Here is a 71643-nt window from a genome sequence, read left to right on the forward strand (position 1 = left end):
ATTGAATTGGAAGATTACCATCCCAAAGGTCAGGGACGATCCAGAATCTGTATATAGGACATTTGAAACTATTTTTGCCACTCATAACCCTACGTGGCAAGATATTCATGTTCTTTTAAAAACCCTACTTTCTGAGGAAGAAAGGAAACAAGTGCTCAGTCGAGCTCAGGAGTCTATAGGTGATTTACCCCTACCGCCACCAGGACGGAATGCCCTGACAGCAGGAGATGTAACTGGGGGCAATCCTAACTGGGATTACAACAATGCTGAAGATCAATATAAATTAACCTCTTTAAAGACTGTAATTTTAAATGGAATCAAGAAGGCTGGGCAGAGAACTACTAATTGGAGTAAAGTAACTTCTGTCCATCAAGGCCCAGATGAAGACCCCTCAGACTATTATGAAAGACTGATGAAAGCTGCTAGGTTGTTTGGGGGTCTAGATCCTGAAGCAGAAGCAAATGTGTCAGTGATAAGAGGATTGTTTAAAGACCAGGCTGCGGACGATATAAGGTGGAGATTAAATGATGTGGAAGGATTTGCAGGGATGCCTCTCTCTCAGATAGTGGCTATTGCCACCAGAGTGTTTAATGGGTGAGAAGCCCGATGAAAGGCTGACGGGGTGAAGGAAGAAAAAGGGAATATAAGAATGTTGGCGGCTGTATTGAAGGGAGCAGAGCCTAGCATCGGCAGAGGCCGAGGAAGAGGACAAGGGTTTGTTGGTAGAGAGGGACCCAGTAAAGGGGGGTCCAGAGGACCTTTAATTTGTTATTTCTGTCATCAAGAAGGGCACATGAAGAGAGATTGTAGACTGAGAGCCCAGGGACAATTTAAACCTCCTCAAGATGTCAATAAGGGCCAAAGTCCAGTTTGGACACCGCCTAATCAACCCTTCCAGGGAATGATGCAGGATGTGGGACTTTATGACTGACGGGATGAAGGAGGTTCCACGTTGTTATGTTGCCCAGTGTTTTCCTTATCCCGCAATGATCCCCTAGTTCCTTTGATGATTGGAGGAAAACAGTATAATTGCTTGTTAGATACAGGAGCCACCCTTTCCACCCTTACTGATTTGGATCTTCCTAAGAGTGGCAAAATTGAACGTGTTATGGGAATTGAAGGAAATCCTTTCCGTTGTCAGATTTCCAAACCTTTAAACATACACATAGGGACCCTGTCTGAGGAACACGCCTTCCTACTTACCCAAGGACCAACCAGTTTATTGGGACGCGATTTGCTGTGCAAACTTCAGGCTACTATTCACTGCTCTGACCAAGGCATTCTTTTGAGCCTGCCGAATGACTCTGTCATTCCTTTGATGGCTCTAATGAATCCCGAAACGTCTTCAAATTTAGCAATGCTTCCCAGGGATTTGGAAAATGCTGTCCCACCTTAGGTATGGGGAACAAAAAACACTGACGTAGGATTACTAAAGTCAGTTGAGCCAGTTCAGATACGTGTTAGGACAGACATGGACCCCGCTCGCATTCCCCAATACCCTCTCCCATGAAAGGCAATAGAGGGACTGACTCCCTTAATTGAGTCATTTTTAAACCAGGGCATTTTACTTCCCTGCCACTCGCCTTGTAACACGCCCATTTTGCCAGTAAAAAAGCCTAAACCTGATGCCCAAGGGAACACTGTTTGGAGATTTGTACAGGACCTCAGAGCTATAAACAATTACGTAATCCCTAGACATCCTGTAGTTCCTAATCCTTACACTATATTGACGCTATACCTCCAACCACAAAATACTATACTGTTCTAGACCTGTGTTCAGCATTTTTTAGCATACCCGTTCACCCTAATTCCCAATATTTGTTTGCTTTTACCTGGGGATCGTCCCAGATATCATGGGGGTGTCTCCCTCAGGGGTATGTGGAATCCCCCGCTATATTTTCAGCTGGCTTGCACAAAGATTTGCAAGATGTAATTCTCCCAGGACAATCCATGTTGCTTTTGTATGTGGATGATCTTTTATTATGCTCAGAAACACAAGAGACTAATAAGCAGGACTCGATAGCGCTTTTATGTGCCTTAGCAGTGAAGGGACACAAGGTGTCACCCTCAAAGATTCAATATTGCTCACAGGAGGTGAAATATTTAGGGCACATACTAAAACCAGGAAAGAGAAGCCTTGCTCAGGAAAGAATAAGTGCCATTTTAAATGTACCCCAGCCCAAGACAAAGAGATAGTTAAGGGGGTTCCTCGGCATGGCAGGATTCTGTAGGTCCTGGATTCCTGGGTATGGGGAAATGTCAAAACCATTAGTGCAGATGACCACTAAGGATGAACCTGACCCAGTGAAATGGACTAAAGATGCTATCAAATCCTTTGAAAATATCAAGACAGCCCTTGCATTGGTACCTGCCTTGGGATTCCCGGATTATAGGAAACCTTTTACCTTATTTGTTCATGAAAAGGCAGGGATGGCCTCTGGTGTTCTTACGCAAGCTTTAGGATCACATCAACGGGCTGTGGCCTATTTTTCAGCATTACTGGATCCCGTTGCAAGAAGAGCAGTTGGATGTCTTAAAGCCCTAGCTGCTGCAGCTTTGTTAGTTGACAAAGCTCAAGAGTTGGTACAAGGACACCACCTAGTGGTAAAGTTCCACATGCTGTTGCTCTCCTTTTAAATCAACGAAATACCCAACATTTTACTAATGAAAGATTGACTAGAAGCAACTTACCTACATTCACAGGTATGCCTGCCATTTCCAAGGACAGCCCCTGGACGTGAATGCCCACTCGTTTCAGCCCGGTGATTTTGTGCTTGTGAAAACTTGCAAGAAGTAGACACTCCAACCTGTCTGGGAGGGGCCGTTCCAGATCCTGTTGACTACTCCTACTGCCATCAAAGTAGCTGAAAGAAACTCCTGGATTCATTACAACCGAGCCAAGAAAGACTATTCTGTTTCTAACATTTTGCCTCCACAGGTATCCATAGGAAATAAACCTCGTGGTCTCTCTCCAGAGAATCAGTGGACGGTGCAGACCTTGCCTGGACTGAAACTTAAATTCACTCGAAAGGGAACTCCTGGATAAGGTCCCCAGTGAGGGAGCAATGCTTGTTTGCCGACCGGCAAGGCCAACCCGAAGTAGATGACTACAGGGCAACCAAGGCCCTAAACAACTGATATCAGAGTTTTCGATGGATATAGAAGAGTGGACTGTATTATTTGGATTGGCGTTTATTGATCTTTTTTCTTTTATTTGTTGGTATTTTAACCTATTGTGAAAATGTTTCCTCTGTTCATTTTGTTGTTTTCCCCTTCCTGTTCTTATGAGCATAATAATTTCATTAGATTTAGCCATGTGGTGAGGAATAGAATCCCAGAATGGAGGAATGACTCATGCTGGGTGTGCACCTTGGTGCCTCCCGATGCAGAACGAGGACTTTCTTTCCTTCCTATCCCTTTGACGGCTGCAAATATTAGTCATTCAAATGTTACTCTCCATCGGGCTACAACTTATACATGGCAACAAGAAGGTATAAGCCCTAACTCCAGGTATTTGTTAACCTTCAAGGTGCAGGGTGAGTGGTGTCTCCTGGGGAATGGGCCAGGCCTGTTTTTAGGGAACAGTACTTGCAAATACTGTGTGGGCCCGGATGGTGACAGAGAGTGGGTCACTCCCTTTGTTTATTGTTTTGACACCACTGACGACATTGACCGCAAAAGTATTTGCGCCAATAGTCTCTGCTATGAAAACTGCACCATGGTCTGGGAAAACTCCGATGGAAAATGTCTGTATGCAGGCAAAAATGTAGAGACGGAGACATCTCCTCAAAGCACGGGCCTATTGGGTTTATGGGACGTTATACATTCCTGTTACAAAAAGCGTTGGGAGTAACACTGGATGCACCTCCAGGCCCTGTTCCAGCAGGGTTCGGTTCTTACTGAGTGTGTGGGAATAAAGCCTATCATACCCTTCCAGCACACTTCTCAGGTTCTTGTTATCTTGCCTGGTTGTTACCCCCCACTCGTGTTGTGAAACAATTACATGAAGGCAAGATTAGAAATGTAAGGGACACTAGCAAACCTCAAGCTGAAGAGGATGCAGCCCTTGAACCAATGACGTGGGCAACATTTCCTAGTAATCGCAGACTTAGGAGAGGGGTTATAAGACTCCAGGGTATAATGAAACTGCTACCATAGTTACAAATCAAGCCACTGAACTTAAGCAGCTTTACAAAATCGTATGGCTTTAGATATTCTATTAGCAGCTCAAGGAGGAACTTGTGCCTTATAGGCCAAGAGTGTTGTGTATTTGTGAATGATACCTATAAAGACACCTTTAACAGAGCAGCCCACTTAAGAGACATCGCCCGAGAAAGGTCTGATGAAGGTAGCTGGACACATGATTGGTTTGATAGTTTATTTTCCTGGTTTTCTTCCCTAACAGACTGGCTAAAGGGACTCCTGAAAGGAGGTGTTATGATTTTACTGATGATTGTGTTTATTTTGTGTGTGTTTAAACTGTCCATGTGCATAATGTCTAAATGTGCTAGGGCAACTAGCAAACCAAAGGGAATATTTTTCTCTTTACAAGAAAGACAGGTTTTGGCAAAGGCGGGAACCATGCCAGATACCGATATTCTATTCTGACCCCTACATATTTGCTCTAAGGCCTTGGCTACACTTACCGGCAAGTTCGACGGCTGGAAATCGAACTTCTGGGTTCGACTTATCGCGTCTAGTCTGGACGCGATAAGTCGAACCCGGAAGTGCTCGCCGTCGACTGCGGTACTCCAGCTCGCCGAGAGGAGTACCGCGGAGTCGACGGGGGAGCCTGCCTGCCGAGTGTGGACCAAGGTAAGTTTGAACTAATTCGAAATAAGGTACTTCGAACTTCAGCTACGTTATTCACGTAGCTGAAGTTGCGTACCTTAGTTCGAATTAGGGGGGGTAGTGTAGACCAAGCCTAACACTCCTATTGCTGTGAAAAGTATGATCATGAACCCATTATATGGGTCATGATCAAAGGGGGGAAATTGAAATAAAATTATTCTACTTAACTGCCAGGGGGCAAATTTGTCATGTACACATGGAATATATATAGCATAGCTATGCATAGTCCTAACTAAGGAAGTTCCTTCGAGAGGAAACGTAGCCAAACTCCAAACCTGGAGACAATGGAATTTTCTGTGCCTGCATCCTGTAGATAACTAACTGCTTGGTTTGCAAAATAACGCAAGGGGGGGTGGGGAAGTAGATGAACAATAAGGGGTCATGAGAGGGGCAGATATATGTAGCTTGCTAATTATGTATGCTAATGATGGTAAATTTTAACCAATTTTGGAGCGATAGATTATCTTAAGCAACTGCATATAATGCTTTGGTGTAAGTGTTTTCTTTGTTCTTGCTGACTTATGAGCTCGAACCCAATTGCAATTGAAATAAACGGATCGCCCCTCCTGGGGCTCCATGCTTGATTAACTGTGTCCACCTCTCCTTATTCCTCAGCTGGAACGGACAGGAATTTCTATGACACTACTTTATTAGACAACACTCTTTGAATGTTACTGCCAATGCTTGCTGAGGTGCCTTAATCCCTGAAGAGTAGACAAGTCTCCATCAGGAGCCTATCTCAGCTGGAATTGCTTAACAGGGCTTCTGGTGTGAAGCAGGAGTGCTGAAGGTCCGCAGGTCCAGTCTCAGGAGGCAATGAAGCTGCGTGTCTTACCCTGGGGGAAGACTGAGACCTCTAGGAATCTGGCACATCAAAGGGCTTCCTCTGAGAGACTGCTCCAAACCTGGAGCATGTCACCAATCCTATGGATCCATGAGAGTAGGCGAGGGGATATTAGGGCAGCTCTATGCAATGACCCCTGCTTGCTGCAACAGGAGGGGCTCTGGGGGATCTGTCCATGTAGTCCCAGCCCTGGGTCCTCTGCCAGGGCCTAGCTGGCCCCTTGGCTCCTCTCCTTCCCAAGGAAAATGGGTTTCTTCTATAGGCATTGGGGTGAGGGGCAAAGGGCCATTGCTTCCATAGGCTTTTGAGAGGGGAGCAAGGGAGCCTCCTTGGGGGAGCTCAATCTCCTGGGCAGGCTGGCTAAGTCATGGGACACTTCTGGTTGGAGGAGATGAGGCAGGAGTTAAAATAACTGGTGCTCCCTGACAATTCTGACACCTCCCCTAGAGGAAAACATGCAAGACCAGTTCTGTTATTTACTATTAGCCTTTCTGTAGAGTAATATACCAATAAAATACCCCTCCAAAATGCTCTGGGTGCCTGAACAATTCATAAGGGTCACAACAGCTCATGACGCCCACCCAGCAGGAAAACATTATCCCACACAAATGATGAATGAACTCAGCCAGCCAATAAATCGGAGGAGCCCTGTTAGTCCCCCAGGAACAACCCTCAGCCTTCCCCCATAAGTCTATCAAATAAAGAAGGGCCTGTTAGGCTCACCCGAAGGGGCTGGTCCTTTCTCGTATACCCTGGAGATAGGGCTTTTCTGCTTAGAAGCCAGCTCTGGAGGTATGAGGATATTGGTTGGGTTACAGCACATGCAGTGTGAGCATGCCCTAGTCTTACCAGCACAGGGTGCGGGGACTTTATGTTGGTCATGCAAGGAGGGAACGCCTCTCTGTGCCCTCTGAGCTCACACTAAACACCTGCAAGAAGGCCAGGCAGAATATGGCTCTTGGTGTTTATTGCTCCACTGTGAAAAAATGTGGCCTATTTCTCAGAGAGTTTGTTTTATTTGTACCAGAAAACTTGTGAATTACTTGGAATCCCAGTGAGGCCTTTCTTGCCTTGGCCAAGGACTACTACTGAGGTCTGATTATTAGCTCTGCACCCTGGTACACTGCTTCAGTCAGAAAAATGTAGTGCTTGTGGGGGCAGAAAGCCTTGGCAGAAAATACAATTGACAGAAATATAATTGATTGTTATCACAGTGACTCTGAGGGAGCTGGGAAAAGCCTTAAAAACTAAAACTGTCACCTTCCAAACCAGGGAAAATTGCATTTTCTCTCCCTTAAATTGTCACCTTCCTGGGGCTGTGTGGGTGTGTTTCTTTAAGTTTTATATCTCTGCCTACCATAAATGGGATTCCTGTAACTTTGGTTTCACTTTCATTTGGAAGCTGCTGGAGGCATAGAGAATGTTTCAGTTCAGCTAAAATTGCAGTAAGTTAACGAGCAGTAGCTGTATGAACAGACTGGAGTCAGACGTGCCTGCCTATTGGGAAATACAGCTGTAAATACAGAGAAGTTCACTTGTAATGCAGACCTGGCAGTTCTGAAGCTGGGAGCCCTTCCTCTGCCACTAGCCTGTGCACTTCGCTGTAGGATCCAGCAGGCCGGTGAGTGTCAGCCCTCAATTGCTCTGGGTGAGGCTCTATTATTCTGCACAGGAACTGTTCTTATGGCAGGGAGTCCATCCAGGGCTCTCACTTTCCTACTTTAAATATTGCTGCAGAAATGTCTAAAATGCTCAGAGATCTGCGGCCCTTTTCCATTATCCTGTAATACAGGCTGAAATAGTGTCTGTTTATTCGCTCTTCTGCATGAAACCTGGAATTACATTTACACTTCTGCTCTGGTGACTTTCCTGTAAGCTGTCATCAGAGGAGTTTGTGCTCTCTCGTTCTCCTTCTCCATTGACTGTGTGTATTTGCCATTAGCTCATGCCACTGAAGTTCTGCTCTAAGAGATTAGAAAGGAAATGGTGTAGGCCAGATTAAATAAGGCTGCTGCAGGGAGGGGTTAATTTGAGCATGTTGGGCCATGAGGACCTTTCTATGCCAGGGAGAGGGGAGAGTTACCCAGACAGAAGGCTGATGATGTTACTTCTGCTGCTGTCCTAAGGGTTCTCCCAGGAGAGGGTTCAGCTTTAACACCTGCTAGAGCCCCATCAGCAGTAGTCACTGAGTGCAGGGGCTGAGCCAGTGCATTCCCTGGCAGCCCTGGTTGTACCCACTTCCCTGGGCTGCACTGACCCTCAATGGCTGCCTGAGCGTAGGAGAAATTAGAGATCCTCAGTGCTGGGGTGTACTGAGGTCCAACTGTGTTGGAATTACCAGCTATCGCTTTAAGGGCCCTGGAGGAGGGGTGGAGGGAGAGGGAGGAATTCCATGGTCCCATTTGCAGGCTAGAGGGCTCTGCAGCAAAGCACGTGACTGTGCCAGCAGTCACTTTACAGACAGCTTAATGCAGGGGTCTCAAACTTAGATGACCCCGAGGGCCGCATGAGGATTAGTGCATTGGCCCGAGGGCCGCATCACTGGACCCCCCCTCCCGCTGCCTCTGGCCCCGCCCCACTCCACCCCTTCCAATTAGGCCCTGCCCCTGCCCCACCTCTTCCCACCCCTTCCCCGCCCCATTCCAATCCCTTCCCTGAAGTCCCCACCCCAACGCTGCCCCCAGGGGGTGCAGAAAGGGTGCAGGGTGCAGCAGGGTCTGAGGGCAGGGAGTTGAGGTGCAGGTGGTGTGCAGGCTGCTCAGGGCAGGGAGTTGGTGTGTGGGGTACAAGAGGGGTGCGGCAGGGGGTCGGGGTGCAGGGTGCAGCAGGTGACTCAGGGCAGGGAGTGCAGGAGGGGTGCGGGATGCAGCAGGGGGCTCAGGGCAGGGAGTTGGGGATGCAGGAGGGGTGTGGGAGGTGACAGGGGGCTCAGGGCAGGGAGTTGAGGTGTGGGATGTGGCAGGGGGCTCAGGGCAGGGAGTTGAGGTGTGGGATGCGGCAGGGGGCTCAGGGCAGGGAGTTGAGGTGTGGGATGCGGCAGGGGGCTCAGGGCATGCAGGAGGGGTTCAGGGTGTGAGCTCCAGCCTGGTGCTGCTTACCTAGAGTGGCTCTGGGGTGGCAGCGCTGCTCACTGGGACCAGGGCAGGCTCCCTGCCTGCCTTGACCCCCAGCTCCAAGCTGCTCTATTCCAGGAAGCAGCTGGAACCGTGTCCCTGCAGCCCGAGGGGGAAGGGTTCAGGCTTCCCTGCTTGTGCGGCTCTTGCCGCTCTTTTAGGTACCTCCCACGAAGCTCCCACTGGCCGTGGTTCCCTGTTTCCGGCCAATGGGAACTGTGGGGGGCGGTGCCTGGAAGGAGGCAATGCCGGAGCCCTCTGCCTCCTTACCCCTTCCCCCGGCCCGAAGGGGCGTGCTGCCGGCTGCTTCAGAGAGCAGCGCGGCGCTTGCAGCATCAGGAGGCAATCCCACGGGTAGGCAGAGGGGCGGAAGGGTGCGGGGAGCGGCGAGCTTGGCGGGCCGCACACAAGAGCCCCACGGGCCACATGTTTGAGACCCCTGGCTTAATGTAAGGTGGGGAGAATTGTAGCTCTCTGTTTTAGGGGGCAGGCAGCTTTGTTTCTCTTCTTAGTGTTGTGTTCTTGTGTGGAGCTAGGCAGCCTCTCAGCATGCCTCCCAGATCAGGTCTAATAGACAAGATAGGTACTCCTCCGCCTATCTTTCCCCAGGTTGTGGATTGTTTTGGAGGTTAGCCAGGAAATAGGCATCTGGAAACCTTGAGGGAGGCAGCAGTGCACATGCATGGAGGCAGAAACTTAGGCACCTGGGGAATTTGGGCTGCAAAAACTTAGGTGCTGAGCAGCCAAGTGAGTTAAGGCACCTACAGGGTTGGGCAGCAACCAAGACGTGGTTTCATGGGTCACAGCAGTGCCTAAAAATGGGACTCAGGCACCTAAGTACCTTTGTGAATACCACCCTCTGTCCTTATCCTCGGATGCCAACAAATATCATTCTCCCCTGCTGGGGAGGGATAGCTCAGAGGTTTGAGCATTGGCCTGGTAAACCCAAGGTTGTAAGTTCAATCCTTGAGGGGGGCCATTTAGGGATCTGGGGCAAAAATCTGTCTGGGGATTGGTCCTGCTTTGAGCAGGGGGTTGGACTAGATGACCTCCTGAGGTTCCTTCCACCGCTGATATTCTATGATTCTATAATAGAGGCAGTAACTGAGGACCTGAGATATTACCAGAGGTGAGCTCTAGCAGAGTTAGGAAGAGAACACAGGTCTCTCCTGGGGCAGATCCAAGTCACTCCCACTTAGCCACACTGCCTTATGGAATGAGTATGCTAAATCTATGTGCTTAGCTTTGCTGTCTGTACAATGGACTTACTTCTGCCCAACCACGTGAACGAGGCAAGAGGCTGCAGGAAGAGCCAAACATTGGGCAAGTCTCATAAACCAGAATGTTCAGAGGGTTAGAGTAATGGTGGGAGGGTTAGTGATGAGGTATGTGGGGCAGCCCCTTAACCTCTGTTGCTGAGGTTAGGGGGAGCAGAGGGGCCAGGCAGCCATAGGAAAATGGAGTTTGTTTGTTTTTCATGCTATAAAGCAGCAAAAAAAAGATGTTTTTAAAACTGGTGAACCCTCTTTTCCTGGTTGTTATAATCCAGCAACCACTTGTCCAATTCACATCAAATTTGATAGAAATAGTTTAACTCAGCCCCACACCTAATGTTCCAATTTTGAGGCTGATAGGATCTTCCTGTAGTTTATAGATGTAGGGTAAGAAACCAGGGTTATAAAGGAAATGATTACAGTCTTAACTATGGAGTGACTACCATCACTCCATCATGCTGGGGTGGAACAGCCTCTTCCAAAGTGGGAATGACTGCTCAAACCAGGATGTGTGTGAGGCTAAACCTGCTGGGTTTAAGAGAATAAGCACATTCTTGTGTGCAGATTTCCGTAAGGCTCTTTAATTTCATATCACCATCTAAATGATAATGGTGGCTTTCTGCTCTACAATTTCACTTGCATCTTCAACCTTGCTACATGCAGGAGAGAAGAGTAAATTCTGCTGCTATTTAAAAAGCATTATCATAAAATAGCACAAGGACAGACGATACTGAACTGATTCTCTTTTCCTAAATAATTTTTATACCCTAACTTGAATTCTTTCATTGTAAGGCACCTCCTGGACTAAGGGTCCATTTCACTGGCTGTAGAGAAGCGGGAAATGTCCCAGTGATCCTGAATTGCTGAGAAGTTTCTCCTGGGCTCATGAGGAAGGTGGTAGGAAGTTTTCATCCCTTAATTTGTTTTTAAAATGCTCATTTTTCTACTTGAAAAGGTGCATTAATGACTTTAGATGATCTGTATGTATCCAAGTGACCCAGACCCAGAAATTGCAATGCCTTTTCTCACACTGCAATATAAAAATAGACACAAAATACGTTAAGGTTTTTTTTTCTTCTTGGTGATTTTCTCTTTGTAAATTTTACAACCGGACTGTTACTCTACAAAAGTTAGTGATTTTTGTGATAATATTTTTCAGTGAATTTTGCAAATGCTAGTATTAAGGCCTTTGCCCAGAATATTGGACTGTAATTTGAGATGGTGAACGGGGAAACCCAAGTTTTGCTTTGCCTTGTAACATGTCTTATGACAAAAGCAGTAGCAAACATGCACATTTTGATGCAATTATTAACTAGCACATGTCCTAGGATTCATATTGTGCTCAATGAATTTTGCCCAAATTACAGCGTGTTGCTCAGTTGGAATTTGTTTTTTCTTTTCCTTTCTGATGTATGGATCAAGTTACAATCAAGATGAGGATTTCCTTCCACTCCTACTGTGCAATGGGCAACCTCTCTCTGTGCAGTTACATCATTTCCTTTCTTATGCTCCATGTTTCTACACTGGAATCAGGTAGGAAGTCTCTTGTCACAGAGTGTATTCTACTGTTTCTCAACAGTTTTAATACCATTGATCTTTTGTTATTTTGAAACAATTCATAATAAGAGCATTTTATGTAAATTTGAGAAATACAATCCTTTTTTTGGAGGGGAGGCAGGGGAAAGATATTGATTTTTCTCCCTTTTTACTCCCCTTGGTCTCAGTGTAACCTGTACTCGGTGGATTTTTACATCGTGTTTCACCTTAAACTTTCCACCTGCCTCATCTTAAACTTCTGCAACTCTGCCTATCACTATTCAGTATTTTCATTAATTACTTGGATAATGGACTGGAGAGTATGCTGATAAAATCTGCAGATGACACCAAGCTGGGAGAGGTTGCTAGCACGTTGGAAGACAGGATTAGAATTCCAAATGACCAGCACAAATTGGAGAATTGGTCCACAATCAACAGGATGGAATTCAGTAAAGACAAGTGCAAAGCACTTCACTAAGGAAGGAAAAATCAAGTGCACAGCTACAAAATGGTGAATAAATGACTAGGTGGTAATGCTAGTAAAGGATTGGGGGCTGAAAAGGATCTGTGCTTATGGTGGATCATCGATTAAATATGAGTAAGGCTATGAATCAACCATGGAGGTCACAGCTTCCATGATTTTACGAGACCTCCATGACTTCCTGAAAATTATGATCAGCTCGGGTAGAGCTAAGTCAGCCCTGGAAAGTGGACCTCCGGCTCCAGCCCCACATGGCGGGGCTTGGGCTTCCATGATTTATTGTTTATTGTCCATGACTTTTATTTAAAATACCCGTATCAAAATCTTAGTCTTAAATATGAGTCAACAATGAGATGGAGATGCAAAAAAAAGGCTAATATCAGTCTTGGGTGTATCAGGAGGAGTGTTGCATGTAAGACACAGGAGGTAATTGTCCTGCTCTGCTTGGCACCGGTGAGGGCTCAGCCTGAGTACTGTGTCCAATTCTGGGTGCCAAATGTTAAGAATAATGTGAACAAATTGGAAAAAGTCCAGAGCAGAGCAACAAAAATGATCCATGATTTAGAAACCCTTACCTGTGAGGAAAAGTTAAAAAAACTGGGCATTTTTAGTTGTGATAAAAGAAGACTGAGGGGGATGTGATAGTCTTCAAATATGTTAAGTTCTGTTATAAAAGGACTGTGATACATTTTTCTTGATGTCCAAGGTAGGTGTGACATACCACGGTACCATCCAGACCAATGACTAGCAGTGTCACCTCGCCCTGTAACCTGGGGTGCTGTTACAATGCTTTGCTGCTGTAGTCTCCAACCTGGACTGCTCACAAACAGCCTCCAGCATGTAGGTCACTCCCAGCTATGTCTGCGTGTGCAGACTTAAAAATTGGCTCTTACCAGCCTTAAAGATTGCCACAGGGTGACCCCAACACACTACCAGTCCCAGATTTTCCTTCAGAAATGTATGTGCTAAAATATTGTTTGTTATTCCTTAAAGTGAATAATATACACACAACTTGTTACTCCACATAGAGTTACCCAGACACTTCAACTCAATCGCACTAGGTTATATAACACAATGAAAGAAATTTATTAACCACAAAGAGATATACTCAATTAAGAGCTAATTACTGAGGCATAAAGATCAGAAATGGTTAGAAGAAAAATAAAGAGAAAGCACTCAGCAGTGCCTAACTTATCAAACTACATTAGATTCAAAGCAAAGTTTTTTCATCACATGCTTTCAGCAGTCTTAATGACCAAACTCTTCAGGTCAGGACCCGTTCCCTAGAGTCTACAGGCTGCTTCCTTTGCATTTTCAGATGTAGAGAATGTGATGGGCAGGGAGAGAGATAGGGGTCTCTTGGGGTGTCTGCCTCTCCCCCACTTTGAGAAGTATTTCCAGCTGGGAGCAAAGCAACAGGCAGTCTTATGAAGAAAGGAAACTCCACAATGTTTCTTTGCTAAGATGTAGATTTTTGTCCCGCCCCAAGGAATGGCCACTTAGCAAATAATGGTCCATCAGCTTTGTTTTTATCTGACTGAGGCATCAGCTTGCTCTTTGTCTCTGAGGAACTGGCTTAGTCACTCCCCAGACTTAACTGGAAGTTATGATTTCAGCTTATGTTTATAAGGTCACATGTAACGCTCCCACATGTATTTTGCCATGATATTGATCAGCAAATGATGAGTCTTTAAATGATACCTCACAAGGCATACCCTGCACCAAGATTATTACAATAGTGTGTAGGGTTTAAATACAGGGATGTATTCCGTTATAGCAGGACAAGAAGTAATAGTCTTAATCTTCAGCAATGGAGATTTAGGTTATGTATTAGGAAAAACTTTGTAACTATAAGGTAGTTAATTCTGGAATGGATTTCTAAGGGAGGTTGTGGAATCCCCATCACTGGAGGATTTTAAGAACTGGTTGGAACACTTGTCAGGCATGATCTAGGGTTACCTGGTCCTACCTCAGCACAGGGGACTGAACTTGATAACCTCTAGAGGTCTCTTCCAAGTCCTATAATTCTCTGATTCTATGATTTTTTTCAAAATTGAGCTTGTATGTCACCGTTCCACAGATCTGTATACAAATCTACTTTTTACTTAAAGAACTGGAGAGATACAAAAAGAGAACTCAGAAAGAATAGCAGAAAATGTGGTTATTCATACATTCATAGATGATTAGGCCAGAAGGGACCATTGTGATCATTTAGTCTAACCTCCTGTATAACACAGGCCAGAGAACTTCCCTGAATTAATTCTTGTTTGAATTAGAGCAGATCTTTTAGAAAAACATCAAGCCTTGATTTTAAAAATTGCCAGTATTGGAGAATCCACCATGACCTTAATGATCTACTGCATCTTCATAAACTATTCCAATGATTAATTCCCTCACTGTGAAAAATTTGCACTTTATTTCCAGTCTAAAGCCTGGGCAAATTCTATATGTTGTACAAAACTTCTTCAAAATTACATATAAGAACATAAGTATGGCCATACTGGGTCAAACCAATGGTCTGTGTAGTTCAGTATCCTGTCTTCCAACTGTGGCCAATGCCAGATGCTTCAGAGCAAATGAACAGAACAGGCAATCATCGAATGATCCATCCACTGTCATCCAGTCCTAGCTTCTGGCAGTCAGCTGCTAGGGCCACTCATAGCATGCGGTTGCATCCCTGACCATCTTGGCTAATAGCCATTGATAAATCTGTGATATATCACACACAAGTAACAAAATATATGTTTCCCAATTATATATACAGCTGTGATTCAAGAAAATAGACCATTGGAAGAGATACCTAAAAGACACAAGAATTAATTCATAGCTTCATAGATTTCTAAATTCCAAGGCCAGAAGGGATCACTGTGATTATCTACTCTGACCCTCTGTAAAATTCAGGCCAGAGAACTTCCCCAAATTCCTTAAAAACAACATCCCCTTTCTTAAAAAAAAAATCCTATATTGATTTAAAGATTCCTAGTAATGGAGAATCCACAACAGCTGTTGGTAAATTGTTCCAATGTTTAATTACTCTCACTGTTAAAAATGTACACCTTATTTCCGGTCTGAATTTGTCTACCTTCAACTCATAGACTCACAGATTCATAGACTTTAAGGCGAGAAGGGATGATCATGATAATTTCCCATTCCTCTGATCATCCTAGTAGCCCTTTTCTGCCCCTGTTCAACTTTGAATTAATCTTTCCTAAACATGGGTACCAGCATTACACACAGTATTCCAGCTGGGGTCTCCCCAGTGCCCTGCATAATGATACTAACACTTCCCTGTTTCTACTGGAAATATCTCGCCTGATGCATCTAAGGATTGCATTAACCTTTTTCACGGCCACATCACATTGGTGGCTCAAGGTCATTCTGTGGTCAGCCAATTACACCTTTCTCCTCCTTTGTCACTTCCAACTTAAAAGTCACCAACTTACAGCAAAAATTCTTGTTGTTAGTCCCTAAAAGCCCAAAGTGCATGACCTTGCACTTTGCACTATTAAATTTCATCCCATTTCTTTTACTCCAGTTTACAAGGTCATCCAGATCTTATTGTATGATATTCTGGTCTTACTAGGTATTGGCAATACCTCCCAACTTTGTGTCATCTGTAAATTTTATTAGCACACTCTCACTTTTTGTGCCAAGGTCAGTAATAAAAATGTTAAATAGGATTGGTCCCAAGACTGATCCATGAGGAACTCCACTAGTAACCTCCCTCCAGCCTAACAATTCACCTTTCAGTATGACCCACTGTAGCTTCCCCTTTAACCAGTTCTTTATCCACCTTTCAGTTCTCATGTTAATCTCCAGCTTCTCCATTTTAACTAATTCCCATGAGGAACTGTATCAAATGCCTTACTGAAATCCACGTAGATTAGATCTACTGTATTTTCGTTGTCTAAAAAATCAGTTATCTTCTCGAAGGAGGAGATCAGGCTGGTCTGGCACAATCTACTTTTTATAAAACCATGTTGTATTTTATCCCAATTACTGTTTACTTCTATGTCCTTAACTACCTTCTCTTTCAATTTTTTCCCCAAGACCTTGCATACAATTGAGGTCAAACTAATAGGCCTATAGTTTCCCAGATGACTTTTTTTCCAATTGTCCAGTCAAAGATGTACAACCCCTAAGTTTACAGATTCATTAAAAATCCTTGCTATTGGGCTTGCAATTTCATGTTCCAGTTCCTTTAATATTGTTGGATGGAGATTATCCAGGTCCCCCAATTTAGTCCCATTAAGTTGTTTGAGTTTGACTTCCACCTCAGATATGGTAATTTCTACTTTCATATCCTCTTTTCCATTAGCCTCCCTGCCACTACCCCTAAGCTTCTCATTACCCTTATCAAAAACTGAGGCAAAGTATTTGTTTATGTGTTACGCCATGCCTAGATTATCTTTAATCTTCATCCCATCCTCAGTGCTTAGTAGCTCCGTTTCTTCTTTCCTTGTTTTCTTTTTATTTATTTGGCTATTGAATATTTTACTATTGGTTTTAATTGCTTTTGCAAGCCCCAACTCTGCCCCATCTCCCAACCTCACAATATATTTCAGTAACACATATAGCAATGCTTCATAACTTCACATCCAATGATGGACCTTAATATGTTGTTGGATTTTATGTACTAGCAAATCCAGACTTTTAAAATGATTCCTCACAAGGCATACTTGTACAAAACAAACCATAATCACATGGCAGTGGTGAATATAGGGGTTCCAGGGTGCTAATTTGAAGTACAAAGTGTCACAATGATTCATCCCCTCTTCCATTCCTTGTAGGCCTTCTGCTTTCTCTTAATAGCCTGTTTGAGATGCTTGCTCATCCAGCTTGGTATGTAACCCTTCCCTACAAATTTTTCTCCTTGCTTGGGATTCAGGCTTCAGGTAGCTTCTTCAACTTTGACTTAAAGTAATTCCAAGCCTCCTCCACATTCAGATCCTTGAGTTCCTCAGTCCAGTCCACTTCCCTAACTATTTCCCTTAATTTTTTAAGTTTGTCCTTTTGAAATCAATGACCCTAGTTGCAGATTTATTTTTTATCTTTCCATTTAGTTTAAATTGAATTAGCTCATGATCACCTGAACCAAGGTTGTCCACTACAACTAGCTGTTCTCAGAAGTCCTCACTGCTCATGAATGCCAAATCTAAAATGGTATCGGCTCTTTTGGTTCGGTGGCTATTTGGTGAAGAAATCTGTCAACGATCACATTCAGGAAAATCTGGGCCCTACTATTATTAGTAGCACTTGTCCTCCAATATATATCTGGGAAGTTAAAATACTACTGGGAGAATTGTGTGATTACAGGAGACTTTATTAAAATCATTAAAAAGGTCTCTACCCATATCCAAATCAGATGGTGGGGTCTGTAGCATACCCCAAGCACTATCCCAGGGAAGCCTCTGGTAGTTTTCTTCCCCAAAGTGTTTTTGACCGAAGTAGACTCTGTTTTATCCATTCTGTCACTTCTAATTTCTTTACAATCTCATCATTAATGTATGATGCAACTCACCTACCTTTGCCTTTATTTCTGTCTTTCCCAAACAGCACCTGCACTCCAGTCATGACTACTATTCCATCATGTTCCTGTTATCCCTATAATATCTGGTTTCACTTCCTGCACTGATAGTTCTAGTTCCTCTATTTCGTTACACAGGCTTCTTGCATTGGTGTACAAACATCTTAACTGTTGCTGCTTGGCTTCATTCAGATTCTTCACCTGATTGAGTACAGTTATTTTACTTACAGTATTGCCTACTTGACTGTTAGCTTCATTGGTATTGGCACTATCTTTCCTCTTACTGTCCATTCTCCTACCTACTGCTCTTCCTTTCTCCATTGGTGTATTCTCTCTTGATTTTCTTCCTGGTCAATATTAGGATAAGGTGTGGGGATTACGTGTGCATCTCCCAGCTGTCAAGTTCCTAGTTTAAAGCTCTGTTAATCAGTTGTGCCATCCTCCATCCCAGAAGTCTATTTTCCTCCCTACTCAGGTGGAGTCCATCCCATGAGAACAGTCCTCTGTCTGTGAATGTCTCTCAGCCATGAAATATCCCAAAGCCCTCCTTATAGCACCACTGCCTGAGGCATCTGTTGATCATCATAATCTTGTCTTGCCTTCCCTCTTCTCCTCTAGGGACAGGCAGCATCTCACTGAAGATCATCTGAGCCTCCATTTCTTTAGGCGTCTTCCCCAGCTTGGCATAGTCTCCTTTGACACGTTCCAGTGAGAATCTAGCTGTGTCATTTGAAGGACAATCAGTGAATTCTTTCCTGCTCCCATTAGAATCCCCTTCAGCCTCAGATCCACATACTGTATCTTAGCTCCTGGCAGACGGCACACCCTTTTATTCTCTGGATCAGCTTTGGTGACAGTCTGTTGAAATGGATCTTTAATGGCCCACAGCTGGGCAGATTGTTACCAGCACCAGTAGAAATTCAGAAAACAATATCCTTAATGCATAGTAATTTATTTGAGAAAGAATCATACAAGCAGTAAAGGTTACATAATGCCCATCTCCTTAATAAGCTTCAATTCCCCGAGCATAAACCTTCAGTAACTGTGTTGGCCTTACACAGTATCTTGATTAGCAAACAAAGCAGGTATAGCTACCGATTCTAGATGGAGACTTCTTTTCTTCCATTCTTTCCCCTCTCAGGTACTTGGTCTGTCAAATGTCCCCTGGAAGCAGGGTCTTGGTTACTCCAAGGCCCTCTGGTTCAAAAGTCCCTCAAAGCAGCATCTTGGTTACCCTGTGGCCTTCTGTCTCACAGCATCATGAACCTCTTCAAATGTTAATCGGGGAACTAACTTAACTAATTTACTTAGCTTAGCATTTATAACTTTTGTTCTCAAAGGAGTCACATGTTCCAGAAATATGCCCTGTCGTTTTCTCTAATTAATATTTTAGAAGGGACTGCAAAATAGGCACAGATCAATCAATTGTTACCCTCTCATCAATCATTCATTTAAGCTTTTAGCATGATGCCATCCAAAAAAGGGTCATTTTGACCCTGGGTCAGCCTGTACCAAGCCCACTGATTGCATGATTTTATGTCTTCTTTACTTTGGTGAGCTGGTTTCCCCGGCGGATATATTCCAAAGTTTGATGTTGAAACATAAATGCAGCTAGAACTTTTATTAACTATTTAAGTACAATTTCAGCACTTCCAGTACATTTTCCACACCATCTATATAATGCTAAGCGAATGCTGCTCCCAGAATCCTCTAGCAAATTCAGACACACCAAGCCATATCAAACTCATGCTTGCCACATTTATTCATATCAATCACAGAATTTCATAATAATTCAGCATCATCCCAACTCAGGCCTGTCTGTTCTTCTTAGTAGGGAGTCCCCAATCACATAGACCTGCTTTTTCCTGGTGTTGGTGTGATTTTCCAGCCTTCATCCTGTTCCTTCTGGCTGCAATTCCTCTTGTCTTTTGTTCTCCCTTGCAATCTTAGCACTTCTTAGGAATGTGTATTTTTGCAATATTAGCCCTGTTCTCACCAGATTCTGTGAGCAGGTCCTGCCTCATACCAGGCTTCTGATACAAGGGCTTATGTCTCAAGCTCTCTTCCTACTACAGGTTCCAGTCTAGCAAACAGTTTTCCACAGGTTAATTGTTCTGGTTGCAGGCATTAGCCAGCTCACAAAATTTAGAGACAGAGCTCACCCATTTTTTAATCCTCTATGGATTGGTCCTGACTAGGAAAAGTGTCTGAGTTTAGTGCAGGGTCAGCTAACACGTGCTGGCTAAGCCTGTCCTAACTTGACCCGTTTTCCAGTGCACATACACTGAGACACCATTAGCTCAGTTTTAGCTGGTCAAGTTGCAGTCTAGGCGGTTGTGAGAGATCAGCATGCATTACCTATGAAAGCAATCCACCTCCCCTCTGGTCTAACTTTCTGTGTGTCTTGGTTCCTTTAACAGTGAATTTCAAGGTGATTGGACCTGATCATCCCATCACGGTCTCTGCAGGGGAAGATGCCCTGTTACCCTGTCACCTCTCCCCCAGCATGAATGCTCAGGAGATGGAGGTGCGCTGGTTCCAATCCAAGGACTCTGAACTTGTCCATCTGTATCAGGATGGAAAAGATCAGACTGAGCTGCAAATATCAAAATATCGGGACAGAACAGAGCTGCTGAAGGACGGTATCGTGGATGGAAGAGTTGCCCTGCATATACGCAACATCACCCCCTCTGACCAAGGACAGTTTATCTGTTTCTTCCGGTCACCCAGCTTTTTTGGGGAAGCCACTCTGGAACTGAAGGTGACAGGTCAGTAACTTGGCTGCTAATTTGAGTTCCCAGAAGAAGAAGAATTTATTTTGAGGTGTAACTTAATGTGTCTCATTTTCATACCAGTATCCAGAATTCCCTTCTATCTGTCTAGCAGAGAAAGGTGTAATACACACTAATGGCTGGAAATTGAAGCTAGAGAAATTCAGACTGGAAATAAGGCATAATTTTTTAATAGTGAGAGTTGTCATAAACAGACAGTTAAGGGTTAATGCCTCTTTTACCTGTAAAGGGTTAAGAAGTTCACCTAGCCTAGCTGACACCTGACCAGAGGAACCAATGGGGGGACAAAATGTTTCAAAAGGAAGGAGGGAAGTTCCCTTTGTCTGGGTCAGTTTTCAGTTTTGACCAGAGTGGGAAAGCTCCAGAAATCAGCCTCTTATCAAATAGTGAGTATTAGTGAAGGGAATAAATAGGTTTATGTTTATTTTCTTTGTAATTTGTCTTGGGCATTAGGGAATAATCAAATTGGGTAATTTTTGTGTAACTAAGTTTTGGCCCAGGGGAACATCCTCTGTGTTTTGAATCTGTTGTCTGTGAGATCAGCTTGTATGCTATCTCCCAGGGAGTTTTCTTTTACCTTCCTTAATTAAAAGTCTTATTTTTAAGAACCTGATTGATTTTTCCTTGTGTTAAGATCCATGGGGATTGGATCTGGACTCACGAGGAATAGGTGGGGGAAGGGAGGGGGGATGGTTAAATTCTCCTTGTGTTAAGATCCAAGCCTCGGGGGGCACCATGATGCTGGGGAGGGGGGTACGGGTGCTCAGGGGTGAGTCACGGAACTACTCCTACACTACGCTCGGACGTATCTGTGGATATGACAAATGGTTGGTTGAAGTCCGTGGCCCTCAGTACAGGGTCAGACGTAAGGGCTGCCTTAAGCTGGTTAAAGACTTTGTGACACTTCTTAGTCCACTGAACTGCATTTGGCTGTTTTTTCCTGGTCAGGTCTGTCAGTGGGGTGGCAATTTGGCTGTAGTGTGGTAATACCCGGCCAAGCCCAGGAAGGTTTGGACCTACTCTTTTGACTTAGGGACAGGCCAATTTTGGATAGCATTTACCTTATCCTATAGGGGGTTGATAGTACCTTGACCCATGTGGTGTCCAAGGTACATTACCCTGTTTAGGCCTTTTTGACACTTTTTGGCCTTAACAGTTAATCCTCCCTTATGTGCTGGAAGACAGCTTGAGGTGTTCCAGGTGTTCTGCCCATGAATCTGAGAATATAGCCACATCGTCAAGGCAGGTGACTTCAAATTCCCCAAATCCAGCCAGAAGGTTATCTACCAGTCTCTGGAAGGTGGTGGGTGCATTTCGCAGTCCAAAAGGGAGCGCATTAAATTCATACAGCCCCACATGGGTGATGAAGGCTGACCTTTCTTTGGCTGGGTCATCTAGTAGCATTTACCAGTATCCCTTAGTGAAGTCTAAGGTGGAGATGAACTGGGCACGTCCCGGTTTCTCCAACAGCTCATCTGTGCATGGCATTGGATAGTTTTCTGGGCGAGTTACAGCTTTTAGCTTATGGTAGTCCACACAAAAGTGGATTTCCCTATCTGGTTTGGGAACCAGAACCACTGGAGAAGCCCATGCACTCTCAGAGGGGCGGATTACACCCATCTATAACATGTCCTTGATCTCCCTTTCTATTGCGCTTTTGGCTTGAGGAGCCATCTGGTAGGGTTGGGCTCTAATTGGGCGAGCATCACCTGTGTCAATGAAGTGGTACGCCCGTTCTGTCCATCCTGGGGTCACTGAAAACATAGGCGCGAAGCTGGTACACAGCTCTTGAATTTGCTGTCGCTGCTTACGCCCAGGGGTTATGGAAAGACTCACCTCTTTCATGCCACCGTTGCTTTTTTCTTCATAGTATATTCCTTCAGGCCACTCAGTGTTGTCTCTCTCCTGAGCTGTAAACTGGAGAACCTTGATTTCTCGGGAATAAAAGGGCTTTAGAGAATTAACATGGTATACTTTAGGTTTTAGGGTAGGGTCTGGGAACGCTATGATGTAATTAACAGTTCCCAGATGTTCTCGGACCATAAATGGACCTTCCCACAACGCTTCCATTTTATTGGCCTGGAGTGCTTTCAGTACCATGACTTGGTCACCTACTTTGAAGGAACACTCTCTGGCATATTTATCATACCAGGCCTTTTGCTCTTGTTGAGCATGTTGTAGGTTTTCTCGAGCAAAGGCTAGAGAGTCTTTGAGGGTGTATTGCAGCTAGGTTACAAAGTCCAAAATGTTAGTTCCTGGAGAAGATGTAACCTCCTCCCATTGCTGCTTCACCAACTGTAATGGCCCCTTAACTTCGTGGTCATAAACGAGTTCAAAGGGTGAAAATCCCCAATTGGGATGTGGTACAGCCCTGTAGGCAGAGAGCAACTACTGCAACACTAGGTCCTAATAATTGGAGTGTTCATTCACAAATTTATGTATCATGGCCCCCAAAGTCCCATTAAACTTCTCCACTAGGCCATTCGTTTGATGGTGGTAAGGTGTGGCAACCAAGTGGTTCACCCCATGAGCTTCCCAAAGATGTTTCATGGTCCCTGCCAGGAAGTTAGTTCCCAAATCTGTAAGGATGTCGGAGGGACAACCTACCCTGGCAAAAATGTCTGCCAATACCTGGCTTACACTTTTAGTCCTGGTGTTGCTTAGAGCTACTGCTTCTGGCCATCGGGTGGCAAAATCCATGGAAGTCAGTATGTACAGCTTTCCTCTGGGTGTCTTCTTAGGGAAAGGACGCAGAATATCCTCAGCTACTCACTTAAATGGAACCTCAATTATGGGGAGAGGCTAGAGAGGGGCGTTGACCTGGTCTCGGGACTTTCCCACCCTCTGGCACAACTCACAAGACCAGACATAGGTAGAAATGTCCTTGCCCATTCCCTCCCAGTGGAATGACTTCCCCAAACGGTCCTTGGTCCTGTTCACCCCAGCATGGCCACTAGGGTGATCGTGGGCTAAGCTCAAGATCTTTCCCCTATACTTAGTTGGAACTACCAACTGTCTCTGAGGATGCCAGTCCTCCTTGTGCCCACCAGAAAGAGTCTTTTTGTATAAGAGTCCTTCTATAACAAACTTGGATCTGTTAGAAGAGCTGAGGCGGTGGGTTGCTCTGTGCTGCCGTCCAAGCTCCCTTGAGTCTCTCATCTGCTTCCTGCTCTGCCTGGAACTGCTCCCTTGATGCTGGAGACATTACCTCATTGCAGTTCCAAACTGACCAAAGGAATGGGGGTGACTCACTCGAGAATCTAACAGATTCTTTTGTTGCTGCCTAGGCCAGCGTCCTTTATCCCTGTGAGGCTGGGCTGGGTTTGTCCCATACATACCCTGATGAGGTGTGAACTGCCTCTCTGTTTTTGCCTGGGCTTGCTTTAAGCCATGAGGATACATTTTCAGCCTCATAACTATATACATGAAACTATAACCTTACTATAACATTACTGCAACAATTACTATAACATCACTATAACAACCATGCTCAGTGCATCATGAGCCTTCGGAAGACCTCCCACACGACAAACTTTGCATTGGATACCACACAATCATTTTATAAAGTTCAACATGGGGGTGTAGGGTGTTCCCCCGAGGTACAGAGCGTCACAATCTATGTACTCTCTGTCTCAATACTCTGTATCTTCTGCTTGGTTCCTGCAGGTCTGTAGATTGTTTCCTGGCTCTGAGTAGTCGTTTTCACTATATCTGGCAGCAGAGAGGGGCTTCCTTATGAGTCTGCTGCAGACTATGGATCTCAGGAAACAGAGTGAGACCAAGGATATAAAGTTTAAACCACAACTCTCTCTGTTAGTTACACAACAATATGGCTGCTACAGACAACTGAGCCTACAGAGACCAGAGAGCCCCTGCATCTTGTGAGATTCCTTATACCTGGAGGCCCTCTGGTGATTATGCAGGACTAGATTTAAAGACACAATACTACAATATACTAAAGGGGCTTTTACCAGCACAGCTGTGTCAGTCAGACTCATACCTTTTCACACCCCTGGTGGGTAGAGCTATGCCAGCAGAAGTCTGTAGTGTAGATGTGCCATCAGTTTCATGGTCATTACACTTAGCTCATTTAAAACATTCCAGGAAGCCACTCTGTATTTAAATACTAATATTGTATTACTTGCATTTCAATATTCATTCTTAATCCATTCTGATGGTTGATTTGTATTGTAACCACTTATTTTCCACCAAGGAGACAAAAACAAGACCAGCAACCTTGTCAGTGGAGCTCAGGATGCAGCATCTGTGGACTAATGGGCCTGTCTGTAAATGAAAAGGGCTTGAATAATGCAGAAGATGGTGAGCCCTTCACCTTCCCTGGTGTACCACAGAGCCAAGGGCTGTGGTGGCTTCCTAATCAGCAATTTGTGCGGGGGAGCTCAGAGGAGGAAGATAGGACTTTGGAAACTGTATTGATGTGCTGGGGTCAAGGCCAATGTCATCAGATGTTGGCTGCGCGTGTGTTCTCTCTGCGTGCTGCTCTGGCTCGAGAGCCCATACAGCAGCCTCCAATTGAATTGCCCAATAACAACAGACCTGTCAGTAGCAAAGGGACTCGCTCAGGTTTATAGTTGATGAAGCATGGTGTTAAAGCCCTATACATGCTACGGGTACACTTAACACATGTATTACAACGGACGCAACTCAGTCAGTGGCGGGATTTTCTGCTCCCCCTTGGCCAAAGACTCTCCCTCTGAGACTTCATTTATACCCCAATACAAACAAGTTATGTGTTGCCCCTCTGATGTGGCTAGTCGCCCCACCCATCCCACGTGGTTTGTTACCACCCATTACCTTGTACATGTTGGTTTGATCAAAATATCTCTATCCATCACACTGTCATCCTGACCTTATCTTTAGGAGGGGTCAGTGTGTTCTCATTATCTTTGGGAGGGTAGGGTTGCGAGGTGTCCGGTTTTAGACAGGAGCAACCGGTCGAAAAGGGACCCTGGCAATCCGATCAGCGGCGCAGCGGAGGTAAGGCAGGCTCCCTGCCTCCTGTGGCTCCATGCAGCTCCCAGAAGTAGTGGCATGTCACCCCTCTGGCTCCTACGCATAGGGGCAGCCAGGAGGCTCTGCATGCTGCCCCCGCCTCAAGGCCTGGCTCTGCTGCTCCCCTTGGCCGGGAACCATGGCCAATGGGAGCTGAAGGGGTGGCACCTGCAGATGGGGCAGTGTGCAGAGTCGCCTGGCATCACTTCCATGTACGAGCCAGAGTGGGGACATGCCACTGCTTCCGGGAGTTGCTTGAGGTACGCACTGCCTGGAGCTTGCACCCCTGACTCCCTCCATGCCCCAACCCCTTGTCCCAGCCCTGATCCCCCTCCTGCCCTCTGAACCCCTCAATCCCAGCCTGGAGCACCCTCCTGTACCTCAAACACCTCATATAATCATAGAATATCAGGGTTGGAAAGGACCTCAGGAGGTCATCTAGTTCAACCCCCTGATCAAAGCAGGATCAATCCCCAACTAAATGATCCCAGCCAGGGCTTTCTCAAGGCGGGCCTTAAAAACCTCTAAAGAAGGAGATTCTACCACTTCCCTAGGTAACCCATTCTAGTGCTTCACCACCCTCCTAGTGAAAAAGTTTTTCCTAATATCCAACCTAAACCTCCCCCACTGCAACTTGAGACCATTACAGTTTTTCAAGGCTTATTTGGTATTTGTACATTAAATAATACGAAAAACATCATATTTAATATTACATAATATATGAATCCAGAGAGAAGCCGGAGAGAAGCCGTGAGGCAGAGAATACCGGCGCCTGCAGCCCCGGAGTACTGTGTCCCCAGTAGGCACGGGGCCCCGGCTTCTCTCCCCTGCTGGGCACTAGGCGGGCCCCGTGCCTGCTGGGGACAGAGAACACTGGTGCCCACAGCCTGAATTCCCGGAGTTCTCTGTCCCCGGCAAGTGCGGGGCTGCGGCTTCTCTCCGGCTTAAGCCACGGCCCCGCGCCTGCCTGGGACTGAGAACACCAGCGCCCGCAGCCTGCAGCCCCGGAGTTCTCTGTCCCCGGCAGGTGCGGGGCCGTGGCTTCTCTCCCCTGCTGGGCACTAGGCAGGTGCACATAAATGCCCCGGCGGGCGCCATGGCACCTGCGGGCACTGCGTTGGGGACCTCTGTTATAGTCCATTCATCCAGCCCATACCTCTTTAACTTGCTGGCAAGAATACTGTGGGAGACCATATCAAAAGCATTGCTAAATTCAAGGAATAACACGTCCACTGCTTTGCCTTCATCCACAGAGCCAGTTATCTCATCATAGAAGGCAATTAGGTTACTCAGGCATGACTTGCCCTTGGTGAATCCATACTGACTGTTCCTGATCACTTTCCTCTCCTCTAAGTGCTTCAGAATTGATTCCTTGAGGACCTGCTCCATGATTTTTCCAGGGACTGAGGTGAGGCTGACTGGCCTGTAGTTTCCTGGATCCTCCTTCGCCTTTTCAAAAATGGGCACTACATTAGCCTTTTCCAGTCATCCGGGACCATCCCCTATGGCCATGAGTTTTCAAAGATAATGGTCAACGGCTCTGCAATCACATCCGCCAACTCTTTTAGCACCTTCGGATGCAGTGCATCTGGCCCCATGGACTTTTGCTCGTCCAGCTTTTCTAAATAGTCCTGAACCACTTCTTTCTTCACAGAGGGCTGGTCACCTCCTCCCCATACTGTGCTGCCCAGTGCAGTAGTCTGGGAGCTGACCTTGTTCCTTCAGACAATGCTTTTTTTGCCTCTGAGTACATTAGCTTTTTCCACATCCTTGGTCACTAGGTTGCCTCCCCCATTCAGTAAGGGGCCCACACTTTCCTTGACTTTCTTCTTGTTGCTAACATACGTGAAGAAACCCTTCTTATTACTCTTAACATCTCTTTCTAGCTGCAACTCCAAGTGTGATTTGGCCTTCCTGATTTCACTCCTGCATGCCTGAGCAATATGTTTATACTCCTCCCTGGTCATTGTCCAATCGTCCACTTCTTGTAAGCTTCTTTTTTGTGTTTTAAGATCAGCCAGGATTTCACTGTTAAGCCAAGCTTAACACCTACCATATTTACTATTCTTTCTACACATCGGGATGGTTTGTTCCTACAATCTCAATAAGGATTCTTTAAAATACAACCAGCTCTCCTAGACTCCTTTCCTCCTCATGTTATTCTCCCTGGGGATCCTGCCCATCAGTTCCCTGAGGGAGTCAAAGTCTGCTTTTCTGAAGTCCAGGGTCCATATTCTGCTGCTCTCCTTTCTTCCTTGTGTCAGGATCCTGAACTTGACCATCTCATGGTCACTGCCTCCCAGGTTCCCATCCACTTTTGCTTCCCCTACTAATTCTTCCCTGTTTGTGAGCAGCAGGTCAAGAAGAGCTCTGCCCCTAGTTGGTTCTTCCAGCACTTGCACCAGGAAATTGTCTCCTACAATTTCCAAAAACTTCCTGGATTGTCTGTGCACCGCTGTATTGCTCACCCAGCAGATATCGGGGTGATTGAAGTCCCCCATGAGAACCAGGGCCTGTGATCTAGTAACTTCTGTTAGTTGATGGAAGAAAGCCTCATCCCCCTGGTCTGGTGGTCTATAGCAGACTCCCACCACGACATCACCCTTGTTGCTCACACTTCTAAACATAATCCAGAGACTCTCAGGTTTTTCTGCAGTTTCATACCGAAACTCTGATCAGTCAGACTGCTGTCTTACATACAGTGCAACTCTCCCACCTTTTCTGCCCTGCCTGTTCTTCCTGAACAGTTTATATCCATCCATGACAGTACTCCAGTCATGTGAGCTATTCCCAGCAAGTCTCTGTTATTCCAATCACATCATAATTCTTTGACTGTGCCAGGACTTCCAGTTCTCCCTGCTTGTTTCCCAGACTTCTTGCATTTGTGTATAGGCATTTAAGATAACTCGCTGATTGTCCTGCTTTCTCAGTATGAGGCAAGAGTCCTCCGGCTCGTGCTTCCTCCTGGTATCCCATTTCCCCACTTACCTCAGGGCTTTGGTCTCCTTCCCCCGGTGAACCTAGTTTAAAGCCCTCCTCATTAGGTTAGCCAGCCTGCTCATCCCCAGCCCCACCCCAGAGTCTGCACACCCATCCAGAGCTCACCCCCCCCCCATGCCCCAACCCCCCTGCCCAGGGCCTCATCCCCCTCCCGCACTCTGAACCCCTCAACCCCAGCCCATAGTCCCCTCCTGTACCCCAAACCCCTCCTCCCCAGCCCCACCCCAGAATCTGCACCCCCAGCCAGAGTCCTCACACACCCCTGCACCCCAACCCCCTGCCCCAGCCCAGAGCCCCCTTCTGCACGCTAAACCTCTCAGCCCCAGCCCAGAGTGCTCTCCTGCACTCCAAATGCCTCATCTCTGGCCCCACACCAGAGCCTGCATCCCCAGCTGGAGAACTCACCCCCCAGCCTGGAGCCCTCACCCCCCAGCCTGGAGCCCCCTCCCACAACCTGAACCCCTCTGTAACAATGTGGGACTCACCCCTGCAGTGCCTCCTGCTGGTCATCTCAGGAATTAGCTCTCCAGCTGTCAGAGTGCACTCTGCAGGCCGGTGATCTGCCTTACCACTGGCCCCGTGTCCCTCCCAGGACCCTGATTCCCCTTTCTCTGGGGTGCTGCCCCTCTGGCAGTAACCCCCAATCTCAAGGTCTCCCCTCCCAGGGTAACCCCTATCCCCACCTCACCTCAGTGTAAGGCTACTGCCAGTCACCAACTAGCCCCCGTTCCCTAGGGCAGACTGCAGTATAAGCCACTCATCACTGACAAGGAGGGTTTGGACCTGCTGCCTTTCTCTACAACCTAGTACCTCTATGGGGCCTTGGACAAGGCCCTGCAGCCTGAGGAGTTACCAGCCTGGAGCTCCCCAGCCCCTCTGGCCTTTCCCCAGCCCTGCCTTACTCTAGGTACCCTGAGCTTCCCAGCAACCAGTCCCCCCTCTCTCTGAAAGCAGAGAGAGACTCTTTGGGCTCCTGGCTCGCAGCCTCTTATAGGGGCCAGCTGGGCTCTGTTTGGGGTGTGGCCGCAGCTCTGCCTGCTTCCCCCAGTCAGCCCAGTGGCTGCCTTCTCCTCCCACAGCCCTTTCCTAGGGCTGTTTTAAGCCTCTCAGGGCAGGAGCAGGTGTCCGCCCTGCTACACCCTCATTACTGGCCCAGAACCCACACCCCCAGCCCAGAACCCATACCCCCTCCCACACCCCAACCCCAACCCCCTACCTTAGCCCGGAGCCCCCATACTCTGAACCCCTTGGCTCCACCCCCGAGCCCGGAGCCCCCTCCTGAACCACAAAACCCTCATCCCTGGCCCCACCCCAGAACCCACACCCCAAGACGGAGCCCTCACCCTCATCCCCTCCCACACCCCAACCCCCCTGACCCAGCCCAGTGAAAGTGAGTGAGTGAAGATGGGGAGAGCGAGTGACAGAGGGAGGGGGGATGGATTGAGGGGGGCAGAGCCTCAGAGAATGGGCAGGGTATGGGCAGGGACTCAGAGGAGGGGTGGGGCAGGGGGCAGGCCAAGGGTGTTCAGGTGTGTGCAGGGTCGGTGCAACCTATTAGGCAACCTAGGCGGTCGCCTAGGGCACTAGGATTTAGGGGGGCGGCATTTTCTTCGGCGGCGACCGCAGCCGCCGGATCTTCGGCCGCCCCGGTCGCTGCTGGCATTTAGGCGGAGGGAGCTGGGGCAGGGGGGCGCAGGGAGGGCCGCCTGCAGCAAGTAAGGAGGGGGCGGCACGCAGGGGAACTCCCCGCCCCGGCTCACCTCTGCTCCGCCTCCTCCCCTGAGCACACCACCCCGCTCTGCTTCTCTCCCTCCCAGGCTTGTGGCGCCAAACAGCTGATTGGCACCGCAAGCCTGGGAGGCAGAAGTGGAGCAGCGACGGCGTGCTCGGGGAGGAGGCGGAGCAGAGGTGGGCTGGGGTGGGGAACTGCCGCATGGCTCCCCAGGCCAGGGGGGGAACTGCCACGGGGGGGGGTGTCTCAGGGCAGAGGAGGGGTGGGGAGCTGCCGCAGGGCTCGGGGAGGGGGTGGAGCAGAGGTGAGCTGGGGTGGAGAGCTGCCGCACGGCTCCCCAGGCCAGGGGGCGAACTGTCACAAGGGGGGGGGGTCTCAGGGCGGAGGGGGGTTGGGGAGCTGCCGCAGGGCTCGGGGAGGGGGTGGAGCAGAGGTGAGCTGGGGTGGGGAGCTGCCGCACGGTTCCCCGGGCCGGGAGCTGCCGCGAGGGGGAGGGGGCAACTCAGGGTGGAGGGGAGGGTTGGTAGCTGCCGCAGGGAGGGCGCCTCAGGAGTGGTGGTGGGGGGGAAGCTGCCGCGGTGGGGGGGCCCTCAGGGTGGGGAGCTGCCGCAGGGCTTGGGGAGGGCGCAAGGTGCAAGTTTCGCCTAGGGCATGAAACATCCTTGCACTGGCCCTGGGTGTGTGAGCAGAAAGTTGGCAAACCTAGGGGGTGTTCATACTATGCTTGGTATGGGGTACTGTGGTACCACCCTTCTGGAATGTGTTTGTGTGAGTGTCCTGTGCCTAGCACTTCTCAGGAATGTGTGTGTTTCTGCAATATCAGCCCTGTTCTTGCCAGATTCTGTAAACTTAGAAGCAGGTGTGTTTTATAGCAGGGCCTGCCTTCTGCTCACAGCCTGACTTTCGCTAACTTTGCTTTAGATCAGCAAAGCTTGCCCACTACTTTAGTTCAGGCCTCAAACCAGGCCTCTGATACAAGGTGTGTCTCAGACTCTCTCTTTCCACTACAGCCCGTATGTTGACACACAACAGATTCACTGGCCGCAAATGTGTGTGTGAGAGAGGGTTGACAGAAGGCAGCAGGCCACATGTGCTCCTCTCCCTTACTCTGTACTAGGGCTGTGGAGTAACTGCTTACCTGCTACTGCAGCTTGGCACTTGTGGTTTCTAATCCTCAGCCCCTCATACATTCCATAGAGTCATAGATGTAAGGGCCAGAAGGGACTTTTATGATCATCTAATCTGACATTCTGTCTGACACAGGCCAGAGAATTTCACCCAGTGATTCCCGCATCCAGCCCAGTAACTTATGGGTGAGAGAGAGCAATTTTTAATTTTTTTTTTTTTTTTTTTAGGAAGAGACTTACAATTCTGATTTAAGGACTACAGGAAATGGAGAATCCACCATGTCCCTTGTTCCAGTGATTAAGTACACACACTGTGAAAAATTTGCACCATATTTGGTCTGTCTTCAACTTCCTGCCACTGGAATTGTTATTTCCTGGAGCTCACAGCCAGTTTAGTTGGGCTGCTCTCTCTGTTCAATGATACAGTCTATCATTTTATTCTTGATCTGAAATATGCTGTTCACGTTGAAATAGGCTTCCAGCTTTAGGTCTTAGGCAATAGTGAAACACTTCTCATAACCAGAGCTCAGCAGTGACACAGTGAAAGGCTCCTGCATTTCTGCATAATCTCTGTAGAAGGGACAACGATCCACTTTTCTCTTCTCCTGAAGGATTAAACGCTTGCCTTCCAGGCTGAAGAGATCCATATAGCTTGTGTAGGGTTCACATGTGTCATTCCATTCCCCTCCAGGTCTGGGCTCTACTCCTCGCATCTCTATTGACAGCTACCAGAGCAGAGGGATCCACATGGTGTGTGAATCTGCTGGATGGTACCCGAAGCCCCAGGTGCAGTGGAGAGACCTGAAGGGGCAGCACTTACCATCCCTGACAGAAAAAATAATTCAACATGATACTGGCCTGTTTGAAGCACAAATTTCCATTATTGTAACAGAAACTTCCAGTCAGGATCTGTCCTGCTCTGTCAGCAACTCCCACCTCAACCAAGGGAAAGAATCCATGGTCTACATCGCAGGTTGGTGTCCATGAAAGCCACACAGTTCAGCAACTCAGAAAAAATGTGATATGTTTAATTTAATTTAAGTATTGGATTTACAACGTGCATGTGCATAGAGCTGCTCTGAGGCTATTCATTAAACACAGCGTGTGTTGAATTTAGGGAAGGTTAGACTTTATGAACCTGCCTTCCAAACTGCAGATGGAGTATAATGAAACATGACTAATTTTGGTGGGGAGTGTTCAATAGTGTGTTTTATTGCTAACAGTTGCGAACACTGTTAACATGCCTGGAGTTGAATTGGCATTCACAATGGAAAGGGAGTCTTGAAAAAATTCCGTAGTGTAGAAAAGGCCTCTTTGTGCAGCCAGAATGGGCTCTCCAAACTGGAGCTGGGAAGGAAATAGTTTCCTGTCCCATGAAGTTTTTCAAATTTTCAAAAAATTTCCTTTTCCCCATGGGGAAAAAACTGACACGTTTCAAAAGTTTTCATTAAAACAAGAAAGAGAGACTCCCCACTTCACAATAGCCTGCTGGTCAGGACTCTTACCTGAGTTTGGGGGTCAAATCCCTGCCCCAAATCAGGCAGAGCAGGAATTTGACTCTGGATATCCCCTGTGAGTGTCCTAGCCACTGGGCTACTGGCTATTCAGGGGTTTTGCTCCTCTGGTTTTGACTAGAAATCCCATCCTGGACCCAAGAACCTTTTCCTGTAAAATATTTGGTTATGATGAATTGACGTTTTCTGACAAAACAAAAGCAAAAAAATTTAGTTGAAAAATTCCTGATAATTTCTACTCCAACCAGTGGCTTATGATCACCACAAAAGTCCTACTAGTGATACATCTGTTCTATCAACGTTTTCAAGTTAATGAGGCTTTGTCTTGCAGATTCTTTCTTCCTGGGGGCCTGCCCCTGGAATGTGGCTGTGTACATACTCCTGGTTGCTTTGGGTTTGCTCATTTTCACGGCCAGCTTCTTCTTCTGGAAGCAACACAAGGCAAAAGGTAAAGTTATAAGGGGAGAGTACAATGTACTCAGAGATTTCCTTTAAAATATAAATTAGTCTAGAGTGGAGGTGACTTCTCCATAGTTAAAGATGCAGCTACATTTTTATTTGAAGCCATATTTTGCATCATCTCTAAATTTCCCAAGAAAAGTCAGATTACCATAAATTGACAAGGAGTCTGGTGGCACCTTAAAGACTAACAGGTTTATTTGGGCATAAGCTTTCGTGGGTAAAAACCCCACTTCTTCAGATTTTTTACTCACTAAAGCTTATGCCCAAATAAACCTGTTAGTCTTTAAGGTGCCACCAGACTCCTCATTCTTTTCGTGGATACAGACTAACACGGCTACCTCCTGATACTTGGTACCATAAATTGGAAGTTCTAGACAGGCCTTGGGTGTAATTTGTGAGAGAAATCTGAAGTCTTCCATTACTTTTTGGCCATATCTTGGGAAATAAATGAAGGGCCTAGGAGCCACATGAAACATATCACTTGATTCCCATTGCTAATTTCTAGTGTGGATGAAACCAAATGATAAAGCCAGTGTCGATAATTTACAATATGAAATGATTAGATCTTCACTTTAGAAATACAGAGTGCTAATAGAACACCTGCGCAGTGCAGCGAGAGAGACACTTTCCCGTCAAAATGCCCTTAGCCTAAAAAAGTTGCACTGGGCTTGGGAATAAGAGTTCTGGGCTCACATATGCCACTGATTGGTTTTATGCACTTCACAGCCCTGATCAGAGAGCACAGCCAGATATTCTACACTAGCAGGGTTAAAGCAGCAAATCTTTTAAGTGAAGACAAGCCCTTGATGTCTTGTACTAACTCACACAGAAGGTCTGTGGTAGACCCAGGAATTGGACTAAGGTCACTGAAGTCCCAGGCTATGGTTCTAACCCCTACCTCTCCGAGGCCTGTCTGCAAAGGTTGCCACCCCCTTTCTTAGCTCATCAAGCTTTAATGCAGAGGACCAATGATTAGCTAAATAGAGACCACTTTAAAAGTAACACCTGCAATTATTATTTTCATTTCCCTTCCTGCAGCCTGGTGTTATTAACTGTCACCACCCAAACCCTGCTCTGCATAGGGAGCTATTCATTTCTTCATGGGCTTTCCCATGATGCTCACCACTGCAGTGTCTGAGCCTCACAAATTGCCTGCTAGCTCTGGTAGTATTAGTCCTTTTCCTCTCCTGTAGCCTGTTTTTTCAAAGAATCTTTTATCCTGCACAAGGGTCAAGCAATGGTGCCTGATCCTATGGGGCTGCTGAGGGTCCCTTCCTGAACTGTCAGACAACATGCCATTCTCTCTCTGTCACTATTTTCCTTTCCAGCAATTCTGTGTTTTTCTGTACTCCCAAGTCCAGCGTGGATAGCCATTCTCAGGGGCTGACTCCCAGTCCGTCACAAGAGGCTGTTCTCCACAGGAGTATTGAAATGGGCTGTGACTGAAGTCTGGGTAACTGAGGAGATTTGGTGGTTTTCATGCTGTTGGGCCTAGCTCAGAACCAGTCCAATACAGCCAAGCTGATCTTTATTCCCCAAGTCAGTTGAGGAGGATGCACAAATAATTTACAGGGTTTGGGTTCCAATTTTGTTTTAAAAAGTTAAGATTCATAGTGAACAGGAGAACTTTAACCACAGGTGGGAGGAGCGCTACGACAGGCAAGTGCAGGCCCCTCTGATACGCAGAGCAATGGGAGTGGTTATATGGAAGCCTGTTGATACAGTTCATTACCAGCCAACCAGTGCTCTGTAGAATTTGCAGCATTTGTACTGGACTCTCCCCCTTTCTAACAAGTCTCTCCTCTTCTCTCATAGCAGCACATGTTGCAGAGAGAGTTAAGACTCTTCTATGGGAACTGCAGTGCGGGGGAATCTCAATCTTTGGAACAATTTGCTGGTGCCTCCCAGGCAGCTGTTAGGGGATCTGATGAATGAATGCTCAACATGGTGGTTATTACATGCAAAGCACTTCTTGCCCCCCTCCAACCCTACAGTGCCCCCCAGAGAGCCCCAAGGATTGCAGGAGTTTGCCCCACATGAACAGGCATAGGGTGTAAGCAAGTGTATGTTACAGTGACGCTTCATTCTGTCACTGAGTGGGATGTCAATGATGTGAAGGTGTTCTCACTTCCTACTAAGTTTATAACATAACCTTTATGTAGATGGTGGCCAGGGTAGAGTGGCTTGGGAATGGTCAGTCTTAAGGCTTTGTGTAAACTGGACTTTCGTCAGCAAAACTTTTGTCGTTCAAGGGTGTGAACCCCCCCCCGCCCCCCCCAAACGACAAAAGTTTTGCCGACAAAACTACTGCCGCTCGTTTGGGGTAGAAGTTTTTTGTCGGCAGGAGAGCTCTCTCCTGATGACAAACAGTGGCTACACCGCACGCCTTTTAGTGACACGCCTGTAGCGGCACAGCTGTGTCACTATGTCACTAAAAGGTGCGTAGTGTAGACATAGCCTCAGAAGCAGAACTGTGAATTTTCAGCCTGACCTCTTAAGCTTGTGTTTTGGTAAATTTTGTCACTAGAACATTATTTTATGGTTTGTTTTAACCACAGCCTCAAGTTCTTAAAGTTAACAGTGTTTTCCATTTGGGATAATTATCTTTCCATTGACTTTTATGGGACAAAAGTAGGCCCTAAATCCAAACTCTTATGGGATTATTTATATGATATGCTATTTATAAATCTACAATATATTCTGTTTTTGTTTTTAGGGAAACTTGTTGCGGATCTTGGTAAGTGTCACAACCCTCTCCCTGTTATAAACTTGTTCCTTGTTCCACCAGGGGATGGAGCTTCCCTGATCCATGCACCCTCCTGACCCGACACTGCACCCCCTCTGTCCTTCAACTTTCTGATGGTCACCATTAGCTGACAGACTCTGCCTCTATACTCTTGCTCATGAGTCCCACCTTGGCCCATGACTCCTATCCACATTTACATGGCCACAACATTCATTTCCCACAGTCTCCCCAACATTGACTCTTGCCAACTCCATTCACACCTACTCTCCCTACACTTAAACAGAACAAGGACATTCCAACACAAAACCATTCATTTCCAGTTAAGCATTTATATATAAACTCCAAGGCTGAGATCAGAGCATTCTGGTACTAATACAGAATGAGGCCAGTGTCATGTTGAAGGATCACACTTAGTATCAGAGACAAGTATGCTTTAAAACCAATACCAAGAATTCAGTTCTCCACTCACGAACTTTACTCCAGTATTGACTTCTTCAAATTTAAAGCTAGGAGGGAAGAGAGAAATGCAATCGTGCCACTGTGTTAGAGTTCTGTTTGGGTGACTTAAAAAAGAAAACAACTGCAAACCATACTTCACATTTTTTAAAGTGTAACCTTAAGTTTTAATTTCCATGATTTTAAAAGTTTGAGAATTTAAAATAGTTTCTTGTCGGGGTTTTCTGGAAGAGGTTGGTGGCACATCTGCTCAGCCTGAACTCCAGAGTTTTGGGTGGTTATGTGCGCATTGTAATGTTCTTTGAAATGTGCCCAACAGAATGGTATGCAAGATACAAGGAAGGGCATATATGCATTTTTTGACAAATTGGTGAAAAACAAGCTGATAGGCTGAGGCTCTCATAATAATTGAAATAACAGATCAAAGTACATCTACTTACAAAGACATAAAGTAAAGCAAAAACTAAATCTAAGATATTCTAGATTCTGACTGATTGTATTGTGGCCTCCATGAAAAGGTCTATCTGTGTCACACTGTCAGTCAGTCTCTTGTAGCAAGGCACCTTCTCTACCTTGGCGGGCTCAGCACTTCCCCCTCTGACAGTGGGGGAGCCTGGAGTAAGTCATCCCCACTCTGGACAGTGTTCATTTTCCCACTTGGGGGTGTTATTTCCCAATCTTTTCCTGGGAGGTCTCAGGGCAGGCCTCAGCAGTGCTCCTTTGCGAAACAAATAAACAAGAAACTAATTCCAACACAAAAATGAAGGTGATAACTTTTCCTACCCCCCACTCTGAGGGCAGGTGGCCGCTGTTTTCCCCCACCTCTCCAATCCCTGCCCAGAAGGCTGTGGCCACAAGAAAAGACCCTAGTGGCCGCATTTGAGAAACACTGCTCTAGAGACTGTCCGATCTGAAATGGAGAGCGAAAGAGGTAAACATCTCAGCCATGGCAATGTGTTAGCAATTGCATTTAATGTCTTCATGAAGAGGGAAAATGAGAGTTTGTATCTTTATCTCTGGATCATGTGGTTAATGGGATGAGGGCTCATGGAAGATCCCTGCTATTGATGCAACAGCCTCATGATCCTGCCTAGGAGCTATAGCAGCAGACCCCACTGCCCTGCTGCAGCCACTGCAAACCCAGCTCTGTCAGCAGCAAGAACAGTTCATGGGCTGGCAGCAGGAGGTGCAACTGGCCCAGCAAGAAAGGACTCGCCAGCGAAGAGAAGGTCTCCTGCAACAGTTCACAGATCTGCCCAGGGTGGAAATTTGAAGACCACTGGGGAAGTGTCCTGGGTGTTGGAAGCCCAGCCTGTCCAACCTGGCCTGAGAGATGATATGGAGGATTTTCCAAAAACACCCAAGAAGGCTGCAAACCCCCCTGATTGGGAGGAGGGGGGCTGGATCAGCTTGGTAATGCTTTTCTCCATGGTTGAGGATCAAGCTCCCTATAAGGCTTTAAGTAAGAAAGAGGCCAAGTCATGCCCCTCTCTGACTCTGTCAGCAAAGGCACCATGAATGGTCTGAGCCAAACCCTTTCTTCATGGGGTTTGTCCACAGACAGTAGCCCGGTGATTCCTGGACAAAGCTATTCCCTGAGTTAAACCTTGAGTTTAGGACAATGAACAAGAGTATGAATGCATAGTCTTGCAACAGTTAGGGCTGGTCAAAAATTCCAATGGAACAGTTTTCCATCAAAAAATTCAGCTTCATCTGAATGTTTTGTGGGAACGTTGATTTTGATGAATTTTTTTATGGGAAAAAGTTGAAATGTCACATTTAAAAATGTCAAGATGTTTTGTTTTGGCATCATCATTTTGACTCATTTTGTTTTTACTTTAATATGGATATTTTAATATATTATAGTATTGTATTTCCATAATATATGTAGTATTATGTCTACAATCTATATTATATTTAATATTTTAATATAATATACATGTTTAAATTAAACATTTTAACACTATAGAAACAAAGCATATCTATACTTTTGAAACAAAATGTTTTGATGGACCCGAATTCAATGTTTTTTTTGAACGTTCATAGGAAATTTCAAAATGTGAGGGTGTTATTCTGAATCTGAGCATTTTTTTTCTGCAATGTTGGAACTTCCCACTGAACAGAAATTCCTGTTTTGATCAGCTCTAGGAACAAAATGTGAGGGTCTAGCCACCAGGGGCTCAGAACTGAAAACAGGTCTTCCAGCTGAGCTCAGTAAATGCAGTGCTGGAAAGAGACAGGAACCCAGCTGCACCTCTTGTACTGTGGCATCACTGACATTATATCTAGGGATTGAAAAACACTGTCACTCTTTGAAGTTCCACCCACAAACCAAGCTCCTCCCATTTGACCACTTGGGATGCTGTGACAAAGTGGGGATTTTCCCTTGTTATGTTGTATGTCAGTCTTACTGTTGAGCCTATGTGAGTTTTACTGTTTTGCATGAATACTGTGTGTGCCTCAGTTTCGCTGTGTGCTGCACCAATACCTCGGTGGTGGGAATAGGGGTGTGTGACTTTGGTTGAGACCTCTAGGGCAGGTGAGGCTGCTCCCAGCTGCTTGCACTGGTATGCTATGACCAGTGCCCTTCGTAATTTGAGACCCAGGAGGGGGATGAAACCAGGTGATGACCAGGTGACTCTTTGCTCAGGAAGCGAGACCAAGTCAAGGAGGAGGAGCAACAGGGGTGTCTGAGGTCAGGTCGCTCGAAGCTTGCAGTCTGCTTGGGGGGACTGGAAGAGGGGGAGTCCAGGGCTTCTGGCCCAGGACTCCCCAAGATGGACTTGGCTGAAAGTCACTGACTTCTGTGCTAACAAGTTCTGTTCTACGCTGTGTTCCTGTCGACTAATAAACCTTCCATTTTACGCTGGCTGAGAGTCACGGCTGACTGCGGAGTGGGGGTGCAGGGCCCTCTGGCTTCCCCAGGAGCCCCGCCCGGGTGGACTCGCTGTGTGAAGCACACGGTGTGGAAGGGGATGCTGAATGCTCCAAGGTCAGATCCAAGAAGGTTGAAGCTGTGTAAGCTTCTTGCCCTAGTGACAGTATGCTCAGAGAGAGGAGGCATGCTCCCCCAGAGTCCTGACTGGCTTCATATGGAGTAGTGCCAGACTCCGTGACAGATGCCAAAAGAAGATGTCACTCTCAGTAGATTGTGCTGTCAGGCGGATTCCAGTTCCAGAGAGCACATGTACCAATATGATCATGCACACTCTTCAGGGCTATAGTGGGAGCTGGTAGCAACATCCTTCTGTGTAAGTTGCCTAAGGCTTTCCATTATAAAAGATTGTTTCAAACTTTTTCAAATGTTTATAATTCAGCCGAACCTGAATGGAATATCATGAGACAAGTGAAAAGCACTTCTCTAGCCCCAGGGCTTTCTTCCAGCGAAATAGCAAAGTCTACTGCAAACAGTGGAAGTGTTAGACTTTCTCCAAAAGAAGATTCATGGATACTGTGCTTTGACTTCAGTTGGTGAATAAAGTTTTTGTTGCATGTTAGAGTCTCTCTGTAGGGGCATTCATAAATGTTGAGGACAGAAAATACCATTCTGAGCATCCATCCTGACCTACTGATTAACACAGGCCAGAGAACCTCATGCATGGACTGCTGCCTCAAGATCATATCTTCTGGTTGAGCTAGAGCAAATGTTTTAGACAGAGACGTGATCTTGAATTACGTGGATGGTTTCTTCTTGAATAGTCAGACAATAGACCAGACATTATCAGTCACAGCCTTAAAATTCCCTTCCTAATAATTCCATATTTTTCAATATTGCGAAATCCCGATCAGCTCTGATCTCACAGCAGACAGTCTCTAATCCACACAGCATTTTCATGCCACTACGAACATGAGTCACTGACTGTGAAGACTGGGTTGCTGTGCACGGCTTCAATGTTATTGACCATGTCCAAATATTTTATATCCTGGGGAACTGTAGACTATCTGTAGAGCTCAGCTTAGAAGGAAGCTAGTATATTTCAGATATTTATTTATCTTGCATCATGGCATTTTGTAAAGATGGGATTTGGGTTAAAAAACAAGACAAAACTGAGGCCCTTTTGGCTATATAGTAACTATAGGCAATGGGAGTAGATCTAAAGAAAGGTTACTGATAGAATTAATTGTTTAATAAAAAATGCAACATTTAAGAAACATTCTTCTCTATATTTCTTTCCTATTTTCTTTTAGAGAAACATCTTGCAGAGAAAGGTAAGGTTTCTTTGTTCATTTTAATGGGAGAAATCAAAGTTTGCAATAAGTTGCCTATATTATTATTATTTTATTATTTATTTTTTATTACTTATTATTTGTATTGTGGAAGCACCAAAGGGGTCACGGCCCTATTGTGCTAGGTGCTGTACAAACATATAACAAAGAGCTGGTCCGTGCCCCAAAGAGCTTACAATCCCAAATATAAGATGCAAGACAACAGGTGGATATAGACAGACTGACGGGGCTCATCATAATTGTGATAAGTACCAGTCACAGCTCCCCAGCTGTCAAGTGGTTCATAGGCTTTCTGGCAGAGGTGAGTTTTAAGAAGTCTTAAGGTAGCAGCCTCCTACTTCCCAGCTGGCTACTAAGAGATTTTCATATAGACCAGTTACAGTTGCATAAAGGCAAAACCCACCCACACAAGCCCTTAACAGTAAGCAAACAACAAGTGCAGAGAACTCTCTGAACACTGATGCATCATGGTACCCATTCTTTCTAGTAGCCCCCTCTAACGGACAGGGAAACACCCCTGTATGTGTGACAGTTCCCTGACTGACTCACACTAACTCTTAGCCCTGCCCTCAGCAGTGTTAGCAGGTGCTTGCTCTGGCCCAGTGTGTGCTGGGGAAAGGGTGAGGCAGGAGTTAAGCTTTGACATTCTAATGCAGAATGGATTAATGGGTGTGTGTGGTTCCTTGCCTGGGGAAGGGGGAATGGAGCTCTCAGCCTGAGCCCAAGGAGGCACTGAGAGATGTGCCAGTTCTGTCTCCACAGCCCCACCCCATCTCTGCTTATGCCCCCTGCCCGTACTGTCTCCCCCAGCCACCCTCCCCATCCCTGCTCTGGCCATCTCCCCACACAGCATGGGCCAAGTCAGGGGAGCCAGCCCTGTCCCCCAACCTATGTTCCCCTTGCATGTTCCCCCACATATCCCTTTCATCCCAAGCAAGGGCGGAGAGGCCTAGGCAGCACTGTCACAGGAGCAGGCAGGCATGGAGGGAGGGAGGGTGCTGCAGTTGGAGGTGGTGCCAGGGCAGAATCTCCCAGCTCAGCAGCAGAGGCCTCTCCTCCCTCAGAGGAAGGGACTGGGCTCCCCAGCTCCGCTGTGCCAGCAGTCCTGTCTGCTAAGACTCCTCCCCATGCCCATGGGGACACCCCACCATCCATCCATGCCCCATCCCTGGTGATTTTCCCTCACTCAATATTATCATCCCTTCCTGCCCACATCACTGGTCTAAGCAGCCTCACTTAGCTTGTATGAGGAAGGGTAGGTGTAGGTTTTGCTCTGTCCTTTAATCACTGCTGTGGGAATGTTCTTCACTTGTAGTAATAGTTATAAAATTCCCATGTGGTTCACATTGGCCAGGGATACAGTAACTGGAAAAATTCATAGATCCCAAGGCCAGAAGGGACCACTGTGATCATCTAGTCTGACCTGCATAACACCTGGCCAGAGAACTGCCCAAATAATTCCTAGTGCAGGAAAAACATATCATCTTGATTTAAAAATTTTCATTGATGGAGAATGCACCACAATCCTTAGTAAATTGTTCCAGTAGTTAATTACGCTCACTGTTAAGTTTATGAAAATAAGGCATAATTTTTTTTTTAATTTCGTTAATTTTTAATTGAGCATTTCCAACCTTTCTGACACTCCTTGTTGTTATTAGTCTTATTTAAGTATATACTTAACAAAGATTTAATTTGTGATAAGGTCATGGGAATTCTTATAATGTAAACCACCCTTTAAATGTATGTTTGTTTCAATAAAATTTCTTACCATATATCTATTTCTATTGATTTGTTTTTAGAGAAGCTCCAGAATGAACTTCGTAAGTGCCATTCCCACCTTCCCCCGATATAAACTTTATTATACACTATTTTCTCTTCTGAGGGGCTGGTGCACAGGACAGCTCTCACCTCCCTATATCTACTTTGTTTCAGAATTGAGAAGAGTTCAAATATATCAAGGTAAATTCAGCTGATATTTTATTCATGTCAAAATTGGGGAGATCTTTGCCCCCTTTCCTTTTGCAATCAACAGGCTCATAGCAAGAGTGACAGGATTCAAGTAGTATTTTCAGAGAGATGGGACAGATGTTCTCCTTTGGGTAAAGTGGTGATTAGTGAGAGGGGATTTCCAGCCTTTCCGGGCTTACACTGTTCTGACAGGATCATTTCTATTACACTGCTCAATATGCTCTGCTGAAGAGCAATTTTCCACACTCCCTGATTTAACTCTCCATCCCCTTCTAATGGAATATGAAGAAACAAGGAGCATGTTGGTCGTCCATGGTGCTGGGGAGTTGGACTCTCTAAGGGATGCTGAGGGTCCCAGGGAATATGGTCATCTATTTTACCTTATACACCTCTACCCCGATATAACGTGATCCGATATAACACGAATTCAGATATAATGTGGTAAAGCAGTGCTCCGGGGAGCGGGGCTGTGCACTCCAGTGGATCAAAGCAAGTTCGATATAATGCGGTTTCACCTATAACACGGTAAGATTTTTTTGGCTCCCAAGGACAGCTTTCTATCGGGGTAGAGGTGTATTTAAAGATTTGCAATGTACAGTGGACGGGGGATTGCTAATCAGATGTGGAGCCTTTCCCTGGTAGGCCACTAGTCTCAATGTCACCAGGTGAGGCTGATTGTATGGATCACAGTGCAATGAATAGCTGGTGACAGTTCATTTACAAACAATTAATGGCTGTGCTCATTATCCTGAAAGACTCATATTCATGGCAGAACGCACCACAGAGACTCACCTGCCCATTACCCTTGGAAATGAATTTTGCATGTGTCAGGTTTGAGGCAGATTGGCAGGATAGTATAGGAGAATCTTGTACTGCCGCTATCTGTACCGTACCTTGACAGTAAATACGGAAAGAGCTTTAGCAGCCAGTGTTTAAATGCTTCTCTCCTTCCCAGAACTACATTCATGTAGCACTCTGGCTCAGTATCTGTCAGCAGAGTGTCAAGTGTGCCCAGAAGAAAGGGTGAGTGAAGGAAAGGAGAGTGGGGTGGGGCTCTCAGATGCAGTTTAAGTTGTTACCATCACAGAAAGTACCACAACTTTAGGGTTAAATTTAAATCATAATTCTGGAAAAGGAAACCTGGCAGGCATAAATTAAAATGACATGTGGTGGAAAACCTAGAGAGAGAGGGATGAAATGGAGACATAGAGAAAATATATACCTGAGGCTTCTGAAATGACACCTTACAAGATGCCTCAGCCTCCAGTCAAGACTCCATCCACACAGTCATGGAAATGGAAGGACTCAACAATCTGCCCATGAAAGGGGGTATCTTGGGAGAGGGAAAGCAAAAGGTTAATCTTGATGGAAAACATCTCGTGGTTATGAAATAAAAGTAAGTAAGAAAAAAATGACAGGTCAGAAAAAGGCAGTGAAGGATGGTATTTTTTAAAAACTGAAACTAAAAACCTGTGGTGTTGATTTTAATTTTTAAAGAAATAAAAATTTGATAAATTATAGCCAGATCACTGCTAACACCTCTAGCCAAGGTTGCCAGAGTGTTTCCATTCCAGCATCTGAATTCAGTTGCTTTTGAAATGTTCACCTCTAGGACTGAGCTTTTCCATTCCCGTTTCTGCCCTAAGGTGATACCTTTTTATAAAAAAAAAAAAAAAAACGGTTTTAGCAAAATGGTCCAGCCGGTCTTTAGTAAGAAAAGAATCAGCAAGAAATTCGTTTTCCTATCCCCATGAAACTTAAGTCTTGGTGCCCCAGTCACTCACTCACTCACACACACACATCCACTGCACATGTTCCTTAGCAATACTACTACATTAACAACTTTTGTAACTTCACATTAATTCACTAAATGTTAGTCCTGGGCATTAGATCCCGCCTAGAGGAGTCCAGTAGATGAGGTTTCATCTTCTTTCATTTTATGGTACAAAGTGGTAAATAAATGTCAGAAGACCTAGGATTCTGTTTGACAGCCCCAACACAATTAAACAGCCCCTTGTCGCGTTCATTACAAATTTTCTAGAATTAATCTATTGTGCTGTGGGACCTTGCCTATCAGTGATGAGGCCAAGATGACTCTTTGGGAGGATTTTACAGCAGGAGTGAGGTCTGCGTGGACTCAGGCTTATAATAAAAATTCAGTTTCAGCCTTACCTATGGAGTGACTAGGGACACTCCCTAATATAGGAAAAAAACAATGTCCTAATGTTTTAAGTGGCTTCTGTGTCATTTGTTTCTCATATGATGCACCCACGTCACTCATTCATGACAGACTATCGTCCCTATTCCCATGCCAGGTACCTGGGAACCCTGGACACAACCCACCCAACTTCTCCTCAGGCTGGAGCCCATAAGGGCCTGGCTCTCCCAGGAATGCAGTGAGAGGCAGTGGCAGCCAGAGCAGCAGTGGGTTGGGGGAGTTTCACCTTCAGCAGCTTGGAGCCCTTTAACACGGAGCCACCAGCCAGACTCGAAGCTGAATGAAAGGGGAAAGTAGCAGAGCAGTGTGTGGGTGTAGTGGGGAAGGTTTTAGCTGCTTTTCAGGGGTTAAAATTTCCCTTGGAGGGAGATGCAGGGAAGAGTGAGACAATGAGGATGATAGAAACCATAAATGGTGATAAGTAGATAGAACAGGATATGTCCATGGTGGCAGGGAGAATGAGGTGTAACGATGCGGTTCTGGCGGGACCCAACTGAGAGTGCCAATTCAGGACAAATTGCTTAAACAGGGCAGTTACAGCCCAAGGCTGGGGTTTTTCCACCTCTAAGGCAAACCAAACCAGCCAGACAAAGAGGACTTTGGTCTCACCCCACTGGCTAACCACAAGTCACACAAGCAATTCCCTTAGACACTCCAGTTTCCCAGTATCACCACCAGTGCCTCTCGTTATGGGGACAAATGGTTATGAAAACCAATACCTCAGTAAAAGAAAAATGGTTCTCCTGATCCCATAGGACCAAGCCCCAGACCCAGGTCAATATACAAATTAGATCTTACCCACAAATCACGCTATTGCCAATCCTTTAGAATCTAAAATCTAAAGGTTATTCATAAAAGGAAAAATATATAGATGAGAGTTAGAATTAGTTAAATGGAATCAATTACATACAGTAATGGCAAAGTTCTTGGTTCAGGCTTGTAGCAGTGATAGAAAAACTGCAGGTTCAAATCAAGTCTCTGGAATACATCCCTAGCTGGGATGGGTCATCCTTTGTGTAGAGCTTCTGTTTGTAGCAAAGTCCTTCCAGAGGTAAAAAGCAGGATTGAAGACAAAATGGAGATGAGGCATCAGCTTTTTATAGTCTTTTCCAGGTGTAAGAACACCTCTTTGTTCTTACTGTGGAAAATTACAGCAAAATGGAGTCTGGAGTTACATGGGCAAGTTCCTGCATACTTTGCTGAGTTACAAGGCATATCTGCCTTCTCTCCATGGGTCTATTGTATAGTTGATGGTCCTTGATGGGCCATCAATCAGGCTAGGCAGAGCTAACACCAACGTGTCTGGGATGTCTCCCAGAAGCATAGCATAAGTTTGTAATAGAGAGTTTAGAGCCAATATTCATAACTTCAACTACAAAATTGATACACACATATAGACAGCATAATCATAACTAGTAAACCATAACCTTGTCTTAGACACCTCATTTGACCCCCTTTATACAAGATATGGTGCCACTACAGGACTTTGGTTGCAACCATGTTCTATATGGTCCCAGATTATGTCAATAACATCATGTGGGGAGCTGCAGTGAATCTCTGCTCGACCCCAGCATTGCTCCCTGGGGCCCAGGACCGATAGCCAGTAAACCAGGGATGGGGCCGGTGGCTTGGAGTAAGTACCAAGAGCCATTATTCAAATGGGTGAGGGGCTCTAAGAACAACTGCTGCTGTCGGTTGGGTGGTTCTGAGCTCATTATTGGTTTAAGAAGAGCACTTGGTGACCAGGCCAGGTGTAGGGTATAGGCCATTAGTTCCCCCTGACTTTGGACACCTTCCACATGTGTGGAATGCCAGAGAAGGAGTTTGTGAGGGAGACTAGCTGTGAGTGAAGGTCATGGCTGTATGAGTAAAGTGAAAGGTATTACAGGTGCATGTATCCTAGTTGTTCTAGACTGAATTCACTGTTAACCCTGGTGCTACCCTGAATGGAGAGTAGTTTCAGAGTCAGCAGCTGCGCAGGCCATTCCCCATTGCTCACTGAGCATTGCCACTGGTATGTTTGCTCCTGTGTTGTACTGAAGCCTGGTGCAAGGTAGGGGCAGGAGGCAGGATTCATTTATTCAGGGGGAGGGATAGCTCAGTGTTTTGATCATTTGCCTGCTAAATCCTGGGTTGTGAATTCAATCCTTGAGGGGGCCACTTAGGGATCTGGGGCAAAAATCTGTCTGGGGATTGGTCCTGCTTTGAGCAGGGGGTTGGACTAGATGACCTCTTGAGGTCCCTTCCAACCCTGATATTCTATGGTTACCTTTATTTTTATGCAAGTAGTTCTTTTTTTTGTTTGACAACAAATCAGCATGCGCTGTTGGCCAAAACTGCCCAACTCCTTCCAATGCTGCCTACTCCTTCTCCCTGCTCAGCTGCACCCAGAGCACATGGGATGTCCCTGCCTCACCCTGTCCCCCCCACTCCCCCCACTTACTCGGTGCTCCTACAACTGATGGGATGTCCCTGCCTCCTGCCTCACCCTGTCCCCCCAATTTGCTCAGTGCCCCTAGAGCTCATGGGGTGTCCCTGCCTCATCCTGTCCCCCCCACACACACACACCTGCTCAGCTGCATTTAAAAATCCCAAGGAACAGTTAAGAATTATGGGTCAAATCCTTAGCTGTGTCTATTGACGTAACTCCACTGCAGTCAATGGCATTAATGCCGATTTACACCAGCTGAGCATCGGTCACTGCCATGATGACTACTACTGGGATTGGGCCTGAAACAGCCCATAGGCCCAGATAATCTAGGACTGTTTGATGCAACTGTCCTATACATTTAGAAACCTGTGTGTGCCAGAAGTGTAATATCAAAACAATACATTCCCTTTACATATTTCCTTTGAGACGTCGTAAGGTATGATCCAAAGTCCATTGAAATCAATGGGACTCTTTTTGTTGACTTCAGTGGACTTTGGTTCATGCCCATAGTGAATAAAGAGGGCCTAGGTGACTTGGTTTATTTGGACCTTCAAAAATCCCTTACAAGAAGGTATTAAGGAAACTGAGTAGCCATGTGGAGAGATGTAAAGTTCTGGCACTGGATCAAACTGGCTAACAGATAGAAAGTAAAATGTGAGACAAAATGGTCAATTTTGATACCAGCTAGAAGTTGTGTGTGTATTACAATGTTCCATACTAATACTGGAGTTATTTACTTTTATCAACTCGAGAAAGAGTCTTGGGCATCATTGTGTGCAGCTCAGTGGAAACCTCTGCTTAAAGTGCAGCAATGGTCAAAAAGCAAACAATGTGCACATGCATATATATGCAATGGAGAATAATATGAAAAATATTACACCACTATATAAATCAACTAAATGCTCTTGTAATACCAATAGGCAGGGGGGATTGAACCTGGGACCTCTGGAGCTTAGTGCATGAGCTGCTACCGCATGAGCTAAAAGCCATTTGCTTGTTAGCTAAGGCTGTAGAGCAGACTCATAATTGCGCGCGCGCTCTCTCTCTCTCTCTCTCTCTCTCTCTCTCTCTCTCTCTCTCTCTCTCTCTCTCTCTGGTCTTAGTGCCACTAGACGGGACAGAACACCACACCCAGGAGGTGTGTGGATTACACTCTCACCCTGATACTATATGATAGGGCCCTTCATTTTTGGTTTTTGTTTTTATTTTATTTTTCCCAGGAATTTGTCGGTGTTTAGTAATACAACAAACACAGGTGAAAATTAGTGGAAAAAACTACTAATAATGTTCTGGGTAAATATCGGGGTTTATTTTGGTGGACAGAAGGACAGGGGAAAAGAGTATTTGGTAGGTTAGTGCTTTGATGAATGGAATTCAATATGGTTTGCTGTGGAACTAAAACATAACTCAAAACACAATTCCACGTTGGAGTTTAAGAAAACAATCCCCAAATAAAACTTTTCATTTGAATAAACAGTTTATTGTTGTAGACTTAGAACTATTAGCCTATAAATGTTTACATTTAATAATTGGGCCACACTATTTGCAGCGTATACACTCAACTTCATCCTTTCTCCTGTTTTTGTTTTTTAAAACTTTTGAATACTTCCTTGTGTTCTGAAACGTATTCTGATACAGATTTTTGTTTTCTTCCCATTTTAGTGTGTCAAATCTTTAAATTGTTATCTACTAACAGCTTGAAATGTGTACATGGTTGGCATGAGATTCATCAGTATGTTCAGATGTGCATGCACTTCAGAGCTTGCATATGTGCCTGTTTGTTTATTGTGTGTATCCTTAGACTAGTAAGTAGCTGTATGACTCATGCCCTCTCACTTGGGGTGCTCTTTTCACTGCTTTGCTGCTGTGTCCTCCAGTCTGGACAACCCACAAGTGGCCTCCAGCATGTAAGTCACTTTCACCTATGTCTGTGTGCACTTGCAAACTGCCAGTCACACTCGCAGCTCTTTTACTGCTAAAGTGTGGCTCCCGGAGCTCTTCATGCGCCCTCCCCTCCATTCTCCACCTACCAGACTGGGGGTGGGGTGAGAGCTCGGGACCTTCACCTTGCAGCAAGGTGGTGGGGTAGGGGCTTCAGCCCAGAAGGGAGGGGGGTCTTGGGGTTTCTGCCCAGTGGGGTGTACCTGCCTGGGCTTGGGCTTCAATAGGAGCAGGGCTGAAGCCCTGAGCCCAGGCTCCAGCAGGTGCACCCCAGCTTTTGAACTTCTGAAGATTGTTGTATGTGGCTTAGAGGGCCAGTAAGTTTGGCCACCCCTGCACTAGCCTGAATTACAGTGCAGGGTGACCCCAGCCTACTCCCAGTCCCAAACTTTCCCAAGAAATATACGTTTTATACTGTCCAGCTCTCTCCTGGACAATGCAAAGGTATATAAAGTCCATCATTTTATTAATAGAAATGAGATACACAACTCCTGTTATTCCAAATGGAGTTCCCAAACACTTCAAATCAAACACACTGGTTTAGATAAAACAAGTTTGTTAACTACAAAGAGAGAGATTTTAAGTGAGTACAAGTAATGAGGCATAAAAGTCAGAAATGGTTACAAGAAAAATAAAGATAAAATGCAACTAATGCCTAACTTAACAAACTGTGGTACATTCACAGCAAAGTTTCTCTCACCACATACTCTCAGTATTCTTATTGCCAAACTTCTTGTCCAGGAGCCCCTTTTCTGTGTAATGGCTGCTATTATTTTTTTCATTTTCACTACATCTCTTTTCCTCCTTATTTCTTAAGTTTTTAATGATAGTTTATCTTTTATTGTAGCTTATTTCATTTCATTCTTGCTTTACTTAATAGTTTTCTAACAATGTTTTTCTAATAATTTCTTAGATTACATCAAGACTAGTTACTTTTTCCTCTCATTCAATTGTACTATTCTTCCTTTAACGTTCCCACTTTTCCCCTTCTATCACTGCCTTTTTTCTTTCAAAGTACTGTCCCATTTGTCATTGTTCCTACTATTTCTGTCTGTCCTGTCCCTCCTGAACTGGATTTTCTCCCTTCCGGCTCTATTCCTGGAAACCCTCTGATGACAACTCGCCAACTGGGGTCTGTATCCACTGGTTCCCCACTTACTGTGTCCCTTCTTTTCTGGTGTTGGTTGCTGTCTCTTTTGCTACTGGCGCCTTTCTCTCCCAGTACTGGGAAGCTTCCTCCAGACTCCACCAGCCTTTCTGCTGCTGTCCATTTAGCCTGCACTCAGCAGTGCTCTGGGAGAGCTGAGGCCTCTCTCCAGCATTGTTTCCCCCCCTTTTCCTTCCCCACAACCCATCCCAGCTCCAGCTCACCCCTTTTCAGTTGCCCTGCAATCCTTGGAGTTCTTGAGACTCTCCCCAGAACAGTTATTTTGGGCTCCCCGCTTTTAAAAAAAAAGAAATTCTAAACCCAATGAGGCTGCCTCCGAGCTGCCAACCTGTGTTCCTTCCATCACTCCTTTGACCCAACATTGTCCAATAAAGGCAGGGCAGAGAGTAGGCTGAGTGGGACAAGGGGGGGATATTAAGGCAGGAGGGAGGCTGAGGGGGGGTGCACAGGACAACGATGGGGCGGGAGATGGAGGGGATAGAATGGCAGCTGAGGGCGGGGGAAGGAGAGTCCCTTCCCAGCAGCCAGGGAAGATAGTGTTGTCAGTTTTTGCCAACTGATCAAGACTCACAGGATTTTGGCATCTGCAGGGAGAGCTGTCATGATGACACAAGAAGTTCCTCTCATCCTGTGATTTTCAGGGCAGGCATGCACCCCGAGCTCTGTGTGAGAGCCTCCAGGCTGAGGACACAGATCTGCCTTGCCATACAGGAAAGAGGGGAGTGGGGAGTCAGGGTAGTGGTGCTGCTGGCACTTGGACGGAGAAGTCCCAAGGCAGGCAAGTGGGAACTCAGAGAAGTGGTGTAGCTGGGTTCCAGTCCTAGGGCAGTGGGAGACAGAAGTGTTGCTGCTGGATCATGATAGCACAACAGTAAAAAAAAAACACACAACCTAGACTAAAAAACTATTTGATTTTAAGAAAGCCTCATGAGTTGAGGATCTGGCTCCTGACTTTTGAGGTCTTGAGGCTGGCAATACTGCTAGCATGTTTGCACATTAGTAGGGAAGACAAGCCCTTCCAGGGCATGGCAAGAGGTGTTTCTCTGCAGTGGTGTTCTCTTCCTTTGTTCCCTATTATTACTTTCTATATAATTTAATGGGAAAACATAGTAAAGCTGGTTCATCTCTCTGGAGAGGCTGAGGGAGAGATAGGGAAGGTTTTGAATCTCAGGCCTGAATCAGTTGATGCTTTTACTCTGCCAGTAGAATGAATAATTCTGGCACTTTCCTGAGCTCTTTGATCTACTCCCTGTTCAGAGCTGGGTAAACTGGAGGAAGAAGAGTCTCTAATTTGCTGACAGCTCAGACAGATTATGTCACAGAAATGAATACAACCTGGCCTAGAGACAAGATCTGCCTCTAAAACTCTGATTTTTCTCTTTCTGCAGCCAGCGTGATTCTGGATCCAATCACTGCTCATCCTGATCTCATCCTGTCTGAGGATCAGACATGTGTAACAAAAGGAGATATAGCACAGAATGTGCCAAACAATCCTGAGAGATTTGATTCTTCTGTGTGTGTCCTGGGTTCTGAAGGTTTCACATCAGGGATACATTACTGGGAGATGGAAGTGGGGAATGGTGGTGACTGGTGGGCTGTAGGGGTTGCCAGAGAGTCTATAAAGAGGAAGGGATGGCTCAATTTTAGCCCAGTGGAGAAGATCTGGGCTGTGGAGTGTGACTGGGGTAAATACCAGGCTCTTGACTCCTCTGTGATCCATTTGCCTCTGAATGAGCGACTTGGGAAAATTGGGGTTTCACTGGACTTTAAAGAGCACTATGTAGCATTTTATGATATTGATAACATGGTGCCAATATACACTTTCAAAGACGTCTCTTTCTCTGATGAGAAAATCTTTCCTTTCTTTTGTATCTGGAGAACTCCAGGAAAATATATCAAACTGTGTGACCGAGAAAAGAGTTAGCCCTACATTTTCAAGTGTCCATTATTTTTTGGTGCCAGCACTCAAAATTAGTGGGCACTTATGAAAATTTAGAGCAAATTACCTCACTGTGCCCAGAATTCTGTACCTTTCAAAACTATAGAAAACATGAATGGTCAGGAGAAAATGTCAATGGAACAGCATTTACCCAAGTTATTTTTCTCACTGTGACGGGTTGGATCACAGAAACCCCCTTGGGAACTGCCACCTGATGTGCAAAGACTACCTCTGCTCCTGTTTTCCCTGCCAACTCAGGACTCCAGCACCCTGTCTTGCTGAGCCAGACACTCCGGTCTGCTCCAACACAGACCCAGGGTCTGAATTACTTGTCCCAGAGTTGCAAATTTACCCGAAAACAGCTCACAGAAGTGTGCTTCTCTTTAGCACTCAGATTCGCAACTCCCAATGGGGTCTAAACCCAAATAAATCCGTTTTACCCTGTATAAAGCTTATGCAGGGTAAACTCATAAATTGTTTGCCCTCTATAACACTGAGAGAGAGATATGCACAGCTGTTTGCTCCCCCAGGTATTAATACATACTCTGAGTAAATTACTAAATAAAAAGTGATTTTATTAAATACAGAAAGTAGGATTTAAGTGGTTCCAAGTAGTATCAGACAGAACAAAGTAAGTCACCAAGCAAAATAAAATAAAATGCGCAAATCTATGTCTAATCAAACTGAATACAGATAATCTCACCCTCAGAGATGCTTCAGTAAATTTTTTCTCAGGCTGGACACCTTCCAGGCCTGGGCACAATTCTTTCAGCTGGTACAGCTCTTGTTCCAGCTTAGGTGACAGCTAGGGGATTCTTCATGATGGCTCCTCTCCCCCTCTGTTCTCTTCCACCCCTTTATCTATCTTTTGCATAAGGCGGGAACCCTTTGTCCCTCTGGGTTTCCACCCCCCTCACTAGAAAAGCACCAGGTTAAAGATGGATTCCAGGTCAGGTGACATGATCACATGTCACTGCAAGACTTCATTGCCCACTTGCCAGCACACACACATACAGGAAGACTAACAGGTAAACACAGCCATCTGCAGACAATGGTTCTGGTTAATGGGAGTCATCAAGATTCCAAACCATCATTAATGGCCCACACTTTATATAATTACAATAGGCCCTCAGAGTTATGTTTTATATTTCTAGTTTTAGATACAAGAGTGGTACATTTTTACAAATAGGATGATCACACTCAGTAGATTATGAGCTTTGGAATGATACCTTACAAGAGACCTTTTGCACGAAGCATATCCCAGTTGCATTATAGTCACTTATTATCAAATCTTTATAAAACTATTCCAGTTACATTATATTCACTTATTATCATGTTTTTATAAAACCATATAGACTGCACAACGTCACACTAATCTCTAGTATTCTGGAGGCCAAGTGTGATAAATGAAGGGTGGGGAGAGGGGAGCTCCCTTTTATGAACACACAGCCAGCCAGTTAGCTGTAAAATCCCTCTTGGTAGCTGTTCTCTGCTTGCTTTTCCTGTAAAGGGTTAAAATGTCCCCAGGTTAAAAAAAAAAAAAAAAAGGAGTGGGCACTTGACCAAAAGAGCCAATGGGAAGGCTAGAACTTTTTAAAATTGGGAAAGAACTTTCCCTTTGTCTGTTGTTCTCTGGGCTGCAGGGATGGAGCAGCAATGCTATAAGCAGGAATGCTATGTAAGGTTTGAATCAGATATGAAAAATTATCTTCTGTACCTAGGAGGAATTATTTGCATAGGGAATGTTTAGATAAATGCCATTAGATTTATTTCTTTATTTTGGCTTGTGGATCTCCTCTCTGCTAACCCCAGATGCTTTTGTTTGGTTGTAACCTTTAAGCTGAACCCTGTTTTGGGTGCTTAATTTTTGGAATTGCTCTTAAAATCTAGCAAAAGCCTAAATTCCAGATGTATTTTCTTTCTTTTTGTTTTTAATAAAATTTACTTTTTTTAAGAACAGGATTTGGATTGTTGGGTCCTAAGAGATTTGTGCTTGTGCTGTTTGATTAGCTAGTGGCAACAGCTAATTTCCTTTGTTTTCTTCACAGCTCTTCCTGGAAGGGGGGGGGAGTGAAAGGGCTTGAGGGTACTCCACAGGGAGGAATTCCCAAGTGCTCCTTCCTGGGTCCAAGGGATTTTTTTTTTTATTTTTTTTTTTGCATTTGGGTGGTGGCAGCATTTACCAAGCCAAGGCCAGAGAAAAGCTGTAACCTTGGGAGTTTAATACAAGCTGGGAGTGGCAAATATTAATTTTTAGAATCGTTGTGGGCCCCACTTCTGCACTTGAAGTGCCAGAGTGGGGATTCAGCCTTGACACCAAGTCTACACAGGGTCTGAATGAGCTCTTCCCTGTCCCCTCTCCTATTGATGGGCTGGGGGGAAAGACTTCAGGAGCAGACCGTGTTCGCATAGGCACACCTACTCTGTCTACGTGCACACCATGATTGAGCTTCTTTGCCAAAATGATCAATTATGGTTGGTTTGGGGTTATAAATCACTTTAGTACTTGAATACAGGGGTAATGAAATGTTATCCTGATTGTATGGGTAAAGGACAGCAGAACTGTTCATAGCATGCTCTGACAAGGTTTCATTTAGGGTGACCCCCCTCACTCACTAAGCAGGGGTAGGGATGCTAAATCCCAGTGAAAGGGAAAGAGGGTGGGGACAGGTGGTTGTACCTGGTGGCATTGGTGTTGCTGAAAGAATCCTAGACACTATTTGACTTTCACCAAAGAGCTCATTAGACTCAATTAAAGACTGGAGAGGTAATCCCAAAGCAAAGGGGAAATAAGGTGGGATAGTAAAATGGGGTGTAGACAGGTCCTGGAGAGAGGAATCTGGGAAAGAGAGAAGGTAGGGATTGACTTTTTTTTCTGGATAAATGTTGATAACTGTGAAGTAATGCACATTGAAAAACATAATCCCAGCTATACAAAATGATGGAATCTAAATTAGCTCTTTTCCCTTGTGATGCCATATGATTGGAACATGACCATTTATATCATTAATATTGCAACAAATCTTGTACAAAGTATGTCATGTGTGGTATCAATGGAAAAGTTACAATCTATCAAATATCACTATCCTGTTTGTATGCACATATCATTTTTGTATCTGAAGTTATGAATATTGACTATATACTGTATTTCAAATGTGTTTGTTCCTGGGGTAACACCTACAGGGTAGTTTGCATCAAGTCTAGCCAGCACTAAGCTCTTGGAATTAGAAAAAAAACTTTATTTGATTAAATTGTTTTTAAATAACCACTCATCATTAAGTCTAGTGTCTGGGTGATGAAACAAGGGCTGGGATACCTAAGGAGACTGCATTTCTGACTTCTTGTTAACCAGTGTGATGAGACAAACATTTATTCTTCCATAGGATATACCAAGCCAGTCACAAAAATAATCAGCAGTTTGGGGTGGGTCTGCCTCATTTCTTGGCCGTTTGTCCTGAATTTTGTATTCTCAGCTGTGACCCACTGAAAGACAGTCAGTGACATTTGGCATACTTTTTGCAGGATTCACAGAACCAGGTCAATTAAGCTTTGGATTAGAACCCCACACTATTCAAAAATTTGATAATGAGAGTTTTAAGGGTTAAAGAGTAATTACAATGAGTGAGCAATGACCATATGATGGTCTTGACAGAAAAAACCCTGGAAGGTTTATGCTCACAAAAGAGCTTATCCTTTAGGAAGAAAGCAACTGATCAAGAACTGAAAAATCTGTTAGCCCCAAATGCAGCTGCTGAAGCAGAAGCAGTAGCAGTGGGAATGCTAGCAGTGGAAAACTAACAACAATTTGAACATGAACAAAAACTGGCAGATCTTCAATTGCAGGAAAAGCAAAAGATAAGCAGCTCATCAAAGGTGGATGGAACAGATGGCTGCTGAGGAAAGAGCTCATCAAAAACAGCTAGAAGCTGCCAACCTTCAACTCCAAGTCTTGGAAAAGGGAAAGGAAAAGAATCTGCCACAGCCTGAAACTCCATCTCCCCTCCTCAACAGCAAAAATTGGGAAAGGATTTGTCCCATTTACAAAGATACTGAAGACATGGAGGAATTTTTGTCTACCTTTGAACACCTATCCAGTCTTCACAAGGACTCAGATGAACAATGAATGCCTGTCCTCCTTAACCAGGTTGACTGGAAAAGCGCAAGAAGCATTAGATTATGTGCTGTTTAACGATCCTGTGTTTAAAGTGATTCAAGGTCACTCCTGAAACTTGCAGGGTAAAGTTTAGAAAATTTAAAATGTCTAATGACTGTACTTTTGTGGAATGTGCTCATAAATTAATAGGTTTTGTTTAAAAGTGGGTTGTGGGAGCAAAGGCTCATGGGAAGTTTGAGACATTTTTGGATGTAATCACTTTGGAACAATTTTTGGGCATTGTTTCTGAAAATATTAGAGCAGCTGTTTGTGATAGAGAACCTTCAGTCTTAATTGCTGCAGAAATTGCTGGTGTTTATCTACATAATAGAAATTATGAAAAGTCTAAACCCCAGTTTAAAAGGAGTGAAGGTTTTAAAAATAGGTCCAGCCCTACTTCTATTAGAAAAGCACATTGGAACCCAGAACATAAAAACTCTTATTCTAAGGGGAGACAGGTGGTCTATCATTTGTCTGGTACACGTGGATTTATCAAGCAGGAGTGTCCAAATTTTAAAAATAAACCAGCAAGGAATTTTCCTCCAGGGCAGATTGGCAGAGGCCCTGGAGGTTTTTCACCTTCCTCTGCAGCGTGGGGCACAGGTCACTTGCTGGAGGATTCTCTGCACCTTGAGGTCTTTAAACCACGATTTGAGGACTTCAATAACTCAGGCATAGGCTAGGGATTTGTTACAGGAGTGGGTGGGTGAGAGTCTGTGGCCTGCGTTGTGCAGGAAGTCAGACTAGATGATCATAATGGTCCCTTCTGACCTTAAAGTCTATGAGTCTAAATACCACAAAGCCCCCCAACATAAACTCTATAACTCTTTAAGCATAGAAGGTGACCAGATAAAGCCCAATGCTGCCACTTTGTGTGCAAATGCTGTTACTGTTGTCGCTGAAGGAATTAGCCTTAGGATCCATATTAAAAAGAGTGAGTTAATTAGCAGTGCAGAAATTAATGGAAAAAAGTGTATGGCATGGAGGGACACCACAGCTGGTATTACTTTGGTAAAGCAAGTCTTGTCAGAGAGGAAGGTTATTTGCCATATGAAATATCCACTGGGCAGCCAGAAATCAGCCTCTCTAGCCTCACACATCCTAGTCTCCATGACCCTGGAGGACTTCTCTCTTCCTGAAGACTTTCTGCAGTACAGTGTCAAGGACCCTGGATGCTCCATGGGCTCTCAGGTCTGGACTGTCAAACCACAGAGATCAAGGAGTGATCAAGGTGGAGAAGCCAATCTCATTACCACAGGGACTGTCCAATCTGTTTCTCTCTGTTCTCTGTGGTCCTGGAGGACTCTGGGTGTCCTGGGTCACAAGAGTGTCACTGAGACATGGGAGGACTAGGCCATTGGGAATGTAAAAAAACAGGCTTCTCTAGCCACAGTCATCCTAGTGTCTATGACCCTGGAGGATTGTCATCTAACTACCCCTCACTCATGACCTCCTGCGGTCTCTTCCAACCCTAATCTTCTGGTTCTATGATTCTATCCAGGGCCGGCTTTAGCAAGAGCGGGGCCCGATTCTGGGGGCGGGGCTTGCTGCAAGCCCCGCCCCCAGGACCCGCGCCGCGGGGGAGACGGGGGGGACCCGAGCCGCGCCGCGGGGGGGGGGGGGGGATCCGAGCCGCGCCGCGGAAGCCGCGCCGGGGGGGGGGGGGGAACCAGGCCGGGCCAGAGCCGGGCCGCGGGGCCCGGGCTGGAGCCAAGCCGGGCCAGAGCCGCTGGGGCCTGCGGGAACAGGCCGCGCCTCCCCGGAGCCCTTCTCCTGCCCCCACCACCCCAGCTTACCTTGTGCTGCCGGCCCACCCCTGCTTCTTTTCAGACTTCCCACGAATCAGAGATTCGCGGGAAGCAGGGGAGGGGGCGGAGCGTTCATGGGAGGGGAGGAGGGGGAAGTGAGCTGGGGGCGGGGTGGACAGCTGCAGCGCGGGGCCCTCTTGGCGCGGGGCCCAATTCAGCCAAATCGGCTGAATCGGCCTAAAGCCGGCCCTGATTCTATCTCTCTGTCGGTGGAGGAATCCTGGCTTTCCAACCCCCTATACCTCATCTCTATGACACTTGGGAGCTGATTTCCCCCTCACTCCCAGGAACACAAGGAAGGGGTGAAAAAATCCTGGAGCTGCAGAAGGATTAGATAGGCCTGGAGGGGGTAGCTGTGGGGGCTGCACAGTCAGAACTGATGGAGGTTCAGGGTGAGAAGTGATGTGGGCACTGGTTCCCTAATTGATAGCTGGGACGGCTATTAATAGACCGGCAGATGTGGAGTAGCAGGGACACAAAATTAATTAATTGGGGTTTGGGAAGTAGCTGGAGACTCCGCATCTGCAGGGAACCTGTGAAAGGGAGACCCAGGAACTGGAGAGTGTAACCTCCAAGGAAGGGATGCTACTGTGGGAAGGAGTTGGGGGTGGGGAGATGTCATGTGGATGAAGTTGACCTGGCTGTGTGGAGGGGAGAGGCAAGTACAGGGCAGGTTTAACCAGAAAAGAGAGAAGAAAAGAAAGTGAAAAAATAAAGTGAAACAAGGGTAAAGAGAGAAACCTGAGGAAAGTGGGGGAAACTGAAATGAAGAATGAAAGCAAAACAATCCTGAGAAGGGAAAAAGCTCAGGGAACACCGAGAGGGGAAAGGAAAAACTCAGGGGAGAGAACAGGAACCTGAGGTGGAATGATCTATGAATGTGAATAGAGTAGAGCTAAGGAGACAGAAAAATAGATGGGAAAAGTGTGCTATAAAAGGTGACGTGTAAAACTGGATAAAATGAACGAAAGGAGTGAAGAAAAGAGAACATGAGGGATACGGAGATTTATAAAATGCTGCTGAAAGTCAGACTGGTTATGAAAATTCCCTCTCGGCTCTTTTTAAGCCTGACATTTACTTAATGTAAATGAAGCATATTTTTTCCTTGTTTATTTCCTTTTAATTTCCCAGTTGTAATTTTGAAGGCAGACATGGAATTCCCCCTCACCCCCAATTGGTTGTGTCACCCCAACAGCAATGAGGGTGTGTGTGGGTGTGTCAATCTCATGATAGCCTGGGCCTTACTGTTATATGTTGCTATCCACTCTACATTCTGGGGCATGCACTTTATATCACATGTATGTAAAGAATTGCTCAGCTGTGCTCTGAAGAGAGCTGGTTTGGTCACTTCACCTCCCAAGCTACAAACCTGCTGGTGTGTGACACAAGCAAAATAAATATGTGACAGATATTTGCAATGTGGGACACTTGGGCTTTATGGCTCATCACACTAGAATCAACAGCCCATACTGGTTTTAATGGTCATGTGAATTAAACTATTTAAAAATGAAAACTAAGATATATACCAAATGGAGCCGCACAATCCCCACTCCCATGGCAACAGGGTTTGTACTATGACCTCTCTGGTCCCCTGCACTCATCTCCACCACTGGAACTTTAGGAATAATTGCTATTATGACTGACGGCCAACCACTGGAGGGGGACTTAACAGACACTTTGCCAGTGGGCCTACTAGACAGCTTATAATATTAGAGATCAAGACACCTGGGTTCTCTTCCTGGCCCCAGTGTGGGGTAATGATAGGTAACCAAATTATTTCTATTTTATACATTTATTCTGCAAGGCAGTAGAAGGGAGCAGCCATTGTGCAGTAGTGGATAATAAGTGTGGTTAGATGTTGATAGATGTTGGGCTGTGTGTGTGTGTGTTCCCTCTGTGTGCTGCCCCAGCCCTGTGCAGACAGCTGGCACGGCAGGCCTCGAGCAAACCGCCCAATGACTACACGATCTATTAAGGGATGATGGCACCCAGCCAGGTTTATTGTTGATGAAGCACAGTATTAGTATCCTGCAGACTCTACTGGACCACTAATACATGTATGCCCGTAACAATGGACCAGCTCAGTGAACAGCGGTACTTTCCGTTCCTCCCTAGGCCAGACAAAGATACTCTCTCTGAGATCCATCTTTATACCCCGATACAAACAAGTTAGTACTGCCCCCTGACGTGGCTAGTTATCACCCATCACCTTGGACATGCTGGTTCAATCAAAACATCTCTATTACGTACTGTCATCGTGACATTATCTTTTATGAGGGGTCAGTGTGTGTTCCTGTTATCCTCGGGGAATGTTTTTGTACCATCCTTGATATTGGGATGTTCAGGTACCACTTGATATCGGGATGTGTTTGTGTGAATACTCTGTGATTAGCACTCCTTAGGAATGTGTGTATCTGGAATGTGTGTTTCTGTGAAAACTATAACTTTTACCTTTTAAAACAGAGAGAGAGAGAGAGAGAGAGAGAGAGCAGAAGTGAGGAGAGGAGGGGGAAGAGGGGAGTGAAGAGTAACCTAGGAAGATAGGGAGACCTGCGCCAAGAGAAATTAATTCTATAAAGTTATCTTAAGATACACGAAGCAGCAGCAAGTTTAGCAAACCGAGAAAAGATATAAAGGAAAACTTAACCGGTATATAAAAATATTTGAGAAACGTTATATTTTTAGCCATGAGCATGGAGTGTGGCTCCAGGGGTTAAAGCAGTTGGGAACCTGCCAGGTTGGGATCCCACCCCTGGTTTTATCCTGGCTCTAAGAGGAGAGTGGGATTGTTACCTGCTCTTGCAAAGCCAGAATTTGTTCCCACAGTGTCTGTTGCTTTTGTCCACATGCCAAATGCCAAGTGCCCTTTTTTGCTGCAGTTAACTGTTTTTGGGCAACTCCATCTGTTAATGCAATTCTAGGTGTTAACACACTCAATTGTGTTTTTTCACTTTGAAGTTCTTTTTTATTCTCTCCCCTGCAACTGAGTCACAGTTCCTATCTCCTAATGTATTTTCTGAACTGTTCCATTTTCCTCTTCATCTGATTTAATAATTCAGTGAAAGTACTGTTTGCTACTTTTTCCTTCTGTGCAATTACTTGTCCTGTTCTGACAGGCACCAGTCTATGTTTAGTTTTTACTAGGGCTCTTGATTAATCACAGTTAACTCATGCGCTTAACTCAAAGAAATTAATCGCGATTAATCGCAGTTTTAGTTGCACTGTTAAACAATAGAATACCAATTGAAACATGTTAAATATTTTGCATTTTTCCACATTTTTATATATATTATATTCCGTGTTTTAATTAAAATCAAAGTGTATATTATTTTTATTACAAATATTTGCACTGTAAATATGATAAACAAAAGAAATAGTATTTTTCAATTCACCTCATACGAGTACTGTAGTGCAATCTCTTTATCGTAAAAGTGCAACTTACAAATGTAGATTTTTTTTATGTTAGATAATTGCACTCAAAAACAAAACAATGTAAAACTTCAGAGTCTACAAGTCCACTCAGTCCTACTTCTTGTTCAGCCAATCGTTAAGACAAACAAGTTTGTTTACATTTACAGGAGATAATGCTTCCCTCTTCTTATTTACAATGTCATCAGAAAGTGAGAACAGGCATTTGTGTGGCACTTCTGTAGCCAGCATTGCAAGGTATTTACGTGCAAGATATGCTAAACATTTGTATGCCCCTTCATGCTTCGCTCCTCATTCCAGAGGACATGCTTCCATGCTGATGACGCTTGTTAAAAAAAATGCGTTAATTAAATTTGTGACTCAACTTCTTGGGGGAGAATTGTATGTCCCCTGCTTGTTTTACTCACATTCTGCAATATATTTCATGTTATAGCAATCTCAGATGATGACCCAGCAAATGTTCATTTCAAGAACACTTTCACTGCAGATTTGACAAAATGCAAAGAAGGTACCAATGTGAGATTTCTAAAGATAGCTACAGCACTCGACCCAAGATTTAAGAATCTGAAGTGCCTTCCAAAATCTGAGAAGGACGAGGTCTGGAGCATGCTTTCAGAATTCTTAGAAAAGCAACACTCCAATGCAGAAACTACAGAACCCGAACCACCAAAAAAGAAAATCAAGCTTCTGCTGGTGGCATCTGACTCAGATAATGAAAATGAACCTGTGTTGGTCTGCACTGCTGTGGTTTCTTATTGAACAGAACCTGTCATCAGCATGGATGCATGTCCCCTGGAATGGTGGTTGAAGCATGAAAGGACATATGAATCTTTAATGCATCCGGCACGTAAATATCTTGTGATTCCGGCTACAACAGTGTCATGAGAATGCCTGTTCTCAGTGTCAGGTGACTTTGTAAACAAGAACCGGGCAGTATTATCTCCTGCAAATGTAAACAAACTTGTTTGTCTGAGAGATTGGCTGAACAAGAAATAGGACTGAGTGTACTTGCAGACTCTAAAATTGTACATTGTTTTATTATTGAATGCATTTTTTGGACATAATTCTACATTTGTAAGTTCAACTTTAATGATAAAGAGATTGCACTGCAATACTTGTATTAGGTGAATTGAAAAATACTATTTCTGTTGTTTGTTTACAGTGCAAATACTTGTAATCAAAAATAAATACAAAGTGAGCACTGTACACTTTGTATTCTGTGTTGTACTTGAAATCAATATATTTGAAAATGTATAAAACATCCAAAAATATTTAAATGGTATTCTATTATTGTTTAACAGTGTGATTAATCGTGCGATTAATCGTGATACATTTTTTCAATCACATGACATTGGAAGTTTTTACCAGTATCTAGCTTTTATCGTAAGGTGGTGGTTGCAATGCAGTGGACTCCATTTCATCTTTTAATTTTGCTAGGGCACCTTTTTCCATTTCTGTCCCCATTCTTCAGGCACAGGGGAGCTACCTGAAGCCTGCTGTTAATGACAAGTATTTATAACAGGGGATGGCACATCTCTTTTTTGTAGTTTTTTTACAGCTGCTTCCAATGTTTTATTCTGTTCCAGTGCTTGCTGTCTCTGGACTGCTTGTCACCCTGCAAGGGGAGAGGGAACGTTCCAGGGTTCTGTAACTTCTCCTGCTTGTTTTAACTCTTTGTTTCTGCTCCTTGCCCTGCCAATTTTGTGGCATGTTGTTTTAACCATTTAACAGCCATGGTTATAGTTTGCAATATTCTACATTTCAAGGCTACAGTCTCTGCCCTAGCCTTACAGATTTCATTCCATGTTTCTTCTACACTATGTTTTTTAAATGCATATGGGCCCCCCTTGCTAGCAATCAAGCGGGTGCAAATTTTACTCTGTGGGGATTTGCGGGGAGGGGATAAGGGAGTTCCCTAGCTTGGGTTTTCTGTCATGTTAGATCATGATTCCTACAGAGGACAGCTCGCTTATTTACCAGATCAGCGGTCATAGGTCACCAGTGTACTTAGATGTTGACAGATGTTTGGCTGTGTGTGTTCCCTCTGTGTACCGCCCCAGTCCTGCGCAGACATTTGGCATGGCAGACCTTGAGCGAACCACCCAATGACCACAAGATCCATTAAGGTTCAAAGGCACCCAGCCAGGTTTACTGTCGATATAGCACAGTACTAGTATACTGCAGACTCCATCAGACCAGTAATACAAGTATCCCCATAACAGTGGACCAGCTTAGTGAATGGCGGGACTTTCTGTTCCTCCCTAGGCCAGACAAAGACACTCGTTCTGTGATCCATCTTTATACTCCAAAACAAACAAGTGATTACTGCCCCTCTGACACAGTTACTGCCCCCTGACATGGCTATATGTATATGTTGGTTCAATCAAAGCATCTCTATTACGTATTGTCATCCTGATCTTATCTTTTAGGAGGGGTCAGTGTGTTCCTGTTATCCTTGAGGAATGTTTTTGTACCATCCTTGATATCGGGATGTTCTGCTACCACTTGATATTGGGATGTGTTTGCGTGAGTACTCTGTGATTAGCACTTCTTAGGAATGTTTTTTTTTTTCTACAATATCAGCCCTGTTCTTGACAGATTCTATGAGCAGGTCCTGTCTCATACCAGGCCTCTGATACAAGGGCTTATAGAATCATAGAAGATTAGGGTTGGAAGAGACATCAGGAGGTCATCTAGTCCAACCCCCTGCTCAAAGGAGGACCAACACCAACTAAATTATCCCAGCCAGGGCTTTGTCAAGCCAGGCCTTAAAAACCTCTAAGGATGGAGATTCCACAACCCCCATAGGTAATCCATTCCAGTGCTTCACCACCCTCCTAGTGAAATAATTCAGAAATATTTCCGAATATCCAACCTAAACCTTCTCCACTGCAACTTGAGACCATTGCTCCTTGTTCTGTCATCTGCCACCACTGAGAACAGCCGAGCTCCATCCTCTTTGGAACTCCCTTCAGGTAGTTGAAGGCTGCTATCAAATTCCCCCTCACTCTTTTCTGCAGACTAAACAAGTCTCAGGCTCTCTTCCTCCCACATCTAACCACAATATGTAACCAGATCATATCTATTTTCTGTATTCATCCCAAAAGGCAGCAGGAGTGTGTGGCCAGCATTTGGGATTTCCATAGTGAAGAACTGGGTTTTCTGTCCAGTTCCACTTGTAGAGACCTTGTGCAGCCTCTAAATAAATTGCAGGAATTAGTGTTTTCTTGTGTGTTTTCTAGGGTGGGGATGTGGTGTTTTATTAGCTATAAGGGTTGTGATGTGCATGGAAATATAAACAAAAAAAGCAACAGGTGATATTTGAACTCATTGATTTTAGCCTTTAGTTTGCTGCATTTTGACGTTGGCTGCTGGCTATTTGCTCACGGAAGAGTCCCTCTCTCACACGTCTGTCTGTGACAGGCTGCCTGCTTTTGAAGAGCAACAGAACAAGCAGCTGAAACTAGCACAAATGATGAACCTTACAGCAATCCAGTAACTTGGGAGCTCTGCTGGTCACCTGGTGCTGATCTTCCTTCTTGTTTCCAGTTGGGAACTTACATTCAAAGGCAACCAACCTATATACAATGTGTTATTCACATTTCTTCTACACATCAGCAATTCCTGTGGTGGCCTCAGGAGTGTTAATGGGAGGGCAGCTGCTTCATGGGACAGTCTTTCTAAGATGGAGACCAATCTGTAAAAACATTTGACCCCTCCCCCTCTTGCTATTAGTGCTCAGAATTAGTTTTCTGGCTGCTCCTTATTGAAATAGCTAGCACGCTGCATCTAGCTGCCAGGGAGCATCAAGCCCTGGGGAAGCTACTTTACTGTGGCCAGTTCACTTTACACAGCTGCAGTAATGTGGCCAATGTGATGAAAGAGCAGTAACATTGAGCCAGTTTCTCAGCTGGTGCAATGACTGTGGTTTCATTTACTTTAATGGATCTAAACTAATTGATAGCTCCTGAAGATTATTCGACATTGGTGAGGCCTCATCTGGAATACTGTGTCCAGTTTTGGGCCCCACACTACAAGAAGGATGTGGAAAAATTGGAAAGAGTCCAGCGGAGGGCAACAAAAATGATTAGGGGTCTGGAGCACATGACTTATGAGGAGAGGCTGAGGGAACTGGGATTGTTTAGTCTCCAGAAGAGAAGAATGAGGGGGGATTTGATAGTAGCCTTCAACTACCTGAAGGGGGGTTCCAAAGAGGATGGAGCTCGGCTGTTCTCAGTGGTGGCAGATGACAGAACAAGGAGCAATGGTCTCAAGTTGCAGTGGGGGAGGTCCAGGTTGGATATCAGGAAAAACTATTTCACTAGGAGGGCGGTGAAACACTGGAATGCGTTACCTAGGGAGGTGGTGGAGTCTCCTTCCTTAGAGGTTTTTAAGGCCCGGCTTGACAAAGCCCTGGCTGGGATGATTTAGCTGGGAATTGGTCCTGCTTTGAGCAGGGGGTTGGACTAGATGACCTCTTGAGGTCCCTTCCAACTCTGATATTCTATGATTCTATGTGGCCTGTTATTATAGCCAGTTACAGAGCAGCCTGTGTAACTACTAGCATCCCTAAGAGCATCTCTAGACAGAGCTTCCTTCCAATCACAGTTGGCTTCCCTTTCTTGGTCCTAGGCAGCCACTCCCCAGATGCTTCCAGGCCTCCTGCAGCTGGGATGGACAAGTGGCCAGAGAGCCTTGCAGACTGGAGTTCTCTGTTTATCCTGGACCTTGTATGGGGGCAGGAGCGCCAGTATTGGCTGCTCTCTGCGGAGTGCCAAGTCTTTGCTAGAAGTGATGATAGTGGCAGAGGAACAGAAGTAGTTGCCAGGCCAAGAAGAGGGACCAGAGGGAGCCAGAGTTTTAAGGAACCTGAGACCAGGTTGGGAGGGGGCAGTTGCAATCATAGGTACAATTCTCACCCTCTTCCCTGTTCTGCTCCTCCATTTTGCCCTTTTTATTTTCTTACATATCCTACAGTGCTACTCGCCACCTTATGCCGCTATGACTTCTGGGTTGGCAGAATGGCTTGTAGCTCATCATGGATGTAGGCTCAACATCTCATGATGCATTGTTTTCTGTCCCAGTATTCCATGGTCTTCCAGCTTCAGTTCATGGCATTTTTCAATGGCCCTTTTTCGCTGTCCACCAGCCATGTGTGTGTGAAAGGATGAAACCCACACTGCTCTCCAGTGATCTGCTAACTATCATTAATACATCACAGATGGCAGTGCAGTTAATCATAAAGTTCCTTACCGAACAGGATTCAGACTTGCCTGACCTGATGGGTGACATGGATAGGGATGAAATACAATTACTTTTGCCATTCACGGAGCAGCTGCACAGGGTGGGCCATCACTTTTGGGCTCGGGAAACAAGCACTGAGTGGTGGGATCACATTGTTATGCAGATCTGGGATGAGGAGCAGTGGCTGCAGAATCTTCATATGAGGAAAGCCACCTTCCTGGAACTGTGTGTGGCGCTCACCCCAGCACAGTAGTGCGAGTACACAAAAATGAGAGCAGTCCTATCAGTGGAAAAGCACATGGTTATTGCGGTGTGGAAGCTGGCAACTCCAGACTGCTACCAGAGGGTCGCTAATCACTTTGAAGTGGGGAAGTCGAATGTTGGGACCGCAGTAACACAAGTGATTAGCGACCCTCTGGTAGCAGTCTGTCTGTCATCAGCACAAACACACACTACAGACAGCCACTTACCCAAAAGGTGCTGTATTTGCTCCTCCTTCACCTGGAGAACTCTCTTGCAAAACTCCCTGTTAGCAGCCCCTGTTAGCAAATGTTCTACTGATGACCAGCAAATACTTGTGTAACCCACTGGCAAAGTGAGTGTCAAGTCCCCCTCTAGTGGCTGGTCTATAAACAGCACAGCAATTATTTCCAGAGCTGAAATGGTGGAGTGTGCATTGGGTATCTGAAAAGACATGATTCAAATTCTGTAGCTGAGCCAGGGAAGGGAACATTATATAGTTCAGTGTGAGTTGTTTCTTTGTTGTATTCTTTAAAAAAAATCTTTGTTTCTGATTTTAATGGTTTGTTTTAGTCACACAATGTGGAAACATCTCAAACAGGCTCAGAGTTTATAAACAATTTTAGCTGTAGTTTATGGGGTGAAATGCAACAATGAACTGCAGCTGTTCCACATCTCAGCAATTCATCACATAAATTGCTTGTTAGTGTCAAACCCTGGCACGTTTGAAAGCTAAGTATAGTGACCAGGAGGGCTCCCTCCAGAGCACACTGACCAGTTCCTGGTTTACATGGTTATATGTAGTATAAACCCAGACAGGCTGAATAGCAACCTGTCATTGTAAAGCCAATACTCTCATCATAGCGACAGGCACAGTCCCCACTAGTGCTGGGGTAACACAACAACATGGAGTACTAAATCCCATGATCCTACCCCCAAAAATATATTAAAATGGAAAATTAAAGTGGAACAAAAAAGAATTAAAAAAATATTTTATTTATAGTAAGTAACTTGGGCTTAAAAGGAGCCAAGAGGGATTTTTAAGAACCAGAAAATTACCACGAATATTGTGAACAGATTTTTAAAGCACTTAAAAGGCTTCCCATGGGATAAATGAGATACAGTCTCACTTGCTGTAATATTTTGTAAATCTCTCTCTCTTGCTCTGTTTCCTTTTCCCTTTCTTTCATTCTATCAATACTTTTATATATCATTTTTTCCAGCACTCATTTCCTATTTCTGTTTATTTCTCTCTTTTTCCCCAACAGTCAGCTCATCGTCTCCAGTTCCCTCCTGTAGCTCCTCCCCACAGCAGCTTCCCCTCCCCAGTGTCTTCAAGGTATCACTCTCCATTCACCATATTGCCATCCCCTTCCCTGAGTATCCCTCTCTCAGGCTTTGACCCAGCAGCCTTTTAGAGTCCTCCACAGCCACAGAGAATAGTGACAAGCAGACTGAGTGACGAGGGCTGCAATGGGATTGGATTGTCTATCCAGATCACTATGCGCTCTCTGTTGTTATGACAAGCACCAGGACCCACTGACAGGTTTCAGAGTGGTAGCCGTGTTAGTCTGTATCAGCAAAAAGAACAAGGAGTACTTGTGGCACCTTAGAGACTAAAAAATGTATTTGGGCATAAGCTTTCATGGGCTAAAACCCACTTCATCAGATACATGCAGTGAAAAATACAGTAGGAAGATATATGTATATATATATATACACACACACACAGAGAACATGAAAAAATGGGGGTTGCCCTACCATCTCTAATGAGAATTGGCACTCTGTAGCAGAGCCGGATGGAAGGGTAGCCCAAGAGGGTAGCAGACCCTTTTCAGAACATAAGAACAGCCACTGGTTCAGACCAATGATCCATCTTGCCCCAGTGCTTCAGAGGGAATGAACAGAACAGGGCACTTTAGTGAGTGTTCCATCCTCTTGTCTGATCCCAGCTTCTGGCGGTCAGAGATTTAGGGACACCAAGAGCATGGGGTTGAGTCCCTGACCAACTTGATTTATAGCCAATGATGGACCTGTCCTCCATGAATTTGTCTAATTCTTATTTGAACCAGTTATGCTTTTGGCCTTCACAATCTCCGCTGGCAATGAGTTCCAAAGATTGACTGTGCAGTGTGTGAAGAAGTATTTCCTTATGTTAGTTTTAAACCTGCTGCCTATTAATTTCACTGGGTAACGCCTAGTTTGTCTGTTAGGTTAAGGGGTAAATAACCCTTCCTTAGTCATTTTCTCCATACAATTCATAATTTTATAGACCTCTATCATATCTCCCCTCAGTTGTCTCTTTTCTAAAATGAACAGTCCCAGTCTTAATCTCTCCTCACATGGAAGCTGTTCCATACCCGTAATTATTTTGGTTTCCCCTTCTCTGTACTTGTTCCAATTTTTTTTTTAGATGAGGGTGACCAGAACTGCATGCAGTATTCAAAGTGTGGGCATACCATTGATTTATATAGTGGAATTATGACATTTTCTGTTTAATTATCTATCCCTTTCCTAATGGTGCCTAATATTCTGTTAAATTTTGTGACTTGCACTGCACTTCGAACAGCTGTTTTCAGAGAACTAGCCACAAGGACTCCTAGATCTCTTTCTTGAGTGGTAACAGCTAATTTAGATCCCATTGTTTGTATATTTTTTGTATTTTTTCCCCAAAACCTCCTCTAGTGACCCCTCAATCTGGGACAGGTCCTCAGATTTGTCACGTAAAAAGAATAGCTGATGTGTGGGAATCTTTCCCACACCTTTGCAGTGTTAACCGGAATTTTATGGCTCACCATAAAGATAATTTAGGTTCTTGTCCCAATTCAGGCTACAGGGATGGAGACCACAGAGAGTTCAATATCATGAGAGGACTCTCGGGGTATGTGGCAAGGACACTTATACTGAGGAGAATACCAACTTGTTAAGATCTTTATTATAAAAGAAAGAAGCATAAATGCTACAAAACACAGAGTCACAAAGAAGTAATACAATTCTATGATCCCTGGTGGTAACATTTCTATTCTAAAAGACTACTAAAGCTAGCATACTCATACCCTTCCCTGAAGACCTAGTAGTATGAGACTGAGGACCAGCCTTGTCTCTGGCATGCCTGAGGAATTGACGGTCCAGGCTTCCCAAGTTGTTAGGGATTAGGTTTGAGTGTTGAGTAGCTAGGATATATTGTGAAACTGAGCCGATAGCTTGATAGGCAATTCTCCCTCAAAAACCCCACATCTCTCCCTACCCCTCAGTGACCCTCTGCTTCTGCTGCAGCTTCAAGGGTTCTTCCCTCACTCCACCCCACTCACCTCCCACAACCCCTGGTGCTGCAGAGATGGAGGGGGAGGAGATGGAATTATGAACCAGAGGGTTGGGTATAGGGGAGTCCTCCAGGGTCATAGAGACTAGCATGACTGCAGCTAGGGAAGCCCATTTTTTTTATTCCCCCCATGTATTAGTGGCACTGTCTGACTGAAGATCCCAAGAGTCCTCCTGGACTATAGAAGATAGTGACAAACAGTCTAAACAGTTCCTTGGACAATGAGATTGGCTTCTCCATCTCGATCACTCGCTTCTTTCTATGGTTTCACAGTCCAGACATGAGACTCCAGGGTCATAAAGACTGGAGTTTCTAAGGCTCGAGAGGCTGATTTCAGGGTCCCCAGTGCAATATTCCACCCCCTGTGTCTCAGGGACACAGTCTGAGCTGGGATCCTGCCCCCACCCAGAGCCAGGGGTAGATTCTCTCCCCAGGGACAGAGGCTGGTGGGAAAGTGAAGATTGGGACCTTGTTATCAGCATCAAAAAATGTCACCTGGCCCCATTCACAGTCCAGACAAATTTGGATCCTCCTGGGCACCTGGCTAAAGGGCAGGGCGGTTGCAGGGGAGGTGAGAGCCTGGAACAGACCCAACCACTGCACAGCCCAGATCCCCACTTCAGGGTTAAAGCTGACTTCTCCCTCCCTCCTCACAGACTCTCTGGCCACTCCCACAGCCCAGAATCCTCTGTCTCCCACCTCCACCTTCCAGCAATGTCTCCCCGAGATGAATCCCTCAGAGCCCAGCACACAAGCCCAAGAGTCAAATCTCTCAGGATTGGTGGTCAGAAGCTGACATGTGTCTCCCCATCTCACACTTTTCCGATCCTCAGACAGGATGAGTCGGGGATGAGCCGTGTCTGGATCCAGAGTCACATTCACTGGGAAGAGAGTCAGAGCGTTAGGAGCAGAGCTCAGCCCTGGGGGAGTCTGGGACCATTTCTCACAATCCCTAACATCCCTGCTTTGGCTGGGACAGTCCTGGATCCCAGGGAACTGCCTGAGCCGAGCTGTCATGGCAGTACCTCAGCCTGTGTAATGTAGGGTGACCAGACAGCAAATGTGAAAAATTGGAACAGGGGGTAGG

At 45.3% G+C, this 71643-nt stretch overlaps 2 protein-coding genes across 11 annotated transcripts in view; one reads left to right on the forward strand and one right to left on the reverse strand.

The window, feature by feature from the left end:
- The first annotated feature begins 7089 nt into the window (after positions 1–7089).
- Positions 7090–56618, forward strand: LOC101938987 (butyrophilin subfamily 2 member A1-like). Of its 10 annotated transcripts, none has more exons than XM_005313287.5 (11): positions 7091–7316; positions 10875–10979; positions 11505–11615; positions 20047–20394; positions 31982–32263; positions 33136–33252; positions 35983–36003; positions 40657–40677; positions 42495–42515; positions 42628–42654; positions 51810–56618. In XM_005313287.5, exons 3-11 carry the CDS (start codon positions 11516–11518, stop codon positions 52343–52345), a joined length of 1473 nt encoding a protein of 490 aa, XP_005313344.2. In that variant the 5' UTR covers positions 7091–7316; positions 10875–10979; positions 11505–11515; the 3' UTR covers positions 52346–56618. The 10 variants fall into 10 exon arrangements, with proteins under 10 accessions (XP_065418519.1, XP_065418520.1, XP_005313344.2 ...); XM_008177038.4 differs by having other exon boundaries at positions 10875–10976; XM_065562444.1 differs by lacking the exon at positions 7091–7316 and adding an exon at positions 8714–9262 and having other exon boundaries at positions 10875–10976.
- A 13531-nt stretch (positions 56619–70149) lies between these two features.
- LOC101938450 (E3 ubiquitin-protein ligase TRIM39-like) overlaps positions 70150–71643 on the reverse strand; it is an 18114-nt gene continuing 16620 nt past the window's right edge. Inside the window, exon 8 of the mRNA XM_024113471.3 lies at positions 70150–71437. Within this exon, the coding sequence (XP_023969239.1) occupies positions 70926–71437 (512 nt within the window). The 3' untranslated portion in view covers positions 70150–70925. The remainder of the gene's footprint in view (positions 71438–71643) is intronic.

Source organism: Chrysemys picta, chromosome 12 (assembly GCF_011386835.1).
Source record: "Chrysemys picta bellii isolate R12L10 chromosome 12, ASM1138683v2, whole genome shotgun sequence".
Classification (NCBI taxonomy): domain Eukaryota; kingdom Metazoa; phylum Chordata; order Testudines; family Emydidae; genus Chrysemys; species Chrysemys picta.

Bases quoted from the DNA above. Each gene is read 5' to 3' on its own strand.
- LOC101938987 (XM_005313287.5), top strand. From the start codon at position 11,516: ATGAGGATTTCCTTCCACTCCTACTGTGCAATGGGCAACCTCTCTCTG. The intron at 36,004-40,656 runs GTAAGTGTCACA...ATTTTCTTTTAG, and splicing joins GAAACTTGTTGCGGATCTTG to AGAAACATCTTGCAGAGAAA. The intron at 42,655-51,809 runs GTAAATTCAGCT...CTCTTTCTGCAG, and splicing joins AAGAGTTCAAATATATCAAG to CCAGCGTGATTCTGGATCCA.